General features: G+C 48.0%; 4 protein-coding genes and 1 long non-coding RNA gene across 14 annotated transcripts in view; 2 read left to right on the forward strand and 3 right to left on the reverse strand.

Annotated features, from left to right (window-relative positions):
* The first annotated feature begins 33,657 nt into the window (after nt 1-33,657).
* Nucleotides 33,658-39,541, forward strand: LOC120688952 (filament-like plant protein 3). 4 transcript variants are annotated; one of them, XM_039971293.1, is made up of 5 exons: nt 33,658-33,992; nt 34,492-34,744; nt 36,762-36,945; nt 37,034-38,955; nt 39,097-39,541. In XM_039971293.1, the coding sequence occupies exons 2-5, from the start codon at nt 34,586-34,588 to the stop codon at nt 39,310-39,312; spliced, it is 2,481 nt and encodes an 826-aa protein (XP_039827227.1). In that variant the 5' UTR covers nt 33,658-33,992; nt 34,492-34,585; the 3' UTR covers nt 39,313-39,541. The 4 variants fall into 4 exon arrangements, with proteins under 4 accessions (XP_039827227.1, XP_039827236.1, XP_039827229.1 ...); XM_039971302.1 differs by having other exon boundaries at nt 33,762-33,992; nt 34,492-34,696; XM_039971295.1 differs by lacking the exon at nt 33,658-33,992 and adding an exon at nt 34,089-34,325.
* An 888-nt stretch (nt 39,542-40,429) lies between these two features.
* Nucleotides 40,430-44,618, reverse strand: LOC120688974 (WD repeat-containing protein 74-like). 3 transcript variants are annotated; one of them, XM_039971324.1, is made up of 12 exons: nt 44,465-44,618; nt 44,254-44,369; nt 44,124-44,153; nt 43,903-44,039; nt 43,575-43,751; nt 43,394-43,457; nt 43,193-43,300; nt 42,453-42,606; nt 41,880-41,969; nt 41,685-41,740; nt 41,484-41,541; nt 40,430-41,015 (listed from the first exon to the last, which is right to left on the reverse strand). In XM_039971324.1, the coding sequence occupies exons 1-12, from the start codon at nt 44,544-44,546 to the stop codon at nt 40,597-40,599; spliced, it is 1,491 nt and encodes a 496-aa protein (XP_039827258.1). In that variant the 5' UTR covers nt 44,547-44,618; the 3' UTR covers nt 40,430-40,596. The 3 variants fall into 3 exon arrangements, with proteins under 3 accessions (XP_039827258.1, XP_039827253.1, XP_039827263.1); XM_039971319.1 differs by having other exon boundaries at nt 40,430-41,024; XM_039971329.1 differs by lacking the exon at nt 43,193-43,300 and having other exon boundaries at nt 40,430-41,024.
* Nucleotides 44,619-45,055: 437 nt separating this feature from the next.
* On the reverse strand, nt 45,056-49,184 carry LOC120688992 (probable protein phosphatase 2C 62). The gene is made up of 5 exons (XM_039971338.1): nt 48,850-49,184; nt 47,100-47,351; nt 46,379-46,664; nt 45,989-46,143; nt 45,056-45,654 (listed from the first exon to the last, which is right to left on the reverse strand). The coding sequence occupies exons 1-5, from the start codon at nt 48,886-48,888 to the stop codon at nt 45,514-45,516; spliced, it is 873 nt and encodes a 290-aa protein (XP_039827272.1). The 5' UTR covers nt 48,889-49,184; the 3' UTR covers nt 45,056-45,513.
* Nucleotides 49,185-66,459: 17,275 nt separating this feature from the next.
* Nucleotides 66,460-69,898, forward strand: part of LOC120689024 — a 4,110-nt gene continuing 671 nt past the window's right edge. The window contains exon 1 of the long non-coding RNA XR_005681208.1: nt 66,460-67,032. This is a non-coding gene — a long non-coding RNA (uncharacterized LOC120689024). The remainder of the gene's footprint in view (nt 67,033-69,898) is intronic.
* Nucleotides 67,611-69,898, reverse strand: part of LOC120688996 (protein TPX2-like) — a 5,184-nt gene continuing 2,896 nt past the window's right edge. For all 5 annotated transcript variants that reach the window (XM_039971355.1, XM_039971366.1, XM_039971349.1 and 2 more), the window contains 11 exons: nt 69,843-69,898; nt 69,686-69,762; nt 69,513-69,591; nt 69,304-69,432; nt 69,121-69,210; nt 68,901-69,020; nt 68,654-68,820; nt 68,456-68,564; nt 68,260-68,319; nt 68,082-68,176; nt 67,611-68,009 (listed from right to left, as the gene is read on the reverse strand). The exon at nt 69,843-69,898 is cut by the window's right edge and continues 25 nt beyond it. In XM_039971355.1, the coding sequence (XP_039827289.1) occupies nt 67,925-68,009; nt 68,082-68,176; nt 68,260-68,319; nt 68,456-68,564; nt 68,654-68,820; nt 68,901-69,020; nt 69,121-69,210; nt 69,304-69,432; nt 69,513-69,591; nt 69,686-69,762; nt 69,843-69,898 (1,067 nt within the window). In that variant the 3' untranslated portion in view covers nt 67,611-67,924. The remainder of the gene's footprint in view (nt 68,010-68,081; nt 68,177-68,259; nt 68,320-68,455; nt 68,565-68,653; nt 68,821-68,900; nt 69,021-69,120; nt 69,211-69,303; nt 69,433-69,512; nt 69,592-69,685; nt 69,763-69,842) is intronic.

The raw sequence follows: 69,898 nt of genomic DNA on the forward strand, positions 1-69,898 counted from the left end.
TCCTTACTGTTGCAAGGGGTCGGTCGAGGGGTCGTGGAGGGCAGCTAGTAACTTACCAACATTATTTCCATCATGAAATCTTTAATGTGGTACTTGACCAACTTATTGTGGAGTTAAACAATCGCTTTGGTGAAAGATCTACACAATTGTTGAAATGCATTGCATGCCTTGATCCCAGGAATTCTTTTGCTAACTTTGATATAAGTAAGCTAGTTGAGCTTGCTTCAATATATGATGCCGACTTTAAACCATATGATCTGATATTGTTGGGAGAGCAACTTGAGACATTCATTCATGAAGTAAGAAATGAAACCAAATGGTCAAGTTGTAATGACCTTGGTACGATTGCAGAGTTGATGGTTGACACTGGAAAAGATAGGGATTTAGATTTGGTTTATCGTCTTATTGAGTTGGTTTTGATATTGCCGATGGCAACTGCATCTGTAGAAAGGGCCTTTTCAACTATGAATATCATCAAAACTGAGCTGCGGAATAAGATGGCTGATGATTGGCTAAATCACCGCATGGTGTGCTATATTGAGAGAGAGATATTTACTGCCATTGAAAACGATAAGATATTAAGGCACTATCAGGATATGCGAAAGCACATGATTCAACTACCTCATTCGAGTGGTATTTACAAAATCCTTGTTCGAATTGTTGATTTACATTATCATTGCTACATGTTTTAGATATTTAATATATCTTTTTCATTTTGCAGTAGCTTCTACCTCTGGACTTGGATCAATTGCTGAAGAAGAATAAATATATTACTTCGCGATGGCGCTTTTTGTATATTATCTATCTTTCCGTTTATATTTCCATGTATCTTTTAAACTGTGAGTTTGTGGACGTCTATACTTAAAACTCGGCCCGGGGTTCGACTCAATCCTGGTTCCGCCACTGCTTCGTGAACCGTGGATCCATCCAGGTCGCCCAACCACTCCTCCGTGGCTCCGTTTCCCATCGTTGCCCACCACTATCATGTCGTCCTAGACTCCAAGTCCTCCGTCTTCTCCGACTGTGAGGAATTGAGGATCTGCTTCCTGCTTTTTTTTTATATACAATCTACAAGCTAAACCACCTTAATCTGACTCATACTTTAACTTTTGACTATACAGATGGAGGACGAGTAGCGCTGAGGATCTGCAAAGGACTAAAGACACAAGATCAGGGAGAAGGATAGGCTGCCGCCTGTTGCTGGTTTGCAGAAATAGAAGGCGTGCTTTGCTCTGGCTTGGAGGAGATCCATGGATAAGCTGCTCATGTGACTTACTAGGTGCAGATTCAGAGGAGGGAGAAAAACTGGTGCGTGTGCTGCTATTTTCTTGGATTGAGGAGAGAAGATGCATGGCATGCAACTGCTTGTTGTGCTGCTTTGTTTTTGGGGGAAAGAATCGTGTAGTCAAATTGATGAGCATGATGATGCATTCATTCCATGGAGGGCGGAGCTGGTTGTGACGGAACCGCCAAATTAAAACTTTAAATTAAGCGTAATGGCCGTCATTTGAACACATCAGACACATTAGTTTAATGGTTTAATTTGACAGTCCTTTTTCAACCCACGGTCCGATCGAAACCACACCGGTAGTCCCACGCGAAAGCGGGCGCAGATGGTACAAGCATGACAAATACTTGAAAATACAACAACACGACATAATATAATACATAACTTTTTACAACCAAGTTCAAATACAAAAATTTTACAAAGTTTACATAACTCAATAATTTACAAATGTTACAATAGGGTAGCCCAGTTCAAACGGAAAACAACCCACAACTACTTCAGTGTTCAGCCACTACACAACCGGTCAGACCGGTCTGCATGGAGACACCCCACGAAGCCACCGGTCAGACCGGTCCAACCAAAATAGACAGGTTGCACCCTCAACCCACAAGTGTGCAACTCAACAAACTCCTAGCCTGAGGATCCCGATCCACCACTTCCCACCCCTCTGCATCACCTCGGATAAATTTGACACAGCAGGGACAGAAATCCACGTCCGAGTGCCCTGAAATGATTTGGGTAGCAACAAACCCTGAGCAACTAATACTCAGTGAGATTTACCCGACCAGTGGGTATACTTAGCCCACGTATCTAGACATGCAAGGCATTTGGCTGGTGGTGAATTTACAGAAAAAGCGACTAAAATAATTCCTTCTTTTCATTATTTTAGCTCTAGATTCTATGTAAATTAGCCATAATCTAACATTTGCATAAACCAACTATAGCAAATATGGTGGAGCAATAAATAATAATACAAGGTATTCATAACCATAAATATCATTATCAATCCAACATAAAACTATGATGTGACGCAGTAACCAAGGTGCTCATATCCGAGAGCGACTGACGGCGAATCAATCCGATTTAACCGTGCAAGGTGGACCTAACCAACACGGCACGCATTTGCCCCGTCGGACTATACATGCCAACCATTCCCCTCCCCACCTCGAACTACAGGAACCAGACCAACGACATATAGTCAGCCGAGCTCTACGTGAGACCACCAAAAGTAAACATATGCAACCCCTTTTCTCCGCGGCCACTCGACTACCCTAGGAGTTGGGTGCGGGTTCCTGTACTTTCGAAGCAAGGCAGTACTCGGCTTATCGGTTTCGACTACCTCCTACTCCCGGCATGCAGTTAGTACAATTCAAACATGATCAGCAGGGCCAACAACGGTACGGTCCTTAACCGACTCAGACATGGCTGACACCCAGGAACCCTGTCCTGCTGCCATACATATACATCATCAGCATTCTCCGTCCGGTCTCCAATTACTATTCATATCATCTCAAATATAGTAAACCATATAATGTAATATAAGGACATCCTATATCTCGCGAGTGACAGAAATATCACTCGGCTTCTATCGAGCCCTATTAAGCATAGCAGTGCTAACGACCTATCCATACTAGTATAAGGCCCAGGAAAACGTAGGGATCATGCAACTAGGGTTTCAACCAATTTCTAAACCTAATGCACAAGTAATAGATACATATATAGGCGTCATAATTTAAATTATTAGATTATGCACCGGGGCTTGCCTTCAGACTGCTGCTCAGCACTAGGGTGAGTTGGGCCTTGGGCCGGCTCCCCACGAACCTCCTGTTGCGGGGCTTGCCCCTGCGACTCCTGTGGCTCCGTAACCACCTCGTACACCACCTCCTCTACCGCGGCTGCTACATGTGTGCATATGCATATGACATGAGAATGCATGCATGATTTATAAAATTAACAGGTAACCAATAACAAAAATAATTTCCAACCATAGGCACTAGCTACCACTTATAATCCCATCTCAGCCACCGCCCCACCGGTCAGACTAGTCCACCCTACCGGTCAGACCGGTCCCATATAACTAAACCAAGCTACTGGTCAGACCGGTCCCTCAGACCGGTCAGACCGGTCCAACCCAGACCAAAAGCTAGAGTTCTTGGCGCGGCGAAACTCGCCCACTAAATCCAATACCCTTCTAGGATCTAGTTCAGGTATGCCTCTAAAGGTGTTTGGCCAGAGGGAATCACTTAAAATCGCCTAGAAGGAGAGATCGAGCCATCCCAAGTTAGAATACCTTGAATGAGTCCTTCCCCCGCGAAGAACTTGAATCCACCGCACCCTGGGTGGGGAATCGTGGAGAAGCCTCCCCAAGTCGATTTGGTCCTTCCTTGGCCTTGAATCAAGTGGAAATGGAGGATATGAGGATTTAGGGCTTGGGAAGAGGGAGAGCTCGGGAGAGAGCGTGAGGGAGCTGGGGAGGGAGAGTGATCTAATGAGGGAGAGAGAGTGATTTAAATGTTGTGGGGCTCAAAATGGTTGAAACAAGTTCTACCGGTCAGACCGGTTGTCCCGACCTGTCAGACTTGTCTGGCCCAGGCGGACAGGAATATTTCTTGTTTAGTGATTTGTCGTGTGTGTTGAAACTAATGACCATAATTAATTTAATCCTAGGTGGTTACCACCTGAGGTGTTACAACCGTTCTCCCTAAAAGAAATCTCGTCCTGAGATTTAATGAAGGCGTTAAATTGATGGGAAGGTAGGAGGTTAGGTACCTTGGTAGGTTTGCAACAACTCCGGGTATTTGGATTGAACAAATTCTTCTGTTTCCCAAGTAGCTTCTTGCTCGGAATGATTGCTCCATTGCACTTTATAAAAATTTCTAGTTTGAGTCCGAGTAACCCGAGTCTTGTGATCCACAATTTTCACCGGATGTTTTGGATAGACAAGATCAGGCTCCAACTGTAAACCTTCCATGTTAACAATCTCAGTCGCAACTCGAAGGCATTTCTTGAGTTGGGAAACATGAAAAATATTATGAACTGCTGATAGATGTGATGGAAGCTCCACTCGATACGCTACCGGCCCACAACGTTCAATAATAGGATATGGCCCAACATAGCGAGGTGCTAGTTTTTTTCTCACACCGAACCGCTGGACATCCTTCATCGGAGATACCCGAAGATAAACTTGATCCCCCACTTCAAATATCAGGGCCTGGCGTCTCTTGTCTGCATAGTTTTTCTGCCGTGATTGGGCAATTTTTAAATTCTTCTGTATAACCCGAACTTGTTCTTCAGCTTTACTCACCATATCAGGGCCAAAAATATTTCTTTCACTGACTTCTGACCAATTCAATGGAGTTCTACACCTTCGCCCATATAATGCCTCAAATGGAGTCATCTTGATGCTTTCTTGATAGCTATTATTATAAGAGAATTCCGCCAGAGGTAGGCACTCATCCCATTTCTTGCTATAGGAGAGCGCATAGGCTCTAAGCATATCCTCCAGGATTTGATTAATTCGCTCAGTCTGACCATCAGTCTAGGGGTGATAAGCTGAGCTACGAATAAGCTGAGTACCCAGGGATGCTTGTAATTGTTCCTAGAAATGCGCAAGGAATTGTGAGCCTCTATCCGATATGATCGTCTTGGGTACACCATGAAGACTCACAATGCGGGCCATATAAATCTCTGCATATTGATGGGATGAATAACACGTCTTCACGGGAAGAAAATGAGCAGATTTAGTGAGACGGTCAACTATAACCCAAATAGAATCATATCCCTTTGAGGTGAGAGGCAAGCCAACAATGAAGTCCATACTAATATCCTCCCACTTCCATGAAAGAATATCCAAAGGCTGAAGCATACCGGCAGGTTTGAAATAACTCGCTTTAACCCTTCGACAGATGTCACACTCAGAAACATAGTTAGCGATCTCCCACTTCATCCGTGTCCACCAGAATCGTTGTTTCAAGTCTTGATACATTTTATTGCTGCCCGAGTGAATTGAATACCTAGAGAGATGAGCTTCATCAAGAATTAATTTTCGTAGCTCAAAATTCTTAGGTACCATTAACCAGTTCTTAAACCATAAAACACCCTCGCCTTCTAGCTGGAAGAATGCCACATAAGGGTCACCTTCTCTGAGTCTTTGCCTAATCTTTTCCATACTAATATTATTCCTTTGAGCAGCAATAATTTGATCCCGCAGTGTTGGAGTGAGGGTAATGTGGTAAGTGTACCCTCAGCAACAATGGCCAAATTCATCTTCTCCATTTTTTGGCACAAAGTTTCATGCAAAATTGTAGCTGAGACGCAACTACAACTAGCCTTGCGACTCAATGCATCGGCAACAACATTTGCCTTTGCCCGGGTGATAATGAATCTCCAGATCATAATCCTTAATTAGCTCTAACCACTGTCTCTGGCGCAAATTCAGCTCGCTCTGGGTCAAAATGTACTTAAGACTCTTATGGTCTGAGTATATATGAACAGGATTGCCCAGATGACAATGACGCCAAATCTTTAATACATGCACCACTGCTGCTAGCTCCAAATCATGGGTGGCATAATTTTCCTCATTCCGGCGGAGTGCTCTGGAGGCATAAGCAATCACTCGCTGATTCTGCATAAGGACGCAGCCTAGACCCGTACCTGATGCATCACAACAAGTATTAATGGTTGAATAATATCCGGCGAAGACAAGCAGGATGAGAACGTAGCCGAGACCTGTACCTGATGCAACACAATACACATCAAAGGGCCGGGTAATATCCGGCTGAGCGAGGATAGGGGCCGATGTCAGAAGCTTTCTCGGAATCTGAAAAGCCTGCTCACATTTGTCGTCCCAATTAAATCTCACCCCTTTTCTTGAGTAGTTCAGTCATGGGTCTAGCAATTTTTGAAAAGTCTGGTACAAACCGGCGATAATAACCTGCTAGCCCAAGGAAACTCCGAATCTCTGAAACAGACTCAGGAGTCTTCCAATTCAACACATCTTGAATTTTGCTAGAATCCACCGAAATGCCATCCTTAGAGATAACATGGCCTAGAGATTGAACCCTTTTGAGCCAGAATTCACATTTGCTAAATTTGGCATATAACTTGTGCTCTCTGAGACGCTGGAGAACAATGCGAAGATGCTCGACATGTTCTTCTTCATTTTTGGAATAGATAAGAATGTCGTCAATGAAAACCACGACAAACTTGTCCAATTCAGGCATAAACACCGAGTTCATAAGATACATGAAATGCGCTGGGGCATTGGTCAACCCGAACGACATAATCAGATACTCATAGAGCCCATATCCGGTAGAGAAAGCCGTCTTAGGGATATCCTCAGCTCGGATCTTGATCTGGTGATAGCCCGAGCGAAGATCAATTTTAGAGAATACCTTAGCCCCGACCAACTGGTCAAATAGAATATCAATTCGGGGGCAGATGATACTTGTTCTTGATTGTGACAGCATTTAAGGGCCGATAATCCACGCACATTCTAAGGCTCTGATCTTTTTTTTTGACAAAGAGTGCAGGACAGCCCCAAGATGATGTGCTAGGGCGGATATACCCTTTATCGAGCAGTTCCTGCAATTGCTTCTTTAGTTCAGCTAACTCATTGGGTGGCATCCGGTAAGGCCTTCTAGAAATTGGTGCCGTACCCGGTTGTAGTTCAATAGCAAACTACACATTACGGTCAGGCGGTATGCCTCGCAGATCCTCCAGAAATACATCCGGATGCTCACATACCACTGGTATGTCAGCTAAATTTTTGCCCTCAAGCTGATTCACCGTATGGGTCAAAGACATATGATCGCTCAAGGTCAAGGTCATACTACCATGAATAGAAGATTTGACGTGCACAGATTGTGAGGTTGTGTCCAAAGTAACTCCCTGACCCTCCATCCAGTTCATGCCCAATATAATATCTACCCTTTGGGTTGGTAACAGTATAAGGGCCGTAGGAAAAATTTTCCCTTGCAACTGTAGGGGTATTTGCTTAACAAACTGATTGGTGATTAACTTTCCCCCAGGTGAGTGAATATGATACGTCTTGAGCATGCTCTCAATCTTCAGCCCCAGTCTAATAGCACATTCCTTGCTAATAAAGGTGTGAGACGCACCAGAATCGAATAATACTGTAACGGGTTGATCGTTTATGGAAAACGTACCCGCCATCACTGGAGCTCACTCTGGGATACCCTCGAGAGTGGTGTAGTGCACCTGCCCCGGCATGAAATGAGCCACTTGCTGCTTCTGACTCTGCTAACCAGACTGTTGGCCTTGCTTTGGTGGCATTGGGCAGTTACGGGCAAAGTGTCCCAATTGTCCACAGTTGTAACATAGAAATAAATTTGGGCGCACCCCTTGCTGCTGCACCCAAACCTTCTGCTCACTCTGCAGAGAAATAGAAGTCCTGACCGTCCCCGGTGGCTGTGTATATTGAGGTGGCCGATACCCCCACTGCTGCTGTGGCTGGTGCTGGAAGGGGGCTCTTTGTGGGCCCGACTGTACCAGATGGAACCTCTGGGGAGCGCTGCTCGACGACCCCACTGCCGACATCTTTCTCTTCTTCTCTGCCTTATGAGCCAGATGGGCGTCCTCCTGAATTATAGCTCCATTGACCAGCTCACTGAAGGTGTCAAACTTGATCATTGCCATGCGATCCTGGAGCTTGCTGCTAAGCCCCTGTCTGAAACACGCTTGTTTCTTCTCATCCATGTCTACATGATATCCCGCATACTGTGATAGAGTGTTGAAAGCCTGGGAGTACTGTAGCACACTGTTATTGCCTTGCTTCAAAGCCAAGAACTCAGTGAACTTCCTTTTGATCACTCCCGCTGGAATATGATGTGCTCTGAATGCTTCCTTAAACTGTGCCCAGGTGAACCGAGTACCAGCAGGGAACATGGCCACATGGTTGTCCCAGCACGTGCGTGCAGGACCCCTAAGCTGCCGAGCAACAAATCCTGCCTTGTTCCCATTATTGTACGGGTGCAGGGTGAACTTGGACTCAATGGTCCGGAGCCAACTGTCCGCTTCCAATGGCTCATCCGCTTTACGAAAAAGCGGTGGCTGAGTACTTAGAAATTGCTCATATCCAGGAATAGGTGGCTGGTGGTGATGTTCAGGCCGCGGCGCTCTGCCTTGCTGCACAATCTCGCGGAGGAGTGTCGTCTGCTCGTCGCGCCCCGTGAGAATGGCCGCAATGGCCTAAGCCAAAACCGGAGGGTTCGGTGGGTCTGCCATTCTGCATTCAATCATGATTGGGTTAGTTATATTATTCTGATTACATAAAAATAATCATGTTATATTATTCTGATTACATAAAAATAATCATGGCCGCAACTAATATCCGAATCATGGAAGAAAGTGCAGAAAATAAAACATATGGATGCATTATACGGCATTCAGTCTGCACCAACCGGTCAGACCGGTCCGCATGGCACTGCGTGGCTCAACTGCATGGCACTGTGGCTCGACGTGGGTCAACCGGTCAGACCGGTGGCCAAAACCGGTCAGACCGGTCTCCACCCAGAAATCAATCTCTGAGCTAAAGTTGTGTGCTAAACCCCTTAAACCAAATCCTCAAATGCAAAATTTGAAAATAATAGATGCCATGATGCATGATGTGATACAGGAGTCCCTAAACCAACTCACATATGCAACCGGAAGAAATATAAATAGCATGATGCATGCACGTCCTGCGCCAACCTCTTAACCAAAACGGGACATCTAACTACGACTCTAACATAAACTATATAGGGCTTACTACGAATAATCCCGCCCTTACTATTAAACTACTTTCATTCGAAGTCAGAAATTCATTTTTAATTTGTAATGTCTGGAAATTAGTCATACTCGTACCACCCCCGATGCGTTTCGGATCTGATACCAGCTATGACGAAACCGCCAAATTAAAACTCTAAATTAAGCATAATGGTCGTCATTTGAACACATTAGGCACATTAGCTTAATGGTTTAATTTGACGGTCCTTTCTCAACCCACGACCCGATCGAAACCACACCGGTAGTCCCACGCGAAGACGGGCGCAGATGGTACAAGCACGACAAATACTTGAAAATACGACAACACGATATAATATAATACATAACTTTTTACAACCAAGTTCAAATACAAAAATTTTACAAAGTTTACATAACTCAATAATTTACAAATGTTACAATAGGGTAGCCCAGTTCAAACGGAAAACAACCCACAACTACTTTAGTGTTCCGCCACTACACAACCGGTCAGACCAGTTCATCTAACCGGTCAGACCGGTCTGCATGGATACACCTCACGAAGCCACCGGTCAGACCGGTCCAACCAAAACAGACAGGTTGCACCCTCAGCCCACAAGTGTGCAACTCAACAAACTCCTAGCCTAAGGATCCCGATCCACCACTTCCCACCTCTCTGCATCGCGGCGGATAAATTTGGCACAGCAGGGGCAGAAATCCACGTCTGAGTGTCCTGAAATGATTTGGGTAGCTACAAATTCTGAGCAACTAATACTCAGCAAGACTTACCTGATCAGTGGGTATACTTAGCCCACGTATCTAGACATGCAAGACATTTGGCTGGTGGTTAATTTGCAGAAAAAGCGACTAAAGTAATTCCTTGTTTTTATTATTTTATCTCCAGATTCTATATAAATTAGCCATAATCTAACATTTGCATAAACCAACTATAGCAAACATGGTGGAGCAATAAATAATAATACAAGGTATTCATAACCATAAATATCATTATCAATCCAACATGAAACTACGATGTGACGCAGTGACCAAGGTGCTCATATCCGAGAGCGACTGACGGCGAATTGATCCGATTTAACCTTGCAAGGTGGACCTAACCAACACGGCACACATTTGCCCTGTCGGACTATACATGCCAACCATTCCCCTCCTCGCCTCGAACTATAGGAACCAGCTCAATGACATATATTCAGCCGATCCCTATGTGAGACCACCAAAAGTAAACATATGCAACCCCTTTTCTCCGCAGCCACTCGACTACCCTAGGAGTTGGGTGCGGGTTCCTGTACTTTCGAAGCAAGACAGTACTCGGCTTACCGGTTTTGACTACCTCCTACTCCCGGCATGCGGTTAGTACAATTCAAACATGATCCGCATGGTCAACAACGGTACGGTCCTTAAGTGACTCAGACAGGGCTAAGACACCCAGGAACTCTGTCCTGCTGCCATGCCTATACATCATCAGCATTCCCCATCCGGTCTTCAATTACTATTCATATCATCTCAAATATAGTAAACCATATAATGTAATATAAGGACATCCTATATCTCACGAGTGACAGAAATATCACTTGGCTTCTATCGAGCCCTATTAAGCATAGCAGTGCTAACGACCTATCCATACTAGTACTACTATAAGGCCCAGAAAAACTTAGGGATCATGCAACTAGAGTTTCAACTAATTCCTAAACCTAATGCACAAGTAATAGATACATATATATGTGTCATAATTTAAATTATTATGTTGTGCACCAGGGCTTGCCTTCGGACTGCTGCTCAGCACTAGGGTGAGTTGGGCCTTGGGCCGGCTCCCCACGAACCTCCTGCTGCGGGGCTTGCCCATGCGACTCCTGTGGCTCCGCAACCACCTCGTACACCACCTCCTCTGCCGCGGCTGCTACACGTGTGCATATGCATATGACATGAGAATGCATGCATGATTTATAAAATTAACAGGTAATCAATAATCAAAATAATTTCCAACCATAAGCACTAACTGCCACTTATAATCCCCTCTCAGCCACCGCCCGACCGGTCAGACCGGTCCCATATAACCAAACCAAGCTACCGGTCAGATCGGTCCTACCCAGACCAAAAGCTAGAGTTCTTGGCGCGGCGAAACTCACCCACCAAATCCAATACCCTTCTAGGTTCAAGTTCAGGTATGCCCCTAAAGGTGTTTGACCAGAGGGAATCACTTAAAATCGCCTAGAAGGAGAGATCGAGCCATCCCAAGCTAGAATACCTTGAATAAGTCCTTCCCCCGCGAAGAACTTGAATCCACCGCACCCTGGGTGGGGAATCGTGGAGAAGAAGCCTCCCCAAGTCGATTTGGTCCTTCCTTGTCCTTGAATCGAGTGGAAATGGAGGATTTGAGGATTTAGGGCTTGGGAAGAGGGAGAGCTCGGGAGAGAGCGTGAGGGAGCTGGGGAGGGAGAGTGATCTGATGAGAGAGAGAGAGAGATTTAAATGCTGTAGGGCCCAAAATAGTTGAAACCGGTTCAACCGGTCAGACCGGTCTGGCCCAGGCTGACAGGAATATTTCTTGTTTAGTGATTTGTCGCGTGGGTTCAAACTAATGACCATGATTAATTTAATCCTAGGTAGTTACCACCTGAGGTGTTACACTGGTGGACCTGCAGCTTGGTGAGCTTGGGTGCTTTTCTAGCTGCAAAGATTCCCGGTTCACATAATTTATGTACATCCATGAGCTCTATAATTTTTAATAATATTTCGTCAAGTTAGTATCTGGTATGAAATCTATGAATCTTTTTCCTCCCCTTTTCCATGTGTCAACTTATCTACATCTTTCATTTTTTGTTGTGCGGGATTTTGGGAAGTAGGAGAAAAGTTAGCAAAGATTGTAGGAATAGCAGCAATACTGAGCTCAATAGGTAAGTCAAACTTACCTTTCTGCACTAGCTGTTCATCATTTTGCTTGAAAAATGAGTTCGCAGATATATTTTGCACAATTGCAACCCCAAGTATTTTTTTTCTGCCATAACACTTGTTGTTTTCTTTGTATGGTACGGAAGAATTAATATGTCTTCAGTTACACAAAAAAAAAAGTGAAGGTGCAAGAGGTTAAAATTCATTAAGTATAGCTTTGGAAAGTGTTTGACACCATGAAACATGAACAAGAACTCGGAGTGAGCCTAAGATAACTTTGAAGTGAATAAGAACTCGTAGCAATGCACGGGCATTTCTGCTAGTAATCTCTTAACACCATTGCGACACATAACCACATGTCTGTCCTGAGGGTTGCTCCCTGACAAAGAAAAAATTGACACGGGCGATCCATCATCCTGGAGAAGACAAGGAAAAAAATAGTGTTGGCAAGGGCATACATATCTAACAAAAATTAAGACAAACTAATCCTTTGGTGAAAAATATAATAACAGCATAAGAAATCAAAACCGCGCAAGAAAAAATTAGCATTAATGGTAGACTTAGGATGAATAATAAAAATCTATCAACTGCTCATAATCAACAGAATCATAACATCACACATTCTTACACGATCTCTACACTTCTGCATACTTGACAATATATTAACCATTACTAAGATTGCAATTCATCCTAGGTTTGGTAATTATTTGCTTCAATCATCTTCTCAGTCTACTGCTGGTGTGATGTAATAGTGAAACAAGCTATGTGCACTTTGTAGAGGCTCAAACTTGCTTACAGTTTTTAAAGAAGTACGGGTTGGACCAAAACAATCAAAAAGGTTTTGGGTAACTCCACACAAGCAATAAGTCAGTTGCTGCAAAGTTTAGTGTGAGACCTTCAGGCCAAGAACTGCGAGAAGGAATTCACGTCCTGGGAGCTTTTTCTTCAGCATTGCAAGTGCAGCTCGGAGGACGAGGGGGACGAGGTGCAGCTCGATGGGTCCCGCGGCTTGCTGCGCTCGTCGTCGCCCCCGTCCGATGCCGACGGCGAGGAGGTGGTGGCGGCTGCCGGGTGGTCGAAAGGGAAGCGTTCGCGCCACGTCAAGCTGATGATCGGCGGAGGAGAGGACCATTCAGCCATGGCATCATCTCGACAGGATGTGTGAGGAGAGGAGGACCTTGCCAACTGCCTTGTCATGCTCTCCTGATCGAACGCTGGCCAGACAACAGATGTTCGCACCGACAAGCAGGAGCGGTGCGCATCGATTGCTAAGGAAGGTGAGTAGGTGATGGAGGACCAACACTGCAACTGCAGCCGATCTCCTTTTTTGTCCCACCACCGGAGCCGCCGATTGTGGCATCTGTTCGAGTGCAAGGCCTGCAAAAAGGTGTTCACCGCGCACCAAGCTCTCGACGATCACCGAGCCAGCCAAGAAAGTAAAAGGTTGTTTCGCGGCCAAGTTCGAAAGTAATACTAGTGAACCAACACGCCACACAGCAGCCGGTGACTCCAACAATATTACTAAAGGGTATAATGGTTTTTTTCTACAGCTCTGTTAGCCTCTGTTAGGTCTCCTTTCGTCCATAATAGTATAGAGGGCAAAAAAAGTTCGAGTGATGGTACACATGCGCGAACGAATTTTTTTAGTGGTACACAAGTAAATACCAACTTTTTTAATGGTATAGAGATAAATGACTCCAGGATTGAGCGCCAAATAAAACGTTGTGGTTGATGCCCTCACCTAGCTGCTGCTAAAGATGCGCTACCTCACCTCCATTCATAAATATATGAATATAAACTAAATACCTAGTTCTAAACGTCATATATTTGATAGCATTTGGATAACGGATGGAGTATGGTCCGGTCAATTTGAATGCTCCCGGTGATAGCAGTGTACACACCATTGGCATTGGATATTATCTTAAAAACATGGAGAAGGCCAAGATTGGTAATCCAGCCCCATCTTCTGGCTGTTTTTTTTCATTTTTTTTAATTATTTGTCCTGAAGGCTCGATGGGGGACTAATTAGCATGCCGATTGAAACGGGGCTAAGTACGACTGTTTTGCTTATTGTTCAGGTTTTGTTTTGGTTTTTGTGTTGTTGATTCGGCGATTGCGAAATTGGGTCAAGCTCTTTTTTTTTTGTGAAACGAAAATTGGGCCAAGCTCTGTACTACTGGTGGCCGCTTCCGTCCGGTTCCTCCTCTGCCTCTGAAGTATGTGAACTGACAGAACTGTGATCCTCCCGCCCGCATGCATGGTAGCTGAGAGCCGGTGTAACCCGAGAACCTGCCGGCGGCGCGCGTTGTCTGCCGTGGCGAGGTGATCCGGCAGCAGCAGCAGAACTACTAGTTGAGAGGAAGTGGAGGCCTGCTCCTTGGTGTGATGAGTGATTGTCAACACATGGAGTGGACTAACAGTGTGTAGTCGCGACTCTGTGGAGATTGCGCCAGTTCTTGGTCTGTGGTGGGCAGGTACACGGATGGCGCGGTTGCAGCGAGATGGTTTGGACAAGAGCGAGGCGCGTGCCGATGGACCATGTGGCGGCGTTGCGGTGGCGGGAGCTCGACGACCATGCGGAGGCGGGAGACCTTGCGATGGCGCTGGAGGCCCAACCGGACGACCGTGCGGTGGAGAAGGGCGGCCCAGATGCTTGGGCCACTGCTGGGCCGCGAGGCGATCCACTCCTGGCGCCAAGGCGGGACGGCGTGGAGTTTGTTGGTACCTCGGGAAAAACCAACGGCGGGATGCGTCGACGTCGGCCAAGTCGAAGAGGTTTCGGCGGGAGGTCGGACACGTGGCGTCATCGGGCTCGGCGGGTGTGCCCGGAAACATCGCGCGGGAAGGGTTCGCGGTTCCCTCCAAAACCGCACCCGAACTCGGTTTCGGCAGTTTTCCAAAAACTGCCCCCGGAAGATTCCAGAAGGACGCGCGGCAACATCAAGAGGATTGCGTCGAGTCGAAGCAAACTTCTCGGAGTTGTCGCGGCCATCGGATGTCTTCGATGTATCTTTTCCGGTTTTGCCCCTACGGGCTTTTAGTTTAATTTCAGCTGTAGGGGTATTCTAGTCTTTAGTAGTCGGAGGCTTGGATGGCAAGGAAGGGGAGCAGGTGGGAGGGGACATGCTGGCTTGGGAACAAAAGGCAGGCACCCTCCCTGGGTTGAGGGTGCGCTGGACAGAGAAAGAAAAAGAGCTGCAAGCCAGGCGCCATCTCTCCTCCCTGTTCTTCTTCTCCCCTTCCATCTCTAGGATTCTAGCAATGGATTTTTGAAGAACTTGTAAGGAGATCTTGTGGGAAAGGAGGCCCATCCCTCCTTGTGCCCTCGGGGCTTTGAAATCAAGGTTCGTTTCATGTTCATCTGAGCTCTACATGCATGAATCATCCTAGTTCTTGATTTCCTTGTTCTGGTGTTTCTACTACTTGTTGCTGTGGTTCTTAAGGTTTTTCTTGGCGACTAGAATCATCCTAACCAAGTGCTAGAATTCATCTAGATCGCGAGCCTTCAAGAACTCAGTTTTAGGAAAATTCTGAAAACCCCGTTCTTGCCTCGTTCTTCGTCGATTCCTCACAATCCATGAAGTGGATCGTCGATTCCTTTGGTGGGTAGGTTCACAAGGTCTTTGTGAGCGTGCCTGCGAAATTTGGTTAGATTTCGACTTGATTTGGGCTTTCAAACGTCAAATCTCTCTCAGGTTGCGGGCTGGAAAAACTCTGCTCTGCTCGGACAGATTTTTCCCTAACGCTGGTTGAACCGACGCTAGCCTTCGCGTGCGTCGGATCAACCGGTGAGTGCGTTTGTCACGGGTTAGGGTTTTTGGGGTTTTGTGTGATTGCACCGGTGCTTTGATTTCCCCAACGTCGGTTTAACCGGCGTTACTAATTTGGTTTTGCTGTTGAGGGCGTTCGACCGGTGTATAGGGTTTTGTCAACGTCGGTTCATCCGGCGTTCATTTGCTTCGGTCTGTGAACCCTCTGGACAACTGCACCGGTGATGGAGTTTTTGGGAGCATCGGTTTAACCGGTGTTCATTGGGTGTTTTGACGCATTTTGCAGTGTCTCTGGACAACTGCACCGACGCTCCGTTTGATTTTGTCGGTTTAACCGGTGAGGCAATGTCGGTTAAACCGACGCCTTTCAAATGTGACCGTCGGTTCGACCGGTGTTCGATTTTCTTTGCTGCAGGCTCTGTATCACCGGTCTAACCGACGCAGTTCAAACGTGTGCGTTGGTTCAACCGGTGATATATACCTTGCGTTGTTCTTGCACTGTCTTTGTGCGTTTGCTTCCGTGTTTGTTTGCATTGGTTCCTAGGGATTTCTTGTGTTGTTGTAGCTTCACTATAGCTACTACACACTTTGCCTAGGACTAGGGTTGGGGTGCACTCTTGAATCTTGAGCCGAAGTTTTGTTTCACGATAATTTCCGAAGGCTCCCATTCACCCCCCCCCCCTCTGGTCGCATTTCTCGGTCCTACAATTGGTATCAGAGCCGGGACGGTTTCTCTATAGCCTTCTCCGGTTCGAAACCGTTGTGCGACCATGGGTTCACCGGGCAAACCCCCGATCTTCGATGGATCCGATTACGACTATTGGAAGGTGCGCATGCGTGCCTATCTTTTGAGTCTAGGTTCCGAGGTCTGGGAGATTTGCGTGGACCCTGATTATGTGAACCTTGCAGTCCGTACGACCGAGCTTCAGGTTAGGAGACATGAGGTCAATAGCAAGGCGTACAACGCTCTCATAGCCTGTCTCTCTCGTCCTGAGTTCGATCGTGTCAGCGACCTTCTCACAGCCCGGGAGATCTGGACACGGTTGGCCAATTTCCATGAAGGAACCAACCATGTCAAGTCGAGGCTGTATGAGACTCACCGGCGGGAGTACGAGAACTTTTCTCAGTTGCCGGGTGAGAGCATTGACACCATGTTCAGTCGTTTTCAGTCGATTGTGAACAAGGTGCGTGCGAACCAGCCACAGGGCACCCAGGCCTACTCCGATCATGAGAAGGCTATGAAGCTTCTCTATGCTCTTGATCGCAAGGTCTGGGAGGTGAAGGTCCAGACTATCATAGAGTCTGCTAGCTATGAGACCCTCACTGTGGATGAGCTGTTCAGTAAGCTCAAGGCTTCGGAGGTGGAGAAGCTCTCTCGAGCTAAGATGGAAGGCAATCATGCTGATGCCTCCGCCTCCAAGTCTATGGCCCTAGTAGGCACCTCTGGAGCTAACTCTGACCCTTCTCTTGGAGGTTTTTGCTTGTCTTCTCTTGTGTCTGTGACAGATGAGCAGCTGGAGGTGCTGGGAAACGAGGAGCTTGCATTGATCATCCACAAGTTCCAGCGTGCCTTCAACAACAGACAAGCACGAGCGAAGACCTGCTTCAACTGCGGCAAGACCGGCCACTTCGCCGCCGAGTGCCCCAAGAAGAAGAGTTCCAGGGATGATGACGGCCGCTCCAGGCACGAGGAGTACCGCGAGCACCGCCACAAGCACAAGAGTGGGCACTCCCACAAAAAGAATGGCTGACGCTCCAAGCGGCACCACGAGCGGAAGAAGAAGAACGTCGGCAAGTACAAGGACAAGCAGGCGTTCGTCGCCCGGAGCGAGGATCACTCCTCCACCAGCCAGAGTTCGACGTCTTCGTCCTCATCCAGCTCCAGTGACTCCGACTCACACCACCGCGGCGAAAAGAAGCGGAGCTCCAAGAAGAAGGCCACAGAGGGCTTCACTGGCCTTTGCCTCCATGCTGGGAAGGCGGCCGGTCTCTGCACCATGGCCATCGACTCCGACGCCGACGGAACTCCTTCCACTACTGCAGAGCGTGCACCTCAGCTAGAGTCAAGCTCTGAGGTACGTCCTGAGCACCCCACTCCTGAGGAGTTGGAGGATCTTTACACTGCTTTAGATAATCAAGACCTGATCATTAAGGATGCAAAGAGGCAGTTTAGAGCTTTGAGACAGGAGCTGAAGGAAGCTAAGCTAGCTCTAGAAATTGCTCAGTCTGCACCTATTGTGGAGGAGTGTGTTGAGGAGGATGAGTGCAGTCAGTGCATCGGTTTGATGTCTGACCTGTCCGAGCTCAGGAGCAAGTATGATGAGAACTTGCTCAAGCTCGAGGAGGGCAAGAAGGCCATGGATGAGCTCAAGTCCCGGCCTACCCTCTTGGGTGCTTGCAAGGAGTGCCCAGAACTTAGAGAAGAGCTTAAGGAGAAGAATGTTGCTTTGAGGAAGTTGGAGAAATCCGCAGTTCCTAGCTCTTGCTCTGCTGATTGTACTGTGTGCCCAAGCCTGATCTCTGAGCTTGAGGAGGCACGGAAGGACAAGACCCGAATGGAGGAGGAGAACTCCCACCTTCGGGAGATTCTCAGTTGGGTGTCCGCCCGCGAGCCTCAGTTGGGCATGATGGTTCAGCAGTTTTAAGCGTCCTGATGGTGTTGGGGTTGGTTTTGCTTTTACTCCTGCTGACTTTGTCCAACCCTATGGTAAGATTGGTGAGATACTTGAGCCGAGTGTGAATGTACTCTCTTCCACAGCTTCACCAGTTCCTAAGCCAGCACCAGTTAAGGACGGAATCCTCACTGAGCCACCTAAAGCTCCACCTAAAAATCCAGTGTGGGTTCCCAAACCTAACCATCTCAAGAACCGACTGGATACACTCCCTCCTAGTGGTAAGCCAATTCCTAAGCCCAAGGTGAGGACTCAGCCCCCCAGAGTTCCTCAGAGAGCCCCAGCTTCTACACCACAGCCTACACACAAGAGAGAGCCTTACCTGTGTGAGTGGTGCGAAAGGGAGGGTCACTTGGCAGAATTTTGCTTCCGGAGGTTGAGGTTTGAGCGCAGGCAGTCTGAGAGGCGCGCTCCGGAAGTGTTCCACCAGCCTACAGGTGGACACACTCCAGCTCGACGTGGGCAGAGGCGGGATGCCAGGCCACATCGTGTAGGTGGAGGAGGGGGAGGCGGTGGTGGTTACCGTGCTCCTGTTGGTGGTTTCGCCGGCCCCGTTCCACACCGTGCTTTCGGTGATGGTCAGCGTGGCCGAAGCTTTGGTGGCGGAGGCGCACCACGTTTTCCTCAGCGTGGTGGTCGCCAGCCACAGTTTTCGTTTGAGGATACTTACCCTGCTTTCGAGCAGATGGCACGACACTGGTTTGCTTCTTTCTGTGCTAACCCCAGTGTCGGGCCATTTGCCCGCTCTTTCTCTTCTTACTGAGCAGGACACTCGAGGCCTGGAGGACATATGGCTCATGGACTCCGGTTGTTCGCGCCACATGACCGGAAGTCACAGATGGTTCTCCAGCCTCACCCCGATGAAGGACAAAGAGTACATCACCTTCGGGGATAACAGCAGAGGAAAGGTACGTGGAGTTGGCGCTATTCGGATTTCAGATGACTTCACCTTGAGAGAAGTTGCTCTTGTTGATAAGCTGGGTTTTAATCTGCTCTCTGTCTCACAACTTCTTGATGATGGGTTTGAAGTGAGTTTTAAGAGAGGTTGCTCGCGTGTTCTTGATTCCAGAGGAGAGTTTGTGTGCGGCATTGTTCCTTTTGGCCATGTGTTTCGCATTGACTTTTCTGGATCTTCTTCTAGCACCTCTCACTGTCTGGTGACTGGTCAGTCTTCTGAGCTCTGGAGGTGGCATAGGAGACTCGGTCACTTGAGCTTTGATCTACTAGTTAGGCTCAGCTCACTTGGTCTGATCCGAGGATTGCCCAAGCTGAAGATGGACAAGGACCTTGTGTGTCACCCGTGTCGTCACGGGAAGATGGTTTCCCTTCTGCACCCACCTGTAAATCAGGTGATGACATCGCACCCTGGCGAGCTTCTTCACATGGACACCGTTGGTCCTGCTCGCGTGCGCTCTGTCGGTGGGAAGTGGTACATTCTTGTGATCGTTGACGACTTCTCTCGGTACTCTTGGGTTTTCTTCTTGGAGACTAAGGATGAGACTTTTCAGCACTTTCGTGATCTTGCTTTGAGGTTACAGAACGAGCTTCCACATGCCATGAGGGCTATCCGCAGTGATAATGGAACTGAATTTAAGAACGCTCGTTTTGATGACTTCTGTCGTGACTTTGGTCTTGATCACCAATACTCCTCTCCTTATGTTCCTCCACAGAATGGCGTGGTTGAACGCCAAAATCGGACCTTAGTGGAAATGGCCAGGACGATGCTCGATGAGCATAGGACTCCTAGGCGTTTTTGGGCCGAAGCGATCAACACTGCATGCTATGTTGCCAACCGCATCTTCCTTCGCTCATTCATGAAAAAGACTTCGTATGAGTTGCGGTTTGGTCGACAGCCCAGAGTGTCCCACCTGCGTGCTTTTGGTTGCAGATGCTTTGTTCTGAAGGAGGGAAATCTTGATAAGTTCGAGTCTAGGAGCTCTGATGGCATTCTTCTTGGCTATGCTCTTCAATCCAGAGGCTATCGTGTTCTTATTCTTGAGACTAACCGAATCGTCGAAACTTGTAATGTAACCTTCGACGAGTCCACTCCTTCTTTGTCTGCTTCTTTGGAGTGTGCAGGTGATGATGAGTTTGGCCAGGACATCTTCGAGGATGAGGATGAGCCTGAGGCCTTTGAGGGTGATGGTGGTGTTCCTGCGCAGGCTGCAGGCCCACTCCCTGGAGATTCGAGTTCAGACGACGATGGCGGCCCGCTCCCCACAGCTTCGACTACGGCCGATCCACGTCCAGCTCAAGGTTCTTCTTCCGGGACCCATGTTGAGGGCGGTGGCGAAGCGACTTCGTCAAGAGAAGCACCACGACACATTCAGCGTCGTCATCCACCTCAACAAATGTTAGGTGACCTCAATGAACGAACCACGAGGTCCAAGGTAACAAGTATCGCTGGCTTTGCTCATTCAGCGTTTGTTGCCTCCTTTGAGCCCAAAGATATTGGACATGCTTTATCTGATTCTAACTGGGTCAATGCCATGCATGAGGAGCTAGAAAACTTTGAGCGATACCAAGTCTGGGTCCTTGTAGAGCCTCCACCAGATTGTCACCCTATAGGTACCAAATGGGTTTTCAAGAACAAACAAGGTGAGGATGGGATGGTTGTGAGAAACAAGGCTAGGTTAGTAGCTCAGGGTTACAGCCAGCAGGAGGGGATAGATTATGAGGAGACCTTTGCACCTGTAGCTCGTTTAGAGGCCATCAGGATCTTTTTAGCCTTTGCAGCTTCGAAGGGGTTCAAGCTGTATCAGATGGATGTTAAGAGTGCCTTTTTGAACGGGTTTATAGAGGAGGAGGTCTATGTGAAGCAACCTCCTGGCTTTGAGAGTCCCAAGTTTCCAGACCGAGTCTTCAAGCTTCAGAAGGCTTTGTATGGTCTGAAGCAAGCCCCTAGAGCCTGGTATGCGAGATTGAGAGCCTTTTTGCTTAAACAGGGGTTTGTCATGGGATCGGTAGATAAGACCTTGTTTCTCCTCAGGCGTGGTGCTGATTTTCTGTTGGTTCAGATTTACGTGGATGACATTATCTTTGGTGGCTCCTCTCACTCTCTTGTTTCTAGTTTTTCTGATGACATGAGCAGGGAGTTTGAGATGTCTATGATGGGTGAGCTTCAGTTCTTCCTCGGGTTGCACATCAAGCAAACCCGGGATGGCACCTTCGTCCACCAGGCCAAGTACACCAAGGACATGCTCAAGAAGTTCGACTTCGGGGACCTCAGTCCCATGCCGACTCCCATGAGCACTTCTACGGCGCTGGATGAGGACACTGAAGGTGTTGCTGTGGACCAGAAGGAGTATAGGAGCATGATCGGCTCGCTCCTGTACTTGACGGCCACCAGACCCGACATCCAGTTCGCGGTTTGTCTCTGCGCGAGGTTCCAGGCTTCTCCACGCACTTCTCACAGGAACGCTGTGAAGAGGATTTTCAGGTACCTTCGATACACTCCTGAGTTTGGCTTATGGTACTCTTCTTCCTCTTCTCTTGCGCTGGTTGGCTTCTCTGATGCTGATCATGGTGGGTGTCGGATTGATCGCAAGTCGACTTCAGGCACTTGCCAGTTTCTTGGAACTTCTCTTGTGTCTTGGTCTGCTCGTAAGCAAACTAGTGTAGCCCTTTCCACCACAGAAGCCGAATACATAGCTGCTGCTAGTTGTTGCTCCCAGATCCTTTGGATGAGACACACTCTCAGTGATTATGGCCTAACCTATGGCAGAGTTCCCATTTTCATTGACAGCACCTCAGCCATTAGCTTAGCCAAGAACCCCGTCCTACACTCTCGCTCCAAGCATATAGACGTGAGGTTCCACTTTCTGAGAGATCACTATGAGAAGGGTGATGTCGAGCTGACCCATGTGCCCACTGAAAATCAAGTAGCCGACATCTTGACCAAGCCCCTAGAACAAGCCACCTATGCTCGCTTGCGGGGAGAGCTTGGCGTGTGCTACCCATTTTGAGTTGGGTAGTTGTTTTTGTAGTTTAGGTTTTGTTTTTCCTTCTTTTTGCTTTTTCTTGCATTTTGTGTACATACCATCTTGCATTGCATTTGCTCATATGCATTACACTTGCACTAAGCTTCTCATGTATGATATCTGCATTTGCTTGTGCCTTGTGCTATGCTATGAGTTGTATATATGCTTTGACCATGAGTAGCTAGCTCCTTTGAATATGTTGTATATTGGCTCTGAGCTTAGCTATTTTATTCTTTGAAAATCATAAAACATGGTCACCTTCTGGATCTGCTACTAGCATGTGTAGGTTTGTATGCTTATGCTATCTTGATCATGCTTAGTGGCTAGGTCCCTTGCTCTCACATGCAACAAGATGCCCTCTTTTCTGTTGGAATAGTTTAATTGGTATCTAATTTCAAAAAGTCCAACAATTTGGTTTATCTTGGGTTGCTTTGAGTGAAAAGATCCAGGTGGGATTGCTTGCACCACTGTTCTTGTATCGAGACTGCTCCTATGGAGAACTTGGACAAGGCTGTGGATGACTGAGAGTGGTGTCTTAAGCTTCTGATGGTCCTTGACCTAGGCTTGGCACATTCGTTAAGTTAAGCGCCTGCAAGCTTTCAACCCCTGGCACCGAAATTTGAAAGTTTTCAATTGGTATCAAGGCTGCTTGAGTGGCAGTTGCTGTGATATGGTTTGGGTAGCTCACCTGTATGTTCTTGCTAGCTCTAGCATGCTTGCTTGCCTTCTAGTATGCTAGGTCCTTTATGGTGATGCTTTTCTTTTACAAATGACAAATGCTTGCTCATGATCTGTATAGATATATTCTTATGAGCTTCTTCATGCATTGTCTTTGTATATGCACCCTCATAAGCTGTGCTGATTTGACCCTTGCAAATGCTCTTGTTCTGTACCTGGAAGCTTTTAGGCACGCATGCACTTCATGGCATATTTCCAGGGGGAGCATCTAGGCAGGGGGAGTTTCCTTGACGTGTGCCTTGTCAACAAGGGGGAGAGAATGTTGTTTTTTGTCTCACCTTAGGGGTTAGGGTGAAATTTCTTGATCCTTGTCCAAAGGGGGAGAGTTTGTTTGTTTGATCTCAGGGAGAGATTCAGACTTTGAGTGTGCACACATCGGGGGAGAGTTGCATAGTGAGGGGGAGCTGCATTTCAGGGGGAGTTTTTGAGCTTTTTCATGCTCTTTGCTGGTTGCGTTGAGCTTAGCCTCTTTCTGGAGGAACCAGATTTGCACATGCTTGGCTGTGTTGAGCCTTGCCTCCTTCTTGAGGGGTCAAGCATGTTTTGGAGTCAGTGCGTCGAGCCGTTGCCCTTGTCTTAGGGGCTGACTCTTTTGGCTTTGCTATCTTCAAGTGATCTTTTCTGGCTTTCATTCGCTTTTGATCACTTGAGTTAGCTCTCTTTGTTTTCTATTTCTTTTTGGTTACCCTTTTCTTTCACCAGTGCCCGTGTGGGGTATGGTGTTGACAATGCACTCATCAAGGGGGAGATTGAGAGGCAGTGGAGGCCTGCTCCTTGGTGTGACGAGTGATTGTCAACACGTGGAGTGGACTAACAGTGTGTAGTCGCGACTCTGTGGAGATTGCGCCAGTTCTTGGTCTGTGGTGGGCAGGTACACGGATGGCGCGGTTGCAGCGAGATGGTTTGGACAAGAGCGAGGCGCGTGCCGATGGACCATGTGGCGGCGTTGCGGTGGCGGGAGCTCGACGACCATGCGGAGGCGGGAGACCTTGCGATGGCGCTGGAGGCCCAACCGGACGACCGTGCGGTGGAGAAGGGCGGCCCAGATGCTTGGGCCACTGCTGGGCCGCGAGGCGATCCACTCCTGGCGCCAAGGCGGGACGGCGTGGAGTTTGTTGGTACCTCGGGAAAAACCAACGGCGGGATGCGTCGACGTCGGCCAAGTCGAAGAGGTTTCGGCGGGAGGTCGGACACGTGGCGTCATCGGGCTCGGCGGGTGTGCCCGGAAACATCGCACGGGAAGGGTTCGCGGTTCCCTCCAAAACCGCACCCGAACTCGGTTTCGGCAGTTTTCCAAAAACTGGCCCCGGAAGATTCCAGAAGGACGCGTGGCAACATCAAGAGGATTGCGTCGAGTCGAAGCAAACTTCTCGGAGTTGTCGCGGCCATCGGATGTCTTCGATGTATCTTTTCCGGTTTTGCCCCTACGGGCTTTTAGTTTAATTTCAGCTGTAGGGGTATTCTAGTCTTTAGTAGTCGGAGGCTTGGATGGCAAGGAAGGGGAGCAGGTGGGAGGGGACGTGCTGGCTTGGGAACAAAAGGCAGGCACCCTCCCTGGGTTGAGGGTGCGCTGGACAGAGAAAGAAAAAGAGCTGCAAGCCAGGCGCCATCTCTCCTCCCTGTTCTTCTTCTCCCCTTCCATCTCTAGGATTCTAGCAATGGATTTTTGAAGAACTTGTAAGGAGATCTTGTGGGAAAGGAGGCCCATCCCTCCTTGTGCCCTCGGGGCTTTGAAATCAAGGTTCGTTTCATGTTCATCTGAGCTCTACATGCATGAATCATCCTAGTTCTTGATTTCCTTGTTCTGGTGTTTCTACTACTTGTTGCTGTGGTTCTTAAGGTTTTTCTTGGCGACTAGAATCATCCTAACCAAGTGCTAGAATTCATCTAGATCGCGAGCCTTCAAGAACTCAGTTTTAGGAAAATTCTGAAAACCCCGTTCTTGCCTCGTTCTTCGTCGATTCCTCACAATCCATGGAGTGGATCGTCGATTCCTTTGGTGGGTAGGTTCACAAGGTCTTTGTGAGCGTGCCTGCGAAATTTGGTTAGATTTCGACTTGATTTGGGCTTTCAAACGTCAAATCTCTCTCAGGTTGCGGGCTGGAAAAACTCTGCTCTGCTCGGACAGATTTTTCCCTAACGCCGGTTGAACCGACGCTAGCCTTCGCGTGCGTCGGATCAACCGGTGAGTGCGTTTGTCACGGGTTAGGGTTTTTGGGGTTTTGTGTGATTGCACCGGTGCTTTGATTTCCCCAACGTCGGTTTAACCGGCGTTACTAATTTGGTTTTGCTGTTGAGGGCGTTCGACCGGTGTATAGGGTTTTGTCAACGTCGGTTCATCCGGCGTTCATTTGCTTCGGTCTGTGAACCCTCTGGACAACTGCACCGGTGATGGAGTTTTTGGGAGCATCGGTTTAACCGGTGTTCATTGGGTGTTTTGACGCATTTTGCAGTGTCTCTGGACAACTGCACCGACGCTCCGTTTGATTTTGTCGGTTTAACCGGTGAGGCAATGTCGGTTAAACCGACGCCTTTCAAATGTGACCGTCGGTTCGACCGGTGTTCGATTTTCTTTGCTGCAGGCTCTGTATCACCGGTCTAACCGACGCAGTTCAAACGTGTGCGTCGGTTCAACCGGTGATATATACCTTGCGTTGTTCTTGCACTGTCTTTGTGCGTTTGCTTCCGTGTTTGTTTGCATTGGTTCCTAGGGATTTCTTGTGTTGTTGTAGCTTCACTATAGCTACTACACACTTTGCCTAGGACTAGGGTTGGGGTGCACTCTTGAATCTTGAGCCGAAGTTTTGTTTCGCGATAATTTCCGAAGGCTCCCATTCACCCCCTCTGGTCGCATTTCTCGGTCCTACACTAGTACTGCTAATACGTTGCCTAGTCCTGACGTGGGCCGCTCACCACCGGTACATACCAGAGACAAAGACGCGACGACGGCACGTGATCCGCGTGACACGATTGGCTGGCTGGTGACTGACGGCCGGCGCCGCACTCGATCGCCGCCGCCGGTGGTCGCCGGGGCCCAAATTAAAGACCCCCCGGGCTGGCCGAGTCAAGGATTGCTGCCGCGTCATCGTTGAGGACTAGTCTGTGCATGATATGGCTCAAGCAAGCAACGAACTGCTCGGGCACGGGATCGCCACCAGTGAGGCGGCAGCAGCAGCAAACAACGGCAACTGCAGTCACGCACGCACGGTAGCTGGCTGGCTGGCCGGGAGATAGACCTGACATGACATTTGATTGTCTGGAAAGTTACGGGTACGGGACTGTCACCGTTGAAACGGCAGCGCGTAACGACGGATCGAACCCGGAGGAGAGAGCCGAGACCATTCGTCGCTGTCAATCGATTTGAGAGGTCTTCCGTAGCAGCGTGCCAGTAGTGGGCTGGCGCCGCACAGCAAGCACGGACCCAGCGATTTGGACTGAACAAAGCGCCAGTACTAGTATACTAGACTACTAGTATTTGCCTTTTTACGGCCAGGACAAATTCCTTGGAGATCTGAATGCACCGCTAATCTCAATCTGCGGCGGGCGCCTGACACGACGCGGGCTGCTGACCTGGCGCCGGCCTTCAAGAGATGCTCACGGAGTCGCGCAGGCGATGCGCATGCGCCGGCAGGCTGTGGGCGCGCGCCCTGCCGGCTCGACCGGGGCCGTCGGACTCGCTTGTCGGCCTCCCTCCGTCCTTGGCGCATAGGGACCACGCAGGCAGGAAGCGCCGCCAATGGCGAACCGATCGGCGACCGATGCTCGTTTGCTGCTCGATCGACCGGCAAGGGAAGACGGCGGTGGCGTCGGTACGTCTAGTGCTGATGGTGCAGACGACGATGAGGAAGGCAACGGAGGCCGGACACACTGTGCCTGCTACACATGAGCGCGCGACGACGAAAGCGGCAATGGGCTGGGTCGGCGTTGCCTGGTTGGGCCGCCGACTCCGGGGCCGAGGCCAGGCCGACAATTCCTGAATTTCTCAACACTTGGCCGACCAAGAAATATCTTTTCAATTTTTTTTGCTAAGACATCTTTCCACATCCCAATGCAACCCTTCATTTTTTTTCAAACCATGGTGATTATATATTAAATAAAAAGGCATCCAGACTAGGAAGAACAAGTCCTCCCTTGTACCGTGTGCCATGCAGGTGTGGGGAAACACAAAAGAAGCATCGCCTATACTACATGCTTTTTTTTAATGAACGGCACTCGACGAGTGCGTTTCTATTAATATAGCAGAAAATACAAGACTACGATTTTAGGAGGTCATAGACAGGAAAACAAAAAAGAAAAGAAAAAACAACTATACTCACCCGGTTGGATTGGGACATCAACGCGGGGTCATACAGCGGAGAAAAACCAAAACCGCAGCTCCCACCCTCATGCCGCACCCTAGTAGACATCAGAAATCCATAGTGAACCGGCGCTGATAGAGAAAACAAAGGAAGTAGACGCCTTCGTTGGACGTTGCAACCATGCAGGACCTATCCGACGGAATGAAAAGCGCCGAATCCGAGCAAAACAATGCGCGGGGGGCCTCGCCTCATCCGCCGTTGGACGCCTCCTCTCGTGCGCGGGGGCCTCGCCACATCCGCCACCACTCCAAGCTCCGGACTCGTTCCTTGTGTTGCCGACAGGACAGCGAGCATGATGCCCCACCTCCAAAGCACCTCACCAAACACCCAGGCTGAAGCCGAACGTCCGATACACCGCGTTGCTTCCCCCCACACGAACCGCTGCCTTCAAACAGCACATCAGGGTTGTCGCCTGTGCCGTCATACGACGTTGTACCGCACCAGACAGGCTCAGCCAAGCTGAAAACCGACCGCCGCAGTCCGCTACAAGCCGAGTCGTCTCTCATTGTTGTTGCCGCAAGCGCCGTCTTTCGACACCGTCCCACACCGCACAGATGGTTGCAATGCAACATCGGCCACCGTGGTCCGCTGCGAGCAGGCAACGGCAAATAAGCGAAGACCCCTGGCCACCAACAAGAAGGTAGATGCTTCGACGTGAGGAAGAATCAACACCCTTGAGCATGTCACACGACGGGATAGCCAACACCGGTTGTCGGAGCAAGCAGTGCCAGAACCGAGCAGGGTCTCTAAAGACGACGCCTCCAACAAGGGAACAATGCAAGATGCGCCGTCGTCACTCGTCCATTACTGGACAGGGTTTTCACCTAGAGAACCCCGCGCAGTAGGGTGATAGCTCCACAATGACGCCCTCAACAGGGGAAGCGACACCCTAAGGCGCCGCCGTCATCTGCACCGGCACAACGCCGGCGAGGGCTTTCGCCCGGAGCATCAACCCATGCTGCACGTGCCCGGCTTGACACTCCGAGTCAAGACCAGGGCGGCGCCTCCGCCGCGCTGCCACACACCATGCTGCCGCTGGAACACCTTCGCTGCCTCCACCTGGCCACGGCCTCCCGCCCACACGCGCCGGCCACCCGGCATCGGCGCTCAGGAGGCGCGTTCAGCCTCCCCCCGCGCCCTCGACGCCGCCGGACGCCGCCAGCCACCGCCATAGACTGCCGCCGTCCTCGCGTGCCGCCCCAGGCCGCCATCACGCATCGCCTCTGCGCGCCCGCGCAACGGCCACACCTCAGCAGGCCCACGCGCCAACACTGGCCGCCGCACGCGCAAGCGCCGCACCCGTGCTGGCCGCCTACGCGCAGCCACCGCAGCGACCTCCATGCTGAGCACACACATGGCAGCCAGCATCGCCGCCGCACGCCATGGCCGGCCCCGAGCGCCGCAGGGTCCTCGCCGCGCCGCGCCGACGAATCCAACCGCGGTAGCGTTAGATCCGGCCAGCGCAGCCCGGGAACCGCAGGCTCCGGCCACCGGCGCCGCCACTGCCCGCAGCTTGCCAAACTTGCCGCCACCGCCAGAGGCTCTTGCGGCGCCCTACACCCCGAGGCCGAAGAGCACCACCACGCCGCTCCGCCGCCGCCCTCACGGCCGTGCGACATCGGGCCGAGCAGGCGCGCTGCTCCCCATCCAACGCCACCAGGCCGGCACTCCGCCCCTCTCCTCCACGCCGACGCCCGCAGCCATGCCAGCGCCTCCCAATCACCGCGCCCGCGCCGCAAGCCGGCCCTTCCACCTCGAGCTAGTCTTCCCCTTGCGCGCCACAAGCCAGGCCGGAGCGCCGCGCCCACTCCTCCGCCGCGCCGCCCGCTCAGATACACTCGGCACGCAGGCCGAGCCAGCGAGACAACCCCGCCGCCGCCCTCCTTGCAGGTCCGCGGGCTTCCGAAGCCCTGCTCAGGCGGCGGCGAGGGGAGGTGAGGGTGGGGAGGGGTGGCGGCGGCGGCTAGGGTTGGGGTACTACGTGCCTTGTGTAGTTGTGTTCAAATTGAAGCATTATCCCCTCAAGGCCGTAAACAAAGATTACGAAAGTGACGTTCGCCTTCAACAGCGGTTGAGTTTGAATTCAATACCCGTACGTCCTTTTTTTCTCACTCCCCAATATAAGAAACTATTATTAGATCAGTCTCCGTGGAAGTTTTATGGACACAGTTACCTAGACTGAGAACTAAGTAACTGTGCCAGATGAGTTTCATGGTGATGAAACCCTCCTCACATCCCATGAAACTCTAGTCTTCTCTCTCCTTGCCATGTCAGCAAAAATAATAGTATTTAATGTCATGAAACTCTCATTAAAATTAGCCTTATCAGACGGACGGACCTGCCGCGAAATGCATGCCAGATCTACGGAATCTTTTCGCCATCAGCGCCGTCGTCCCTATTCTCCAGCTGATGAGATGCTAGTTCAAAAATGCATTTTTGATTTAATATTTAAATTTTCGGCCAGTACTGTAAGATGTCTCCATCATACGGAAAAACATAATTAGAACTTGGGTAGAGTAGAGCTTAAAAGTCAGCTAAAAGATCGGTACAGAATCCAGGGTGACAAGAACCGTGAGAATGGATGACAAGAACCCCAATTTCTCAGCAGGTTTTATCAGGTTGTCGGAGGAGAACGATTGGAGAATCTACGAGTACTATATTTATATAAATATTGTTAGCTGCATTTTCCAATGAAACAAACAAGTTGGGCGAGGGCTTGTTGTTTTGTGGATTATTGAATTGTGGCTTTGAAGGATTTTGCGACACGATGCCACACACTAGCAAATCCGGATTAAAAAGATGATGTGTCTGTAAGGATCATCCTCAAAACGTTCGACCATGTTTATCTCACCTCGATACTGTAGCATGTGCTCTCGGCTCCTTTGTGTGATTATTCCCTTTGCGCCTACTTATTGTAGACAGATTTGGTTCAGAACATGAGGTTGGTATGAGGCTTAGAGGCTAGGGTGGGACATGGAGCCTTCTTTTTTAGAAGGGTTTCTTTTATTGTCAACCGTACCTTGGAGGGATTCCAAGAGGTACAAGCTAAATATTACTTGGGAGGAACTAAGAATTGTTACCAGAGCACATCTTCTAGGAGACTAGGACTTAAAAATACTTGGGCGGAATCAGGGGCGAAGCCAGTCAAAAATGGGGACAGGTCTTCCCTATAGCATGCTGAGGTCTTTGCCTTTAGAAATCAGTAATGAATAGTAATTACTACCAGTTTTTCACAAATCCATCGGACCCCGATGGTCCTGTGCAGCTCCGCCCTGGGCGGAATGTTAGTGACTACCCTAGGTAATATAGTTCATTTTTATAAACAGTTGAAAAACACATTATGCACGAATGAATTGCCCCCCCCCCCCACCACCACCACAAAAAAATGTAAGAAGTTCGTATGGAACATGCTAGTCCATTATAACTTAATGAGAACTATGTGCAGTTTTTTCATCTGATCCAAAATGCTCGCATGATCAAAATACTTTGGAACTCCCAAATAGACACATGGCATACCTTTTGAACAACCATCCTAGTGCGTGCTACACAAGTAGTAGTAGCAATGTAGAATGATAAAAAAAAATCTAGAATGCCTGGTTCCTACCTTTTGAACCATCCTCGGGCTACTCAAAGCCATAAAATTGCTGATGAGGATAATCGATGGTTGGCAGCCAATACACGTCAAAACTCCCGTCATGGATTAGCTAGGGCGATTAGAAGGATGATCAGAAATAAAGAAGGGCTGATTAATCAGTACATGTCTGATTGTCTCCTTACTTATTACAAAAGAAAGGTTCATAATATGAAAAAAAGGACATTTTGATCGCGACCCTACACTTTTCGACACCATTTCTTCCTCCCAAAATAATAAAATTCCTCCTCCTGCAGCTGCAGGGCGCTTTCAGAGAGCCCCCCCACAAAATGCCAACCTGACGACTCCGACCTCAGCATTCATCAGTTTTCTCTGTCATATATATAAGTAATATTAACCATATATATACACAGAAATACAAATTTATCTCGAGCATCTTTTTCTTTGGGGTGTCTTGTTGCAAAAAAATGAGATGCACCAATCACCTTGCTTGTACAAGACAACGAAAGGGGGAAAAATGCTGCTCGATCATGTGGCGACTTGCAAATATTTGCCTGCCGGCCGTACCGCAGCGCGAGACGGCGTGTCGCCCTCGCTGTGCAGAAGGGTTCACCTGCCCATCGTTGACGTTGCCATCCCCATGACTCGATTGTTTGTGCAATGATAATAGTGTCCAGAGTTTTGAAATTGATTGTGCACATCCATTGCACAACTGCCATTATTCTCGATTTCTCATGGCAGTATTTGCTGTAGCTAGTAACATGTTTCTCTTCTGTTTGGCAGTGCAAGTGGAAAAGCAGTCACCAAATCTATCTAGGGAATAGTAAATGTGTCGTTACCCTGTAGCAGGAATACCCACTCCTACTGCAGTAAGGCAGGACTCGCGTAGTCATCAGTAACTACGGCATAAGGGGCGGAGCAGCCGGGCCCAACGGGTCAGGCTCTTACCTCACTGGGCCAACGGCCCCGGACCCGCTCCCCGCTCTGGGACGGGTCCGGTGACGCCACGTGTCCCTGAGGAGGGGAAGCTCCGTGCGCAACAGCCGAGGGCTTGGACCCCCAACCTCCCCGCGTACGTCCGGACCTCCCACGCGCGTAGAACCAACATACCGCCGGGGCGGGGTCCGGAAGTGCCACGTGTCCCGCAGGCGCAGGCGCAGACACGAGTCTTCCGCTGGAAGACTCGCCCACCCACCGCATTCAATGCGGGTGGTTGAGGCGTGCTCTGCCGCCGCGGCACGCGGGGCAGTTTTTGTCAGGCCTCACTGTAGACCGCATATTACCGAGGTACACAGTGCAGCCACATGCGCCGCATCCACGCAGAGCCCGTCTGCCGCATTAAATGGATACGACGGCACGGCACCTTTTCATCATACCGCCTACGCCGCAAGCTACACGGCCCGTTCAGCTACGCTGCAGCAACACCGCAAGCTACACCCTGGCGCCGTTTCGACAAGACAGGGCATGGCTATGCCGGACGGAAGATTCCCACGGGTAGAGCAAGAAAATCCAGGAATGAGATCTCCGTCACCTGCAATGCCATAATGTCTGTACAGTATGTCATTTTATACTACATCATTGGGCCCACCTGTCGGGGACTCAACGGCCAGGTACGCACCTCCCTTGAGATATAAAAGGGAGGCGCTCGCTGCACACTTCAGGCACGCCAAGACTCTCATAACACAAGCTCGTTTTCACTCCGAACAACCCTGCTCTCAACTTCTTGAGAGCGCAAGCAATACAACACACAATTGACGTAGGGTATTACGCTCCGGCGGCCCGAACCACTCTAAACCTGCTGTGTTCATCGCGTTCTTCCACCGAGATTGGGCTAATCCTAGCTAACCCCCGAGTACTCACCCTCTGGGTTTAGGCGGGTGCACTACGCCACCCGGCTGTGGGTTTACACACCACGACAAAATATTTTGATGGGCATATACAGAATCACTGTATGATGGCATACTGCAATCATCTAGAATTCAATAATCTCGCGAATTTCAGTGATCATATGACGATTAATTTCACGGGACTTTATTTTGAAGGAATATTTTGGTTCATCGGTAATATACAAATCCTATGTTCCTGAATATGTTTACGAACAGTATCCGGCATCTTAAGTGGGGCGGCTTAATAATGAGAAAGAAAAGAAAAACATCAACACTATTGAATCTTGTTTTTTTTTTCTACGTGGACTTAAAAAATGGTAGAGAACACAATAATTCGCCATAAAACTGTCATGTGCCCCATCCTGTCAAAGTAAATACGCACCATCAAACCAAACACTTCTGAACAAATGTTTTTTTTTTCTAAAATATCTTTGCCATCTTTATGAACGTAAGGTCTGCCCACCATACCGAAAATCTTCTAACTTATATATGTACGTACAGTGTATGTATATGTATATGTATGTATATAAAAGCAAAAAAAGACGTTCAGGCCACCGTGCAAACACCAACACGAGCCCTGAAAAAAAAACGAGAGAAACAGAGGAGGCAGCTGTCTGTATGCGTATGTAGACGCTAGACAGTATGCGTACATGCAAATTTATGACAGCGCACTCGCCTGCACGACTGCCGATACGGCCGGCGTCGCAGCGAAGAAGCCTCCATTCCTGAAACGGCCACGGCTTCCCCTCTTTCTATCTCTGTCGCTCTGTCCGCCGGCCTGTCCGAGCGGACGGGCGGTTTAAAAGGGCCCGTGCGGTGCGGCGTGGTGCGGTGTGAGTGTGACAATCTCGGAAGCAACCGCAGTGGAGACATGCCGCCCCCTCGCAATCGCATCGGGGGCGCGCTTCGTGCGCCGCGCTGAGCAGGAGGAGGGGGAGGAGCGGGGAGGCGGTGACGGAAGCGAAACGGAAGGCGCGGGGCGGCCGCCCTGGTTCCCGGGTCTGGTTGGGCGGGCGCCGTCGTCTTCGTCCTCGCGGGTCACGGCCTCGCACGGGGTTGTGGTGAGCCTCCTTCCCGCTTCTGTTTCTCTTCAGTTCCTTGGATTGGAGTTGCCTCTGTTCTCGGATAATTTTCCTCTGTTCCTTCTCCTTTTTTTTTCTTCTCGCGATTTGTGCGCGGTGGTCTGGTCGCTGGATTGCGCCGTTTCTGTGTGATATTTTGGCTTGTTTCTTCCTGGGAACCCAAGTGAAGTGATTCTGGTTCTTCTGCGGATGCAATTTCGGTTCCGATCGACGGGTGAGGGTGTCTAGGTGAATACGATCGATGACGATTCATCGGCAGTAGTGTGAAGGGCGCACACACTGAGTCACTGACACACATGAACATAAGAACTGGTGCGCAATTGAATTTGTGTTATTAAATTTGAAGATGAATTGATTGGATCACCATTAGAATTGGATTGCGTTTAAGTTTGTGTTCTTGAAGGTCCGGCTTCTTGTCTTGTGTTCACTGATTGTTCTTGAAGGTCTGGCTGAACTTTTGCCCCTTTTGATTTTCTAGAGCGATCATCAACTCTTCCGGAGGTCGCTGTAACAGGGAGGAAAGGAGACGGGCACGGAGGGATCGGCATTGCGTGGTGTAGCGGAGTCGGAGGATGGACCGCCGGAGCTGGCTGTGGCGGCGCAAGTCGACGGACAGGAGCCCTGCCGAGACCGAGACCTCGGCCTCCTCAGCATCCGAGAGGCTCACTGTCACTGACGAGCAGGTGCCCAGTTCCTCGTGGCCTTTCTTCTCAACCAAACCAAGCCTCACAGTATGCACAAACGTTCATAATTCATCTGCTCATGTTCTGAATTCTGCATCCATACAATGCTACACCCAATTTCGGAAGAAAACATAGGGAAACTCATTATGTAGTCAATGCTAGATGAGTTCTGGGAGAAGAGAGGTGTAAATCAGACAACAGTGTCAGTCTTCACATTGAAGAAGAATAATACCCAGTCTAGGAGTGAACTGCAAGCAAGCATTGCAGGGCGTTCATTTGACTTTCAGAGCCCTGCAATCCTTCAGTTAACAGGTCACGTAGCATGTGCAGTGCCAGTGCATGTGAGGTTTCATCCAGCACCAGATCCGTAGGGCCTCTCTCTGAAGCCTGGTAATCTACCATCAAGGCATCAAGTTGCAGCACAAACTCTCCAAAACCCCAATGCTCCGATAGTGTTGGACCGGGATTTCCGACGACGGGTCAATTTATCCCTGGACGGCTGGACAAATTCCCTGCTGTTCATGGCCCCTGAATCCTGACGCTGTGAGTGAGCTACAGGAGCTTGTACCTTCAGATGTTTCGGCAATTCTGTATGGGCGTAAACTCCTTGTCTGCCAAAAACAGGATAATTGCGCGAAATACGGCGTAGACCGCCAAACAGCACATCAATCATTTTTGGCCAAAGCACACCGACCGTACTCATCACCTATGCGCCCACATGGCGCCGAGGGCCAGCAAGATTCAGTTTCCCATTCTTTCCTCCTGCGTTGCTGTGCCGGGCAGCAAGCAGATGAACGATGCTGACCAGATCTCCCTGTTCATGATCATGTGAGAAATTCCATGCCGTAGGAGGCCACTGCCTGATTGCACTGTGGGAGGGTAGAGTAGGCCGCGAGCCCGCGACCGAGGCTGTCCTGGTGGTTTCCATGCCATGCCAGGGAAAGCCAAGCCCTACCTGGCCTCGCCGCTGCCGGCCCTGCCCATGGACAACGAGGACGTAGGTGTTGGTTGGGACTCGCTTTTCCTCTGACACCATCATGGCTGAGCTTAACAGGATGCAATCTCTTGGTTGGTTGGCTGGCTGGCCGTTCGGCCATTCCATGTGCCTCACTGCGTGTCCGTGGCATGGCCTTTGGCCCAACCCAAATGGCTCATCCGCTCATCCTGTTGCTTCTGGGTGCTGCCGCTCATCCTGTTGCTTCTGGGTGCTGGCACGGAGCAATCAAGATGCCCCTCTCTCTTTATTCCAGCTCTGGTCCTGCGCTGGGCAGTGCATCAGTACCAGGCGCCATTGCTCCTGTTCTTTGACCGGAGCTTCCATTCTCCTCCGTGTCCATGGTAATGTCAGTAGGAGCTTTTAACACTCTATGCAAGTACTGCGTGCCCCTGCCCTCTAGAAGTTCTCCTTGAGTAATTGGGATTTATGGAATGGTGATGTGTGCTGAAAGCTGTAGCTGAGAGCCATTAGGCTATAGGCTAACATGGTCTCGCCTAGTCTCGCCAAAGTACCATGCCGTGCGTATCGAGGCTGTGTTTAGATGGAGGGAAAAGGGATGCGAAAAGTCACATCGGACACTGTAGCGCACTGTAGCATTTTTCGTTTGTTTGTGGTAAATATTGTCCTACCATGACCTAACTAGGCTCAAAAGATTCGTCTCGCAACGTACATCAAAACTATGCAATTAGTTTTTTTATTTACCTACATTTAGTACTCCATGCATGAATTATTTTCTATATTTAATGTTTCGATGTGATTTTGATGTGATGGAAAGTTTGGATGTTGGGGGGGTTTTGTGGGATCTAAACACACCCAGACCTTTCTCATGCTTCTCGAGTTCTCGTACAGCTTATTGTTATTGCATTGCAGACATTTCAACCATCTCACTGTTGTGTAATATTGCTCCAAGCATAATACTATTTCACAGCTTCAGAACAAAATCATGGGTAGTTAAGGTGTTAACCTGCAGTTTCTTTGAATCACATTCCTTTGAATCCTCTCCCCAGTTTCTGCAAAATGAGCAAGTTAATCTGCAAGATGTTTGACAGTTTTTGGGTTCTTGATCAGGATACTGCCAAGAGTTCTCCAAATTCGACGCGATCACCGGAGATCTCGTCGAAGGAATTTGAGGACGACAGCAATGTAAAAGTGAAGGTGTTGAGCGAGAGGCTGTCATCCGTGGTTCAGGATATCCGTGCCAAGGATGATCTCGTGAAGCAGCATTCCAAAGTTGCAGAGGAGGCTGTTCTAGGTACGGACTAACACAACAGTGAATCGGAGATTTGCAGTTTTCTGAACATAAAGTTCCAACAAATTTTGACTTTATTCCTTTGTACTAGGATGGGAGAAGGCCGAGAAGGAGATCGCGTCACTGAAGACGCAGCTGAACGCTGCAACGGACAAGAACTCAGCGCTGGAGGACCGGCTCGTGCACCTCGACGGCGCCCTGAAGGAATGCGTCCGGCAACTCCGGCGAGCAAAGGAAGAGCAGGACCAGACGGTGCAGGACGCGCTGGCGCAGCAGGCCCGGCAATGGGAGTCCCATAAGACCGACCTCGGGCTGCGCATCGTCGAGCTCACGGCGAGGCTGGAGGCCAAGTCCGAGCGCTCGGTGGCCACCGACGGCGACACGGGTTCCAAGCTGGCCGCCCTGGAGAAGGAGAACTCGGCTCTGAAGGTGCAGCTGCTCTCCAAGACGGAGGAGCTGGAGCTCAGGACGATCGAGAAGGAGCTCAACCGGAGGGCCGCGGAGACGGCGAGCAAGCAGCAGCTGGAGGGCATCAAGAAGGTGGCCAAGCTCCAAGCCGAGTGCAGGAGGCTGCAGGCCGCGGCGCGGCGACCGTCCATGAACGTCGAGCTCAGGCGCTCTCCGAGCTCGGCCTGCGCCGAGTCGGTGACGGACTGCCAGTCGGACTGCTCCGATTCGTGGGCCTCGGCTCTTATCACCGAGCTCGATCAGTTCAAGGACGACAAGAACAGCGCGAGCACCAGGACCGCGAGCCTCGCGGCCGTGGACATCGGCGTCATGGACGACTTCCTCGAGATGGAGAGGCTCGCCTCCGCGAACGATCTGGCGAAAGGCGACGCCGCCGTCGAGGATGCGAGCGGGCGGCTGGCGAAGCTCGAGGAGAAGGTCAGGAAGGTGGCCGCCGAGAAGGCCGAGAGGGAGAAGGCGCTGCACGAGGCTCAGCGTGGGCTGAGGACTTGCCGTCACCGTGTGATGGTGGCCGAGGAGAAATCAGCTGAGCTACAGCGGCAGCTGAACCTTGCCAATGGCGAGAAGCACGCCATGGGGACCGAGGTGGAAGCCGCTGAGGCCAAGAGAAGCGAGCTTGAGGGTAAGCTTGAGCTGGCCCGCGCCGAGATCGCGGACTTGCTGGACAAGGGGCGCATCCTGGAGGAGCGGCTCGAATCGGAGAAGGCACTGACGCTGGAGCTCGCAGCCAAGTACCAGGATATGGAGGCCTTGGGAGCGGAGAAGAGGGAGATAAGCGCTCAGCTGGAGGCATCGCGGTCCGAAGCCAAGAAGTTAAATGACAAGATCACTCTGCTCGAGAGGAAGCTGGAGGTGGAGAAGGCCCTGTCGATCCGGCTCGCCACGAAATGCCATGGCATTGATGCTCTGGAAGCGAAGAAGAAGGGCGTAGAGCTCGAGCTGGCGGCGGCACGAGAGGAAATTGCATCGCTGCACAAGAGAGTGAGTAGCTTGGAGCTGGAAGTTCAGGAAGAGAAGGCGTCGTCGTCTACCGAACTCGCAACACGGTGCGAAGAAATGGAGGTATTGGGTAAACACAGAGATGAGCTTAGAACCCAGCTGGAGTCTGCAAATTCAGAGATTGTTAAGCTGAATGAAAAGGCTAAAATGCTAGAGGATGCAATGGAGCAACAGAGACCAGTGACAGTGGGATTGGAGTCTCAGCTTCAGTCGAGGCAAGCGGAAATTGAGAGTTTGAAGGAGAATGTCAGCCTGTTGGAAAAGAAGCTGGAGAGCCAGAAGAACTTGTCATCGGCTTACATATCTGCACTGGGTGCTTCTGAAACTGAAAAGAAGGAACTGGCTGCTCGTTTTGAACTCAAAGAGAAAGAAGCCGATGAGTTACTCAGGAAGATGAGTTTTCTGGAGGAACAGATTTACAAAGAGAAGGCGCGATCGTCGGAATTTGAAGCAAAATATCTGAAGATGGAAGAACAAGTGCCAAGCAGATCTCTGGGTCACCAGCCAGTGAAGCCTACGACAACCAGTGATCTTCAGATCAGAAAGGTAAGTTCTACAGAACCAATTGGCATTTTAGTACTGCCCATTTATGTTACCTTGCATCGTGATAAAATTATGGTAGTGGATACAGTAGTTTCAGAACTTGCAGTGGTGTTGCGGCTCATGAAAACCCGACCCTTTTTGCAGGAGAAAGAGCTAGCCAAGGCCGCTGGGAAACTAGCTGACTGCCAGAAGACGATAGCTTCACTGAACAGCCAACTGAAATCCTTGGCCGATTTTGACGAATTCCTACCTGGAACCGAGACTGGTGGCGCCGCCTCAGCCGACACCTGGGACGGTGATCTGAAGCTGATCCATCCAGCGAGCTATCCTGCGCAGATTGGCTATTTGGCAGTCACATGATCCTCGTGGCAAGTGGATGTTTTTGTTTGGCTTTTGCCGCATGATTGCTTGATGAGATTGCCATGATCTCCCCACACGTCATATAGAGTTAAGTTAATAGTCTATAAGTGAGCAAAAATGTTCATAAGGAAAGCTGTTTATAGAGTTGGTGATGAGCCTTGAGGGAACTTATATTGAAGATTATCTTTGATCTCCCTGTCCCTTGGAAATGTGATCAGGCTCTATCTCATTCCTCGTGCGGTCACTCCCCAATAGTTAATAATATTTTACACAAAAAAAAAACAAAGCTAGCGTTGCACTAAACGCTCATTGCCTAGATAAGGAACTTTGAATGAAGAGAACATGTGGGGACAGATGACCATGATGGCAGCAGCCAGCAGCCCCCTTTGTCACAGCTTCATGGGCAGTTTCATACTAAGCTGTGCCAAACGAGTATTTTTACTAGCAGCTTCATCCACAAAGTACCTGGTGAAGCTGTTTCCGACTTACACTAGGGAGGAGCCGGAAATCGTAGATTCGCTCAGCTTCTCCTGTAGGCCCACGTTTCACCATACGATATTAAAAATAACGTCAGCTTCATCAGAGAAGCTGCTTCATGAGCTCTTTTAGGAGAAGCTGAAGGCTAAAGCTATGCTAATCGGGGCTCTAGTATTCTTTCGGGTTTCACCATACGATATTAAAAATAACTTCAGCTTCATCAGAGAAGCTGCTTCAGGAGCTCTTTTAGGAGAAGCTGAAGGCTAAAGCTATGCTAATCGGGGCTCTAGTATTCCTTTGGGTTATAAATACTTGACATTTCAAATAAAGATCCAATAGCATTTCACTACTTCCCAAGAACTATGTGCCGCCCACTGAGACGAATCACCGGCGGTCAAGGAGTGCCATCCACTTCATTGTGGCAACCAGTCAACATAGGGTGCGATCTATTGCACGGGCAGCCTATTAGCCATCCTAGGTCCTGAACTTAGGCAAAATACAAAGAGCTGGAGGGAGACAGAAGAGGAGTTGATGATAGGAGGCATCTCTTAGCTTCTTGAGGGCAGTCTGATTTCAATCTCAACTAGTAAGCTTTGTTGGAGCAAAGCTTTAGTTTCAAGTGGCAATCAGGCGAATAACGTATATGCAACAATTCCGCCCTTTTCATATTAATAATTAAGAAGTATAAGAGTGGAAGATGAAATCCCCTCGTGCAGAGTTTCAAGTGGGATCAGTAATCTACAACTCAAAAAAATGCATGATTCTACAAAATTAAGTGAGGCAGGTATGAGACCAAAGATACTAGTCCTAGGCGATATGCTGTTTCTTGCTTTTCTTCATGCATTTGCTTCTCTCTCCAGATTTTCTTCTCTTGGTAGTGCACAGTTCACCATCGCTGTCTCGCTCCTTGTCCTCTTCAGTTGTTCTACTCTTCTTCTTCTTCTTCTTCTTCTTCTCTTTGCTGGCATACATTTCACCTTCACTATTGTTATCATCAACCACTCCGACTAGCTCCTCATCCTGTTCAATTGTTTTACTCTTCTTTTTCTTCTTTTCTTTCCAGACTTCAGCCTCATCCTCTTCAACTGTTTTACTCTTCTTTTTCTTCTTTTCTTTCTGGACTGCAGCCTCAGCCTCATCCTCTTCAATTGTTTTACTCTTCTTCTTTTCTTTTCGGATTTCAGCCTCAGCCTCCACCAAAAACTCTGGTTGCTTGGAGTTTGTCTCTACAGGCTCTAGAGCATAACAGTGTTAGCATATGACCACCGAGATGTCCTTGGAGGAAATGCAATTTGATGAGTACTGCCCTTTCAGTTCTATTGGCTTTCTTGTTCTAATGATGAGAAAAATAAAGTGCCGCTCTCATAACCACTATATTATCCAGGATTAACATTGCCTAATGTTAAACTTAATCAAAACTACTCCCTCTACCTCATAAAGACTGCACTTTTAGCTTTGTCCCAAGTCAAACCATCAAAAGTTTGACAAGTTTATACAAAAAAGTACTAATATCTATGATACCAAATAAGTATCACTATATTCATCATAAAATATATTTTCATACTGGTGTCATAAATGTCGATACTTTGACTTATGACAAAATAGAAGTGCACTCTTCAGGGTTGAGGGAGCATGAAATGCAACGAATATGAAACATTTGGAAGCAGTTACAACTGTTGAGAATAGATACTAACCTTCCACAGAAAAATGTGAATCAATAACCACAGTTGTAAGATGCTGCTTCAGAAAGACCTGCACAAGAAAACGAGACAAGTTAACCATAGAAATAGCTAACATGCACTACGAACAAGTCATGAGGCCCAAAATCAGTTTGCAGTGCAGCAAAGAAAAAATAACTCCAAGATGTGCTTGAATTTTATGAAAGCAGTTCTTACTGCAGAAAGCAGTTGTCTTGTGTTTGTGTCCCAGATACGTAAGTAGCTATCCAATCCTACAAAGACGGACAATATCCTGAGTTATCCAGAACTCTGACTTGATGTTTTAAATTGTAACAGAAGCTATCCAGAATGCCCAGTGAAACCAAAGCATCCCCAATGGACAGAAACAGGCCTCTCTGGAGGTAGCCTCACCACAAGATGCTATCAAAGGTAGCTCCGGATGCCTAACAATTGATCTAATACTTCCGCTGCATTTGCCAATATAGCATCCCAGCAATTTTCCTGAAAAGGGGGCAAAAGTTGATTTTGCACATATGATTCTTTTAAGTTTTAACAATACAGATATATGAACATCTGAAAACCTCAGCTAGTCATTACATGTATCAAGAAATTTCCTTCCTGTTACTGATAACATATTGCTGATAATATCTATACTGGAACTACCATCTGAAAAACAGTTTGACAAATAATAATCCATTTCCATCCTGCCCACAATATGTACCACTAGACTTGTAGTTCAGCATTGGTTTAGTTGCAATAGAGCACCTTATCTGCATATTATTGGATAACTGAGATAACAAACAGATAAGTAGAGCAGAACATAAGTAGGAACAGCAGAACAGAAGGCGCATTTCAGTTCAAACCATCCAAAGCAAGTTGCAAAAAATAGAAACTAAACTAACATAACATTCTAAAGAAAGAAGATATGATCAAGTTTTCAATTCTGTTTGTAAGCAGAAGATAACAAATAGCAACTTATGATACCTGTTCTCATGTCAAAGGAAGCCAGGTCCCCTGTTCCTGTACCGATATAGACATCATGTCCATTAGGATCAGCAGCAACTGCCTTGATTGGTGCCTCCCTAAAATCAACAGAGATTGCAGGTCGTCTTTGCAATGCAGTATCATATAACCGGACCTGAAAAAGTTAAACACCATTCACATAATGTGTCCAGTATCATCATCATTGCATTAAAAAATATGGAGAACTGGAGATACCAATTTCTTTATTAGAGCCTGCCTTGCTAATCTACTGCCTAGAAGACTGCAATAACATAATTGCAACAAATTGTCTTTTAGTCTATCCTACAATGGTATAACACCTGTCTGTTAACACTTAACAGGCACCCGAGCAGCCAAGTGTTTTGTGAAGGATAGTCCCACCATATTGGAAGCTTTAATGCAAGTAATACTATCATATAATGCCATTTCGTACAAACATGGATCCAGGTTGACAATTTTATGCAAATCAAGGATTAAAGTGTAAGCAGGTTGGTAGCTGTTTGTAGGCCTGTCCATTTGCGGTATGGCTTTGAGCAAGTTTTGGGCCTGGCATATTAGATATTGGAAATATAGCATGCACCTACACCGACACACATGAACTTAGAAGTGTATTAACATCCTTGTAATTCACGCACATGATCAGCTATTCAATCAAAACATGTTCAATCTGTCAGGAATTTTTACCGGCATATAAAGATATATAGGCATCAAACTTAAATTACCTGATGATTATTTGTGCATGCTACTATTTTACGATGATCATCCTTGCACAAGAAGGTTCCAGCAGTGAACCAAGATCGAGTGAATATACCAAGACTATTAGCTCGGGGCTTCACAGAAACAAAGAAAGAGAATCATTCAACACACTAAGGGTTTGCTGCGTTAGTATCAGAGAGAAATTAACAAAGTCAATGAGTGCTTACAGATTTAGCAGACCACGTCTTACTACAAGATGCAATATCCCACAAGTTCACTTCTATACCTTTCCTACAACAAAATGGAACCGTTACTTTCTGGAACTTAAAATTGCAAACAGACTTTCATGTCACAAATAAGATTTTTTAACTAAAGCAGATTACTCCATTTCATGTTATTTAAACTCACCCTCCAAACATTGCATAGCTTTCACCACGATCCACTGAGCAAAATTGCACATTACCACTACTGCACACATCCCACATGGTTGATGGACCAGCATCCGAGCCTGAAGCTGCATTTTCTTTCATGATGGACCTCATAGAAGCTTTTCCCTTGTCTGTGCAGGCAATAAATGTGCCTAGCCTGTTATCCACAATCGGGTCAAACAACTTGGTCACCGCAAACACAATAGTTCATGAATTTTATAAAGTATGTGTAATCATGCAAGTGGGGAGCAGCACAAACTAGAAATCTAGAATGGCAATAGACGGGAAAATAACAGGATCAGAATTACATTGAGTCTGAAGCCTGTCTTGTGAAAAGGTGCAGCGCGACAAGGGGGTCACCTTCGGCGCCACCATCATCTGGAGCTGGTCCCACGTTCTTGACAGCAGCCAGAGCATCCCCATTCAGGGGATTCAGCAACTCAACCTACACGAAATCATCGAAATCATGCACCAATAGGGACACTGCAAGCAATGAGATCCTCATTTCCGCAGAGCAGCAGCTACTCACCACGCCGTTCTTCCTCGCAACAGCCAATACCTGCAGAAGAGCGACATCAAAAGCAAATTAGAGGCACGCCCTGTTGATCAGTGAATCTATAGAGCCTCAGCCGCAAAGAGGCGGGAAAAGGGACGCTCACGGGGTCGGCCGCGCGGTCGGCGAGGGAGGCAGCGACGATGGCGCGGGAGGCGTCAGGCTCGCCCCATGTCTCGACGACCTTGGCGGCGCCCGCCGGATTCGTGCGGGCCTCGACGACTGCACAACCAGCGGGAGACGGGTAGGGTCAGTGCTAAGGAGTAGTAGCGCGCAGAGGACGTGCACGCCGACTGGGGAAGGGTCCGTAGGCTAACCTTTGACGAGGCCAAGGATGTCGGTGGTGAGGGCTCGAAGCGGCGGGCAGCCGGGGCTCTCCACCACGCTGGTCCGCGGCATCCTCCAACTCCGTCTCGCTTCGGCTTCGCCGGCGCGGGGGGAACTTGGGGGAGGAGGAAGCGAAGGGCTAGTTCCTTTTCTAGGGTTTTACAACGTGCCGTGCGCCGCCGGCCCGTCAAGCCGCGCGGGGCCGGGGGCGCGGGACGGCGGGAGCGGGCTTGTTGGGCTGAGCATGCGGTTCCGGGAAAGGAAAATGGGCCCAGGGAAAAGGCCAGTCGCATTGAGCTTGAGCCCACCCAGCAGCCGAGTCACGCTCGCCGGAGGCAACCGGGGATTTGTCCGGCCTGTTTGAGCGAGGTAATGCTCCACGAAATTATAATTTATATGATATGATATGATTTGAATATCAAATTTTGGGATTTAATCACATACACTCTATTTGGCAGCAACCAACCAACAATATTTTTCTCTCACACCAAATCAGCAACAGCCAATCAGCAGTCCTTTTTCTTTTCTCTCACAACGAATCAGCACCAGCCACCAGTCACAACCAGCCGAACAGAGTGATAGTAGAAAATTAGATGAACATTAGATAGGAAGTTACTTATTTTTTGACGGAAAACAGGACCATAAAATCTGACTCGGTCAGATGAACAAATACTAAGGAAATGACATGCTTTATTTGGAGCCTTTAACAAACAATCACCGCGTTCGGCAGGCTGGAGCTGGAGGCTGGAGCTGGAGTGGTGTGAGAAAAAAAACACTATTACCTGGCTGGTGGCTGGAGGCTGGAGTAGTGTGAGAGGGAATTACTGTAGGGCTGGAGCCCTACTCACCAGCCGAACACGGTGAATATGTTACAACTTACAAGCCTTGATCGGTTGATCCCCTTTGTGGGGTCTCCCCAAAACGAAGGAAGACTAAACACAATATCCCACACTACTTGGAAGGCCAGCAGCCTGACAACATAAGACAGTTTTATATTAACACTGAGATACAATTGGGAGACCATCAGCCTGACATTGTGCTAGCACAGGAACTTGACGACGATAACAGAGATGTCGTCCTTGCTCTTCCGGTTCACGGCCTGCTCTGTCAGGTGTTTCGCGGCCGCCTGCGCATCCTTGAAGTCCTTGATCTCATCCACAGCCTCCTGGTTTGACATCACCTGCACATGTGCCATTCTTGCATTACGATCATCACTGGAAATGGTAAGCACAATGTCAAGTGACCTAGGCACTTAGCAACTCATCCATAATGCAAATGCTACTGAAGAATTAGACGAATCACAGTCTGCATGCTTAACAAATTTAATGGCTTAATTTCACGACAAGTGTTGCTGATACAAGGTCCACATAAGTTGCATCCAGAATCAAATTATATCTCTCATGATGTATGCACAGGCATACAACGTTACACGGAGAGTTAGCAGAATACACCATGTTGCAGGTTAACCCCATAAATCCAGTAGGAACAATCTGTGTGAGATTCATATTCATTACCTTCCATAAGCCATCGCTTGCTAGAATCAGAAAATCAGAATTTTCAGTGATAGTTTCGTCAACTACATATGGTTCAGAGCTGAGGTGCTTCTTCAAGCTCCGGTCTCCAAATGCCCTCGCAACAGCCAGCTGCCCATCAACACGTGGTACATCACCTGCAATGCAAGCAAACAAGTTTCAGATTGAACTCCACAGATCAAGATTATATGCATGCCACTATAACATAAAAGAAGTTGTTATTAGCTGGTCAGCACAGGTGACATCCTCAAGCAGTTAATGAACGAATTCCGTAAGTCATCAGAAAACATCTGATTGGGAAACTCAAGTCGTGATGAGAAAGTTTTACTAAACATACAGTTCAATGGAAGGCAATGATGAGATATCATTCACCTGGTAGGTTTGATACGAAGCCACCCTTTTTCTCGATCGTTTGTCGCTCCATGTTTGGTTCATGGTCAACTGAAAGCTGCTCTGCCACACCATTTTTGCTAATAACTGCACGTGAATCCCCAACATTTGCAACCACTAGCTTCACGGACTTGTCACTTCCTATTAAGATGGCAGTAACAGCTGTGGAGCCTCCTCTTCCCAACTCTGATGCATTCTCCAATATTTTCTCATCGGTAAGTTGGTACGCTTTTTCGATAGCAGTTTTTGGGTCACTCAAGAATTCTGGCTGAGGAGGCAGCATTCAATAAAATAGTCAGCACGATTGTGACTTAAACTGCACTATACCAACTTACTTATACGTCAAGTCATCTGCTTTCTTGCTCCTAATATGGCTGTAGCATGAAAATTGTAGGTTGCAGAGCTACCATCATTCCCAGTATATACACATTTTCAACCTACACTAAACACTCTTTTTTATCATTTAATAGAAAACAATCAGCATTTGGCACATCACTAACAGAAATTATTCATGCCGCGTTAAGTCATTATCTTCATTCCCTCAACATATAGGTCATAAGTATGAAGCTACCATATACAAACACTTGAAACAGAATGGATAAATACTAACATCATTTGAAAATTCTATCAAATGGAAGATACAATTGACATTATTAAGAGTCTAGAAAGATTAAAAAAAAAGGTAACTGAAGTGGAATATTACCTCACTCACGATGTTATCGAAAAGATGGGACCGCAGGAAGTCTGGAACAGTGTGTCCCAGGTGACCATCAAATATTGCAAACAAACCCAAATCATGTTCACCCACTTGCCGGTACTCTGCCACTAGATAGTCCTCCATTGGATGATTAGATTTCCCCTTCACTAGATGGTAACCATGCTTGACTCGCTTGCCTGATAACTTTGTCTTGCCTTTCCCTGTTTCTGGTCCTGATGAACTAAAAGCATCTTTGACCTGACAAAAAAATGCATACTCCCATGTCAAATTGTACTGTATCAACACAACATTAAGCAGAGCACATAAAACGAGCATGTTCAGGACATCCAACCCATGCATGAAAACATGATACCAGCAGAGTACACATAGCCTAGCAGTAAGCGTAATTCCACATATCCAATTCTTGTAAAATTCGGTCCATTCTGATCCTGGTCTATTTGTTTCTGGTAAACTATAGATTTTACTTTGTTTCAAGCAAACTGCAAACAATATATAGCCACGATGTAGCATCCAGATTCCATAGAACATATTTACATGACAAAGCTAAATAAATGCTTAGGCGCACCCATAGGCATGTCAACTTAACTATCTCCATCACCCAGTGTTAACAAGCTCTTTTAATTCTTAAAATAGTTTGGAAATAACCAGGACCACAGTCTGACAAATGTTCTCCAAATTAAAATAGTAGGTAAACAAGTTCCAAATGATGCAAACAAAGTAGGAAATCCATACAAACAAGCAAAGATACATAAGCTTTGACTAATAGCTTTTGCTCTGCTATTAGGGTCAAGTGGCAACAGATTGAAAAGCTCTGTCTGACGTGCATTATATGCTTTCATTTCACTTTGGCTACAAACAGTACAAGGAATTTTTTTCCCTTTTAACCACTAACAAAATGATGAAACACAAATCAGAACTCCAACATTTTCACAAATTTTATAGCCTTTTGGCTTTGCCACAAGAAAATTACACCTTCCACTTTTAACCTTCTGTTATTCTGATTGCACTTTATTCCAGAGCACCAGCCCTCAAAATCATATCCCTTAAAACAAACTTCTCTTTAACACAAAAACTAACCAGCTTCACGCAGATTGCCAATTTCACTCTTTTAGGTGATGCTGCTGAACCAAAAAAATTTTTTTGCCTCTTTTTACTTCAAATATCATCAATAAATACAGTATATCATCAATCCAACCATTCAAGAAGTGAAACTATGACTCCAATGTAAGATGCACCTAAAACCCCGATTCCAGGGCATGGCTCCAGTGAGTCCCCCAACTATTGGATCATCATCGCTCCAAATTTTCTCATGAAAATCTAAGGTGTGTTTGGCAGCATAGTTTGGCAGAGCTCCTAGAGCTGATTCTATGACGACTCCAGCAGGAGCTCTGCCAAACAGTTTTCCAGAGACAAGTGATTCTCTGTTTATTCTGTAAAGTGATTCTCCATCCTAATTTTAAGAGCTTATGCTAGAGAATAAAAGAGAACTATTTTTAGATATAGAATCACTTCTCAGACAATCAGAGAATCAGGATCACCCTAATGAATCGGTCAGTTGACCCTCTCAAGTCTCGGCACCCCATACCTTGGTGCAAGGACCAGAAAAGGAAGCTTACGCAACAATGATAAACCTAACTCTCAATATAGCAAAACCAGGAGACAATCAATAAGCAAGGAAAAGGGATGCCATAAGCGAAAGAAGCAACAATCCTCCTCCTCTTCGATTTCTTATTACCTTGTCCTTCACCTTGTGGTAGATTTCCTTGCCAGCCATTGGTCTCCTACCCGAAAGCCCCGAGATTCAGAGCTACTGCCCTGAGGTAGCAGAAGAAGAAATGGGTTTCTTGGGATTCAGTTCCCCTTCACTCACTCCTTCCTTCGATCCCGCCCACCAAAACTGGTCGTTTCTTGGATCAGCTTGGGGTCAATGATAATATTTTATAGGTTTATAATTGAAGGAGGTGGGTTGGTGGTGGTGGCCTGGTGGGGGCTGCTGGACTGTATGAAGCGAGAGGAGCGAGGCGGCTGGATCTTGGATCGTCGGTTGACCTGAGGTTGGAGCTGGCCGGCTGGGGCAGATTGGGACCAAGGTTTTCGAAACCCTCGGTAACCGGTCCGGTTTTACCGGTTAAATCGGACCGGCCCGATTTGTGAACTGGCTGATATGAAACCGGCCATAATTCAAAATTCAAATTTGAATTCAAAAAAATGAAAAAATTCCAGAAAATTCCTAAAAATACTACACGGTGCGAAGAATCTAATGATGTAAAATTTTCTCAAAAATTCGTTCATTGAGCCTAGTTTGAGGAATTTTGAAGTAAATTCAAAAAAGAAAAAAAACACGAAGGCCCATTAAGGCCCATGGTGGCCTGCATGCTTAGATAGGGTTCTCTGTCACAGGGGGGTCGCACCCAACATTCATTGCCTATCCGCCCGCATCCGCCCGCTGTCCGCCACCCCGCCGTCCCCCAGGAGGCGACCGGCGCCCGCGGCCGGTTAGCCGTCCTACGAGCCCGGTTGGCCGCTCGGTTTGGCCGGCTTACCGGCGCCCCCCCCCCCGGATCCGGCGCATACCGGTGCGCGTGGCCGGCTTACCGGTCGGGAGGAGCGGTATACTGGTCGGTGTCGCCGGTTACCGACCCGACCGGGAGAGAAGGTAAGAGCTCAAAATTTTTGAGTAGAATGCTTGGTTAGGGCATATTTAGGTGTATGATTTAGAATATTAGATGATTTATTTTAGGATTTAGGTTACATTTAGGTGTATGGCTGAAAAGTTATAGGTTTTAAGTAAGATTTAGGTGTACTAATTTAGGATTTAGGTAAGATTTAGGTGTAGGATTTAGGATTCTATTTATCTGATTGAGATGTTTTTGTTGTCCATTTATGCAGGTAGAAAATGTCTGGGAGAGATAGAGATGTTGTATGGGAACATGGTGAAAATCTTTATCCCGGATGGAGATGCAACTATTGTCGTACGCAGAAAGGAGGAGGTGGTGCAACAAGATTGAAGCAACATTTAGCTCACCGCGGGGCGGAGGTGGTCCATTGCAGGAATGTGCCACCTGATGTGCGGGACTTCTTTCAGCGTGAGTTGGATAGGGCAAAGAAGGCAACTGCTGACCGGGCCCGAGAGAGGTTGAGACGGGAGAAGGCTGCAGCGGAGGGAAACTATCCCGGTGATGAAGAAGATGAGGAGGCTCAGGTGCAGCGTGCCATAGATCTATCGAGAGCGGAAGCAGAGTTCTGATGGGGGTTGAACAGAGAGGAGGTGCATATGAGCGTGGAGGGGTAGTGGTTCGACGAGGGGGAATGTTATGCAGAGGATGTTTCGAAGGTCGACTTCGCAGAGGGAGAGTCCTGGGGTGGAGGACTATAACTTGGCAGCTGGTGGGAGAAGAGGAATGACGCAACCAAGAATTGATACTGGCTCCTGGACGCAGAAGGGTAAGAACGCAAAGGAAGCTATTGATAAAGCTTGGTCAAAGTTTTTCCATATTGCAGGAGTACCTGGAAGACAGGCTGACAGTCCATACTTTATCAGCGCGGTCAGAGAGACACAGAAGTGGGGTAAGTTTTCTTTCATTGCAATGATACCTATGAGCTTCCATTCTTGTATCTCATGATTTTCATATGGTTGCAGGTGAAGGTATCGCATCACCCACTGGACGGGATATTGATGGCAAGTACCTTGATCAGAATGAGCAAGACTTGAAGACGAGGTACGTAAAGTTTCAGAAAGACTGGCCCTTATTTGGCATCACGTTGATGTGTGATTCATGGACTGGTCCGACGAGGATGAGTGTGATCAAATTTTTGATATATTGCAATGGGGTCATGTAGTTCCATAAGTCTATTGATGCGACTGGAAAAACTCAAGATGCTGCATATTTGATCAAGGTAGTCCCTAAACATGTTCCATTGACATTGTGTATGTTTTGTCATGTTACTAAACAATATGTCTTCCATTGCCGGACATTCGAAAGGTGGTGGAAGAGATTGGACCGGAGAATGTCGTGCACGTAGTCACCGACAACGGCTCGAACTACAAAAAAGCATGCAAGGAACTACTAAGTGACGTGTATGATCACATAGCTTGGACACCTTGTCTAGCACACACCGTCAATTTGATGTTGAAGGATATAGCTCGAAGGCCTGAGCATGGTGTTATCATCAAGCAGTGTAAGCGAATTTCAAATTGGTTACACAATCATGGTCAGTTGAATACAATGATGAGGAATGCAATCGGTGGTGAGTTGGTCAAGTGGAATGCACAAGAAACTTAATAAGCTTGTCTATGTCAACTACAACCTTCGTCTCCGACTTGAGGAGGTCTCCGGCCCACTTATGCGTGTAGAAGGTGATTTCATTGACCAGCTGGCCCATCTTTCTTTCTATGATGAGAAAAATCCGGTGCGGGAATGGATGGAATATGGTAGATCTAACTGGGCTCCAGTTCTGGACGAGGATGATGATGACGGCGACATCCCTCTCCCATCCCATATTGTCAGAGATCAAATAAACATGTCAGATCTACGTGAGGCTACGGGGAATGATTCCATCAGCGATTGGGCACGTCAAAATATAGGTGACACTCACCTAGGGAAGAGAAAGTTGCAGAAGGGGCCTAAGAAGGGTGACCCGAAGCGTCGAAAAGGCAAAGAAACAGCAAAACCAGTGAGCAGCGACACCGAGACTGATGATGGCAAAGGTGAGCGTAGTCCTCCGTATCAGGAGTCCAAGGATAGCAGCTCGGCCGATGATGGTGATGATGGTGACGGTGCTGATCCTGATGCTAGAGGTGGTGGTAGTGGTGCTCATGCTGCTGCTGGTGGTAGTGGTGGTGCTCGTGGTGTTCGTTTCACATGTATACATTGTAGATATATATAGACACATATTTCTGACTATGAGTATTGACTACTAATTATGAAATTTGGTTGATTGCAGGGGAGACTCAGTTCACACATGCTACTCAGGACACCGACCATGGAGTACCGCACTCGCAGAGGAGAACTGGTGGACCGACGGACTATGACAGTCCACAACACTCTTCTTCCTCCTACAGCGATTCCAGGCACTCTTTTCACTACCCCATTCCTGACATCAGCATGCAGCCACCGACGAGATGGGTGTACGAATGGGAAGACCCCCATTTTTATACTATGTTAGTTCAGGAATGGCAGACAACATCGGCGTGGACGGGCCAAACTTGGCAACACTACAAGGCTGAGCTGCTTAGAGTGCGAGGTATCGCTTTGATGTCCACCGCCGAATACCAAACCGCGTCCCAAATGGGGGTCTTCCCATTCCTACGTTGAACTTTCATTTTATGTGTATGTGTGTATGACTCTGTATTTGTATGCACGCTTATTACTATTGTATTTGTATGCATGATTATAAATTATTGCTTTGGTAAGGTCATTTACATTAAAATGTGCATAGCTAATGCTGAAATTTCCTTTTATTTCACACCGGGGATCCATTTTTTAAGCGCCGGAAAATTTCTCGAAACGACCGGTATACCGGCCAAACCGACCGGTATACCAGAATAATCGGCCGGTATTCATCTAGTAACCGGACCGTCCAATGCACTGGTATACCGGCCAAACCGGCCGGTAAAGCGGTCTATCCGGCCGGTATACCGGTCAGAACCGTTTCAACGGGGATATTTGAATTCAAATCTCCATTTGGCCGGTTCCGACCGGTTACCGGACTAACCGGTCCGGTAAGCCGGAACCGGAGCCCGGCGGTTAGGCCGGACCGGTCGGATAATTTAACCCTGATTGGGACACGGACATGACGAGTGGGGACAAGAGGGAGAGGGGGCAAAAAGCTACTGGTTCCTGCTGTCTACGGTCTACCTTGGCTGTGTTTAGATCCACAAAAATCTGGTAGAAAAAGTCACGTCGGGCACTGTAGTATACTGTAGCACTTTTCGTTTATTTGTGGTAAATATTGTCTTATTATAGGCTAACTGGGCTCAAAAGATTCGTCTGGCAACGTACATCAAAACTATGCAATTAGTTTTTTTATTTACCTACATTTAGTACTCCATGCATGTGTCATTTGCTATATTTAATGTTTCGATGTGATGGAAAGTTTGGAAAGTTTGGAGGAATTGGAGGGAAGTGAACACAGCCCTTGCCATGTTTCACACTCCGCAGGATCGCCTGCAAAAAGCAAGATGATAGATGTGGATGGATATGGATTTCAGGTCTCAGGAATACGTAGTACCCGATTTGGCATCTGAAATCTGGAGTTTCACATAGATACTTCAACAGCTGTCAGCTGAGAGCATTTTTTTTGTGAAGAAAATTAGATTAGTGATCAATTTTTGTAATTAGTTAATTAGTGATTAATCTCGAAAAGACCACCTCGGAGGACCATCCCGAAGGGACCATACCGAAGGGGCATGTCCCTTCAGCCTTCTTGGTCTTGTATATAAACAAAATTTTCTCATCAATCAATACAACAGATCAATCATTCATTCAATCTCTTTCTCTCTTTCTACTTTCACTTTCATTCTCAACACGTTATCAGGCACGGTAGTTTCTCCACTGGGCAACACACGAAGACAAAAGCCTATTCACTAGAATTCGCCGAGTTCCAACGGCCGCACGACTTTTCGCACCCTGAACGCAAGAAGAAGAAGTCCACTGCAGACACTTGGAGTTCCTGCAAGAAGACGGCAACAAGGCCAGAGAGCGACTCGCCGACAACGCAAGAACATCACCGGAATTCCTCACCGGACTTCCTCGCCGTAGTCCCTGCAACAAGACGGCCTCACGCTCCCTGGGTATGGACTCCACTGACCATCAATTTCTTGCACTTGGAGACGGTTTCCTCGTCTTCCCTCTCATCGTCTGCTCTATTCGTCGCCATCGAGGTCGCCGTTTCCGTGGTGTTCGCGGCCACCGCTCCTCCAATGGCCACCCTCACCATCGGAGCCCAGGCCATCGGCCTGCTCCTATGGTGCCTCCACCAGGCTATCAGCCCGGTACTTCGACTCCTGCCGCATCGGCCTCGAGTAGCACCAGTGACTCCTCCGAGCGCACAGGGACGGCGACGCCGCCATACATGACCGGCATCGTTGACGAGAGGAACGTCGTCGCGCCGTCACCGGCGACGTCCGGGAACGCCGGTTTTGGCCTTCATGCCGGCCCCTGCGCCAACGGCGGCGGCACCACCATGGCGACACACCCAAGCTTCATCGTCGGAACACGGGCAGCTCATTGGGGCGCTCCGCCCTTCTACAACTCCAACGGCCCCTCCACGATTGCCGCATCAGCGACATCGGGGGCGCCAGGATCTCCATCCGCGGCGGCCGCACCTTCCTCGACATCCGCGGCCTCCTCACCCGCACGCACCCTCGGCCGTGTGGCGGCCACGGACCGCAGGCCAGGGATCCGGCGCGGCACGTGGGACCCAGCCGCGCTGGGCCTCTCCTCCGACACCTAATGGCCGGCGGAGGCCGGATGCCGGTCGGCGGCCGGCGCATGAAGGGGCGGCACGGACAAGAAGAAAGGGGAGAAGAAGAGGTGGCGCGCGCATGGCGCGCGGCACTTCATGCCTGCCGGCGGCGGCAGCACCAAGGGGCGCCGCGCGGGGTGCCCACTGGGTGGCGGCGGCGAATCGGCAAAGGGGTGGCGACGGTTTGCAGGGGAGGCGGCGGTTTGGGTGGAACCCTAACTGCCCCTCTGCCCTATAGCCGAGCCGGGTTTGGGCCCCTGGCAAGCCGCCCACAGCAGGCCGGGCCGAACGGGCCAGGCCAAACTCCCGCAAGCCGCGCCAATAGGCCAAGCCAAGCCGCCTGCAGGCGGCCCAAGCCGCATCCGGAAATCTTATACATCTTCCACAAAATTTTTTTCTTCCCCACCTTCCAGTGTTTGAGATTCGTGCAAACTATTCCACCCGTTAGATCTTCTCAACCATATCCTTCTTCCTCCTTTCTTCTTCCTCCGCGCGCTGCCGCCGCCTTGCCTGCCGCGCGCGGCTGCCTACTACTGCGCGCATGGGTGCTGTGCCCTGCTCCGCGTGCAGCATGCTGCTTGCGCCGTCTGCTGCTGCTGCGCGCATGGCTGCTGCGCCCCGCTGCGCATGCTGCCGCTGCGCGCCGCTCCTGGCCGCCGTGGTCTACTGGGGTGCGCGGCCGCTGCTCCGCCGCGCCTGCTTGCCTGCGCGGGAGCGCCACCGCCGGCGCTGGAGCCGGAGAGGAAGGGGGTGACCGGAGTTTTTTCTCTCAAAAATTGTTGATGCAAGTTGATAAATGTTGAATCAACTATATTCAAATGTTGAAATAGTTTGTAAAAGATGTTGAATGTAGTATTTCAAAATGTTGAAGTATTCTTCAAAAAATGTTGAATCTAATTTGAGCCTAATGGGCTTTATAGATACATTGATTATTCATCTTCCAGAAGTTATACAGGGATCCCCAGCCGCCCCCTCCCCCTCTCCTTTGCAAAATTGCAATAAGGCCCCTAGAACTTTATCTATTCATGCTTTTAGATATTTCAGTTCTGTATATTTTTATTTGAGGCCTTAGATTGTTCTGTTTTAGTCCTTTGACTATTCTGAATTTGCACAATTGTTGTAAATATCTATCTAAACCATCAGGTTCGGATTCTAAGTATCATTGTAATATAAATATTAAGATTAGCACAATAATTGTATATATATTTGATCCGCAGATCTCACATTGGTTATGCAAATATTATTTGAACAATCTTTTGATGTGCTATTTAATTTATTTGTATCATTACAAATTTAGCACTTAATTTACACTCTACATCATGTAGAGATATGCAAAATTGAAACTAAGGTATATAAATCCGAAATTTTTGGAAAACATAAGGTAATGGAGACCTAGGCATCGGCTGCGATAAATTCTTTAAGAATTTATTTGCTCTGAGACCATGCTTTTAGGCAGCAAGTTACTTGTCCATTACTAAAGGTCTACATCTTATGATGATTATCTATAATGTGTATATCCAAAATAGTCTATACGATTAAATTTGTATATATTAAGACTATCAAGTCATTTATTCCCGCAAAAATATTATAAAATAGTTACACTATTCAAATCATTATACCTTAAACTATAATTCAATTCAAGAATCATCTTAATTTCATTATTTTGCATAAATTTAAGACATATAAATTTTATTTTATCACAGTAAATTAATCATATACATGATCTTTCATGTTGAAAAATGGCTCATCTAATCAATAAGGATTTCACTAAACTACAGTTGATAGTCACAACTATCTGTCATGGGCTATACATGTCAAAATATTGCTAGCAAGCAAAGGTTTTATTGACAGCATCAATGAACCTATACACAAGCCCATATTTTAGATATAACCAAATATATAACATCATATTTCTTGAGACATCATCATTACCCATATCTCAAGATATTGGACAAGGATTCATTCAAACTTTGAGTTGCACTCAAAGAATATTATGATTAACATTGGGCAGTCATTTTTCCAGAAGCATGGTGGAAACAGTCCCTACTTCACCTTATGAACTTCAAATCTATCGCAGAATAAAATTCTGCTGTGCCCAAAATTTATTGCAAGTTTCAGTTTGTGATCAAATTATAGATAATGCAGAAATAATCAAAAAGACATTATCTATATTTTTCCTTTCAAATAGGTGATTGCATCAGCAATACCATCGGCACAATTATGCCAAATATTCTGATCTCATAAATGACCTATTATAGGTAGAAAAATATGATGCACTCCTAACAAAGGACCATCAACTATGCCCCACAGGGCTCAGCACTACTATCAGAAAATAAATACAATGATCAGAATATCAAAATGAAATTTGGTGGCATGAAATTCAAAATGAATTTCAAGAAAACACCAAGAAATATCACAAATATAAGATCCTAACAAAGACAAAAGTATTTTTAGAAAAATACTCAACATGACAACTTTCAAGTTTGTCAAACGTTGTGATTGTCACAATCACATCACTAAAAATGCAACATTGCTAGACATTTGATTGACTTATTCTTGAAATCTGTTGGTAAACAAGTTCAAGGAAACAAGTTTGAAACACACTTCAATACTCTACCTATTAACATCAGTTGCTCCAAGATGTTCCTACGGAACAACAAAAAGATGTTCTACTGAACAAAATAATGAGGAGATCCCACCACATGGAACAACCTATTGAGCACTAACGATATGGTCTGGAATTTCCATTCAACGACATATTTGGAGAAAACTTAATCTCCATAGTTCCCAGCAACTTGATACCTAGCCATATTCATATTGCGTCGTAAATATTTGTTGTCAAGGATTATCCCACATGAACAATCCAAATGAAGAAGGAATCTATTTAGTGGACATGGTCCCACTAATATTATACTTAGAGAAATTAAATACTTCCAAACTCTCACAAAGAGCAAAGAAAATTTCACACAAATCACATCATGCGATATTGTGATTATTGGTTTTGGTCGAGCCATATTAATCCTCTCTATTGAATTATAGAAATATCCGTCACAATGGTTTCTATGTGGAAACATATAATGACAACAATGATGAATATCAATTCATCACAGAAATAACTAATATATCAAGCAAATGCTTGAAAGAATTCCTTCAGTACATCAAACTCATAAAAATATTGCGTACAAGATAATTTTTAGAATCTTGATATTATCAAGATAAGGCATCATCGCCTTAGTCATCCTAAAATTTGGATGGCATAAAAATTATCAACAATTCAATTGGTCACCACATAAATAATTCATAATTTTTCCAAATCTTCAGTTATGTGCACCACATGTGCGACGAGAAAATTAATCTTAAGACCCTCTTATCTTAATATCAAGGCTGGACCGCTACAATTTCTTGAAACTCATTCAAGGAGAAATTCGTGGTCAATTCATCCATTAGCCGGACCATATTGGTACTCATGGTACTTATTGATGAATCAACTAGACGGTCCCATATGTGTTTGTTATCCATATAAAAAAAGCATGCCTCTACATGATTCATTGCTCAAATTATCAAATTAAGAGCACATTATCCGGAACACCTAATTAAATCCATCAACATTGATAATGCCGCTAAATTCTCCTCAAAAGCCTTCAATTATTATTGTATGGCTCTAGTCATTAATGTGGAATATTTTTATATCACATATACATACACAAAATAGATTAGCCAAATCTCTTATCAAGAAATTAATTGACAAATCATTATCGAAGAATTGCAAATCACCAACATCATGTTGGCATCATTCGGTCTTACAGATCATAATTCAAATTCATCTTACTACAATCATAACGGCACCCTCCCGTTGCAGTAATTACGTGGAATCTGGCATCAGCCAAATATTTTCCATCTGCATGTCAGTTATGTTTTACAAATACCGATATCACCACCGCAACATACATCCATGGGCGTTGAGGATCCATACAAGATATTTATCCGTCATTCATAAAATATCTTGGATCACTCATAAGTGATTTATTCATTCATTTAGAAGCCCGTATGATGATTACATTTTGAAGAAAATTCTAGGCATTAAAGGGAGATTAATACCACACATAGAGAATGCCCGAAATTATAAAGTATAAAAGAGTGTTATCACATTCGATCCTCATACCACATATTCACAAAGAATATTTGAACCAATAGTTCAGAACATATTATATTTGCAATACATTGCAAATAACCTGCCAAATGCATTTACTCATCAAAAGTGTCATCAAATAATATTCCTACAAGTAAAGTGCCAAAAAGAAGTGAAATGTCACTCAACTCCCATAAGAGGGGGAGAAGTATGGTCACAAACTAGGAATACAGCTTATTACAAGCATCCGCGGGAATACGAGGAGATATCCTCCAAGACAGTAAATGCAAATCAACATCATGAATATTGTTAGACACTTTATTTATGGATTTATTCGAATCCAAAGCCTATGAATGTTCTGCATTCAAAAGCCCAGTATATGTGCACGTAATTTAGACACTGGGTCGTGGAACACCCTAATTCTATGTTCGTGGAAAATGACTGTCGTGGTGTGCAAACTCACAGCCGGGTGGCGTAGTGCACCCGCCTAAACCCAGAGGGTGAGTACTCGGGGGTTAGCTAGGATTAGTCCAATCTAGATGCAAGAATGCGATGAACACAGAGGGTTTAGAGTGGTTCGGGCCGCCGGAGCGTAATACCCTACGCCCACTGTGTGTTGTATTGCTTGTGCTCTCAAGAGGTTGAGAACGGAATTGTTCGGAGTGAATCCGAGCCTGTGTTGTGAGAGTGTCCAGCCCCGGGTCGGCCTTCCCTTGGCCTTGGAGAGTCTAGAGTGTGCAGCGAGCGCCTCCCTTTTATATCTCAAGGGAGGCGCGTACATGGCCGTTGAGTCCCCGACAGGTGGGCCCAACGATGTAGTATAAAATAACATATTGTACATACATTATGGCGTTGCATGCGACGGATATCTCATTTCTGGATTTCCTTGCTCTGCCCATGGGAATCTTCCGTCCGGCATAGCCATGCCCTGTCTTGTCGAAACGGCGCCATGCCCGTTCGTGAAGAAAATTAGATTAGTGATCAATTTTTGTAATTAGTTAATTAGTGATTAATCCCGAAAGGACCACCTCGAAGGGCTATCCCGAAGGGGCCATACCGAAGGGACATGTCTCTTCGGCCTCTTTGTCCTTGTATATAAACAGAATTTTCTCATCAATCAATACAACAGATCAATCATTCCTTCAATCTCTTTCTCTCTTTCTACTTTCATTCTCCACAATTTTATCGCCTTAGTGACGATTTAGCTCAATCATGTCATGGTACAGATTAGGATATCTTTTGCGAGGGACAAGAAATCTGACTCCTCTCCATAAATCCTACAGTGGAAATGCAAATACAGGTAGCTGGACGCTTTGGTTTTCTTTAGTCACGAAAAAGAACATTATCCCCTCATAAGTCGTGATACATAAATGAGCCGTGGTGCGCATACCAGTACATTCTTATTCTTACTAGAAAACTTTGCTAGAAGAAACTAAATTCATAGTTCATACAATTTGTACTGGGGACATCATATTCAGTAGAGCATTTCAAATATTTTAGGATGTACCTTTTCCCTAAGAAACTATATCAATTTTTACCGGCTTCTCGAACTAGTTGAAATAACCTTCCGCCACGGGGAGTTCAAAGTTCTGAAAACAGTTTGCCGACCCTTTTTGCGAATTTATTGATTCAAGATACTGTTTTGTTCTCGCATCATTGATGCTTCGCACAGAGATTTACGTAGAAAGGAAGTAAGTGGTTGTCGGTACCCTGCAGCTGGGGTACCCACTCCTACTGTGTCAAGACTCGCGTAGTTATCCGTAACTACGCCATAAGGAGCTGAGCAGCCGGACCTCTGGGGTCCGCCTCCATCTCACCGGACCAACGGTCCCGGACCCGCTTCCCGCTCGGGGACGGGTCCGGTGTCACCACGTGTCCCAGAGGTGGAAATGCTCAGCACCTGTGGCCGCGGACCCGGACCCCCGCAGGTGGGTCCGGGACCTCCACGTGCCTATCCGGACCCCCGTGAGCTCTCGGCTCAGCTAGTTGCTCGGGAGGGGTCCGCAGCTGCCACGTGTCACACAGACGCGGGTGCGGGCGTAGGCCTTCCGCTAGAAGCTCCCTCACCCACCCGCATTAAGTGCGAGTGGTTGAGGCGGGCTCTGCTGCCTCTGGGAACAGGGCAGCTTTTGTCAGTCCACACTGTGGATCGCCAGTTTCCGAGGCGGCTCGTCAGTTACCAAGACAAGCATTAAAGACTCAGCGCCGTGCGTATGGGCGACGAGTCATGATGACCAGCTACTGACTGGAGCAACAGTGCACGCTGCTACAGTGACTGAGTCAGTAGTTCGGCGCTTCATCATTACCTCGACGCGCGGCTGCAGAGTCTAGACTCTACTCTGACAAGACAGCTCAAGACCATCCCTGGTCAGAAACTACGCACGGAAGCCGACGACAAGATCTCCGGATCTGAGGCATTGAAGGCCAAAGTGTAATTTATAATACATCGCCGGGTCCACATGTCGGGGCCCCGCTCAGTGTACGTGCTCCCCTTGGACATATAAAAGGGAGAGCACGCCCGCTAGAACACAGATAGACACAGACTCACGTTGGACTCAGCACCAGAGACGCCAAGGCTCTCTCGAGACTAAGGCAATACAACACACAGTGGACGTAGGGTATTACGCTCCGGCGGCCCGAACCACTCTAAACCTGCTGTGTTCATCGTGTTTCTTCCAGCAAGATCGAACTAGTCCTAGCTAACCCCCGAGTACTCACCCTCTGGGCTTAGGCGGGTGCATTCCGCCACCCGGCTGTGGTTTGCCACACCACGACATTTGGCGCACCAGGTAGGGGGAGCTTTAGCTAGTTTTATTTCATCTCTTTCTCATCGCCATGGTTCGTATGGTTGAGCACTCCCACCACGACGATGACGTGGAGATGACGGAGGGTGTGGCGTCATCCGCGCCACGCGCCTCTAGTCTTCCTGTGCCAGGGGCAACCGTGCCCGTGGAGCAGCCACCGTCGGCAGCGGCGCGCGCTGCACGTTGGCGAGAGTCAGGGCGCCCGTCAAGGCCCCCTCACAAGCTGCGAGTGGCGGAGCGACAAATCACAGCTCACAGCATACCTTGCTCATGTGAGGAAGCCCGCTCCGGCGGAAAGCCGACTCCGGTCGCACCAAGCCCGCTCCGGCGGAAAGCCGACTCCAGTCGCACCAAGCCCGCTCCGGCGGAAAGACGACTCCGGTCGCACCAAGCCCGCTCCGGCGGAAAGTTGACTCCTGTCGTACCAAGCCGACTCTGGTGGCTCTCTCCGACGTTAAGCCGACTCCGGTCGCACCTCCGACTCTACATCCCTGTAAGTCCTACCCTTAGAGGCCCAGCAGGGAATAAAACATTTTCCTTTATAACTAGGTAGTACTTCCGTGTGATCCAGTCCGGTGAGCCTCCCCCGTGGAGGGGTCCGGACCTCTGCAAACCAGGTTCAGGGAAGCGTACTCACCTTCCGGGGAGGTCAGGAGCCGTGTAGCCGCTTAGCCTGGTTCCGTACCCTAAGCCTGCATGCTCTACCTCCCTAGGGCGAGTTCCGTAGTACCTACGACTAGGGGCCCGGAGGTCCGGACAGCTCCGGTCTCATAAACCCGTATTCTGGCTTACATCGCACATCTCATGTACATCTAGTTATAAAGAAAAAGTTTATTCTCAGTTCGTCTCTAAGGATGTTATATTCCAATTTCAATCTACGCATTCTGTTTGCGCTAACCCCCACGTGGCTTCTTACTCTTGTGCGGTGATTGTGGTCCGAATTGAGTTGGCTAGTTAGTGACTTAGCTCGAAACCCCTCATGGAAGAGAGGGGTTCGGACCCCTGGGAACCTGCAGGTTCAGGGAAGCGCACTCATTCTCCGGGGAGGTCCGGAGTCGTGTAGCCGCTTAGCCTGGTTCCGTACCCTAAGCCTGCACGCACCACCTCCTGTGAATGAGTGCCGTAGAACCTAGGACCGGGAACCTGGAGGTCCGGACTTTCTCTTAACCTAAAGGCCGGCCCCTTGAGCTCCGTTTACTGAACCTAGCTATCTATCTCAAAGAATTACAGCCAACAGGATTTGGGACCCGTGGGCACGCTACTAAGCATCTACCTTGAGTCATGTGCAGGTCCAAACGTGATGATGCAGCAAGTGACCCAAAGGATGGACGACGCAGGACAAGACCCTTGCGGCGCGCACCGCTGGGCGCCAGAAGCAGCCAAGTTGCCCACAGTAGTGGCCCCACCTGCGGGTTCATTGCCTCTCCCGAGGCGGGCCCGGGGACCTCTGTCGGTACCCTGCAGCTGGGGTACCCACTCCTACTGTGCCAAGACTCGCATAGTTATCCGTAACTACGCCCTAAGAAGCTGAGCAGCCGGACCCCTGGGGTCCGACTCCATCTCACCGGACCAACGGTCCCGGACCCGCTTCCTGCTCGGGGACGGGTCCGGTGTCACCACGTGTCCCAGAGGTGGAAATGCTCAGCACCTGTGGCCGCGGACCCGGACCCCCGCAGGTGGGTCCGGGACCTCCACATGTCTATCCAGACCCCCGTGAGCTCTCGGCTCATCTAGCTGCTCGGGAGGGGTCCGGAGCCGCCACGTGTCACGCAGACGCGGGCTCGGGCGCAGGCCTTCCGCTGGAAGCTCCCTCACCCACCCGCATTAAGTGCGAGTGGTTGAGGCGGGCTCTGCTGCCTCTGGGCACGGGGCAGCTTTTGTCAGTCCACACTGTGGATCGCCAGTTACCGAGGCGGCTCATCAGTTACCAAGACAAGCATTAAAAACTCAGCGCCGTGCGCATGGGCGACGAGTCATGATGACCAGCTACTGACTGGAGCAACAGTGCACGCTGCTACAGTGGACTGAGTCAGTAGTTCGGCGCTTCATCATGACCTCGACGCGCGGCTGCAGAGGCTAGACTCTACTCTGACAGGACAGCTCAAGACCATCCCTGGTCAGAAGCTACGCACGGAAGCCGACGATAAGATCTCCGGATCTGAGGCATTGAAGGCCAAAGTGTAGTTTATAATACATCGCCGGGTCCACATGTCGGGTCCTGATCAGTGTACGTGCTCTCCTTGGATATATAAAAGGGAGAGCACGCCCGCTAGAACACAGATAGACACAGACTCACGTTGGACTCAGCACCAGAGACGCCAATGCTCTCTCGAGACTAAGGCAATACAACACACAGTGGACGTAGGGTCTTACGCTCCGGCGGCCCGAACCACTCTAAACCTGCTGTGTTCATCGTGTTTCTTCCAGCAATCGAACTAGTTCTAGCTAACCCCCGAGTACTCACCCTCTGGGCTTAGGTGGGTGCATTCCGCCACCCGGCTGTGGTTTGCCACAACTCGACAGTGGTCTTGGCCATGCCGCGCCATGCCGCGTTAATCCTTTGTCTATAACATTTTGCACCGGGCATTCCATATTACGGTATGACACGAGATGGAGCTGATTGTTTCTGACAATTGTGGCTCAGAACACAACATCTCCATTTATTCAGGCAAAATAAAAGGTGGTGACTTGTTAAAAAATGAGTGTATTTTATCCGAAAGCATACTGATATTGTGAAAGCATTTTCAAAGAACAAGTCAAATGCTAACACGTGGTGCGAATCAACTCAAAGCAACCAAAGAAGTACAGAAAATACATTTTAACAATCAACTCGTGAGGAAAAGGAACGAAAGGCCTTTTGTTCAAAAAGAAAAAGATGATAAAAGTAGCCAGCGTTGCGGTCAATAAATACCTGTTCAGACACTACTCGTGAATATCAGTGGAAAAGCGTTTTTGTATTTAACCAAAAAGTGGATGCTCATGGCATCTGAAAGAAGCAAATGCTGAAATTTCTGCAACCTGAAATCACGCGCCAATCCTTCTATTCCTTACTTGTGATTGACCTACACCCAACCTGGTCATTGTACGCGCACGCTACCTGCAGAGAATTGAACAAGTCCATCGCATTTTTCAGGGCCAAAAAAAGGGGACGGCGACGCGAAGGCGATGGGAATGCTTGCATGATGATTCAGAAGTCAGCAGTGTGTTCCGTCTGCAAAACTCACCGTTGGTCTTGTGAGGGCAGTCTCAATGCAGACTCCACTCGTAGAGTCTTAAGACTCAAAGACTTCATCATAAGAAACTATATTTCTCAATGCAAAGTGTGTAATAGTAGTTTCTATACATAAAATTATTTATTATTTTTCTTCCATCACAAGATTCATGGATTCCATGTCCCCTCCACAACGCAAGTCTCCCTGATTTCTTGGGCATTGAGGGGCGCGTAGACTTGAGGTCTTATCTAGAAATCAAGTTTTGCTTTTTTTCCCCTTCTCTCTTCAATAATTAGAGTGCCACATCAGCAAAAAAAACTATAAATAAAGAACTATAAATATACTTAGACTCCATAGTAGAGTCTGGGTTGGGACTGCCCTGAAGGTCCAATTCATTTGCTAGCAGGGTTCCAAACTCCGAAGGGAGGCCTATGGCTGTGCCATACTTACCGATCCACTGAGATTCATGTAAATCTATATTATAAAGATCGAAAATAATTAAAAACTTTTTTTTATTCGGATTGGGTTCATCGTACCTCTCACGTTAGACCCACATGTCAGGATGAAAAGAGGTTGGAGGAGGTAGAGACCCATAAAAACTATGAGTTAGAGGATGTTTCTGCACCAAATCAATTGTTTTTTTCACTGGCTGCGGTTATACCCACCCCCGCGTCCGAAATCACCGCTCTGCTCACCGACCGCCGCAGCACCGCGCCCAAGTCTGGGTCTCGCTAATTTACGGTTGACCGTAGGGAGCGGCTCCCTACGGTCGATCTCCCGACCATTTTTTTTCTATTTTTAGTAATTTTTTTGTCGTTTTCAGATTTTGGATAAAAATTGTAAGAGAAATCTTGGAGAGAGAAAAAATTTTGACGAAAAAAAATTAGAAACAAAAATTTGAGAGGCAAAAATTGAGAAAATTTGAAAAAAAATACATTCAGAACAAAAAAAATTAGTAAAAATTTTTGCATCCGAAAAAATGCTTATAGAAAAAAAATTGCATCAAAATCAAAAAGAAAAAAGTTTTGGGTAAAAAAAAAGAAAAAACAAAAAAAATCACCTCGGCACCACCGCCGCCGCCCGAGCACTCCTGGCGGCGGGGAGCCCACTGTGGTGCCCCGCGCACCGGCGGCGGGGGATCTCACCTCGAGCCCACAACGGCACACGCACGCCGTCGGCGGGGGTTGCGCTCGCCCGACGGCGGAGCTTGCCCGGGGAGGCCGCGGGCCGCCCTGCTCCCAGCTGGTGAGGTCGCCCTGGGGTTGCGGCGAACGTCACCTCTCCCGGTTGGGCTGGAGCTCGCCCCGGAGGTGCGCGCGCTGCCGCTCCCCGAGGCCCATGCGCCGCCTCTCAGCGGGGAGCTGAACCTCGACGAATCCACAGCGGTGCTGGAGCATGGGAGAGGAGGAAGCCTCAACGGGAAGGGGACGGAGCATGGATTTGGAGGAGGACGCGGTGCTGGAGCATGGGAGAGGAGGAAGTCTCAATGGGAAGGGGACAGAGCATGGATTTGGAGGAGGACGCGGTGATGGATTTGGATCGAGAGCTCCCGTCGCTGCGAATGGGGGAACGGAGGAAAGAGAAGAGGGAAGGGCGCCGGGAATGGATCTGATGGGGGCGGAGGAAGGAGAAAGGTGTGGGGGAAAGTCAGAAAGGGGTGGGAGAGGCTGTGGGATCTAGTGGTGGTGGTGGGTTCACTTGGCTATGGGGGATGGGAAAATCGGGGCGCCGCGCGCGTCGACCGTGAGTCTCCAGACTCACGGTCAACCGCACATTCACCATCCGGCTCAAGCCCCCTCTCCCGCAACCCCATGTCCCAGCGCCAACGGCCGCAGTGCCCCTCGCCCGGTCGCTCCACTCCCGCTCGCCTGCTAATCGCACTGCCCGCCGGGGCCGCCCCGCCCCCATCTGCCGCGTGCTGCACGGGAACGCGCCACCAGGATGTTCCTGCAGCGTGATCCCCCGAAGCTGCCGGGCGTCCTCGGCGGTGTGATGAAAGCTGATCCTGTCGAGTGTGGCAGCGGCAAGAAGCCCGCACAGGAGCACACCAGCATGCAGTTGCTGCCCGGGCCATTGTCCAGGCCGGTGCCGTCCCGCGGCCATCACGGGTAGAAGGGGAGAAAAGGAGAAGCATTCGTGTTGCCTTGGGCAGTGGCGGTGGTGACCCATAGCACCAGGAGCAGATGAGAGCTCGAGGTAGCTGCTTGGATGTGAGATGGATTAGGATTGGCTTGCATTGTCTGACGGAGACCGTGTCCTGCTGGTGGGTCTGTTGCTCTCGGCGTGTGTCCACCAGCCGTAATCAGGTAATCAAAGCCTTGATCACTCTTGCCTTCGACTAGGTGTGTCTCCATCTACATGTTGTTCTTTTTTTAAGAATGCTTGAGGAAATATGCCAGACAAGCTTTCACGCTTTCAGTATTACTTCTAATATTGAGCACCTGGTTGTGTTACTGACCAATATTGTCAAATTAGGCACTGAACAACTACCCACCACATGTTTATAGAATCTATTTTGAATATTAGTTTAATTAATACTTAATTGACTACACTTTTAAATTAACTTATGAGATAGCAATGGCCTTTGATACATGTTTTTATAATTTATTTTGAATGTTAATTTAATTAATATTTAATTAAATACACTTTTGAATTAAAATCTAATTAGGTTCTTAAATAACGTGCGTGTCGCACGTGCGTCTATGCTAGTGTAGTTTAAAAAAAAGATTCATGTAAATTCTGCCTAGTTAGTCCTTTTTTTTCTAAAAAAAAACTGTCCAGATTGTGTGCAGCTGAAAATATGATCATTAGTGACAGCATAGACATTACGAGTTTGCTAATAAGTTGAAGATATGATCATTAGTGACGCTGTGATCCACCAATGTAAGCGAGTTCAGTGACGAGACCTCAATAATAATAAGTTGGTAATCGAGATCACAATACACAGACTCAGCACCCACACACACCAATCTACAAGACGAACGGCAATCGCCGATCCTATGTGGCCCTCCTCCCTACAGGAACATCATATACTGTGTCAGCTGTCTCGACTGGCAAGACTACAGTCGTACAGACGTACAGTTACACCTCGGCAGATCGACGGCAAGGAAAGAATAAAACAAGCAGTGAGGTACAGTCGTACAGACGTACAGTTACACAACTACAACTACGGACTGAGCCTGAGGGGATGATGGGTGATCATCTGATGAAGGCATGCCTCCTTGCGCCTCGCTCGTCCACCAGAAGCTGCGGGGACTTCGGACGGGTCACCTGCTTCGTTGACCTGTGAAAGAAACAACAGTTCATGAGGTTGAGCATACACTGTGGATGACAAAGTTTAAATGTTTTTACTCACCTCTGAGGTCGGAACGGTCTGTCGAACTTTGGGAGAGGCCGCGCGTGTGGCACCATGGATCTCCTCATCTGCTTCACTGCCTTCTCTTCCTCAATCTTCAGACATTGATTGCCATCAGTCCATCAGCAAAAGCAGGTTCGAAGAATGAACCAACCCGGGGAACAAGAAAGATGTGTACCTTTTGTGCGAATTCATTCTCCTCTCTCAGCCTTTTGTAAGTCTTTTCTTTCTCTTTTATCTGCACATCGCACAAAAATACAAGTAAACTTTTTTACGTCTGAAGAGCTGTTTCACAGGTGCCAAAAAGAGATAGCAATACCATGCTCCAGAAAATAACTAAATAAAATGAAGATCCATATGGAACATCGACTGACCATATTATCAAACTCTGATCTCTGAACCGCTCTCTCATCAACATGCAATGCAAACTGTTGAACTTCGGTGAGAGGCTTCCGCTCTTTCTCTGGAAGCGGGATAGCATCCCTGTGACAAGATTACAAAGGCTGTTTATGTATCTCGCTCACAAAAAAAGGGAAGAATTCTTAGGAGAAATGATTGCATGTCCTACTCACTCTTTCAGTATAGGTTGAGCTTTGACTATTCTCCTTTGAGCCTCTTCCCATTCTATTCTCTCCCTCTCTTCCATCAGCTTTTGCTGCTCTAGTTCATGTCGCACTAAACTCTCCAGTTGAAAGCCTTCTGGTCTTGTACAAGGCTTTGGTTCAGGTTTCGGTGGCACCTGAACAGGGATTTTGTTAGACAAGATGAGTCAAAAAGATGACTGCAACTGAAAATGTTCGTAGTAAAATTTTCACGTACCACTGGATAGTCTGTGGTGTATGGGTATGGGTTAGCTTTGTGAACCCTGGCCTTTTCCTCCTCCATCTTCTTCTGTAAGAGCTGTGCTTCTAGCTGCATCTCTTTTAAATGACCTCTTTCCTGCAAAAAAAAAGATGCATATTATTTTGTTGCGGCAAACATGATGAGAAATGCCATGAGTACTTTGAATCAAAAGTTCATATCTGAGTATCGGACAAACCTCTGTGTGAAGATTGAAAGGGTTTGGTCTGGTGACTCTGGGCACATCTTGCCTGTTGCTTTGTGAAGAACAATCAGAGTGAAGAGAGAGCTGCAAAACAGGAAAGAATTTAATAAGATTTGAAAAATGCTTTTATCAGAAAACAGTCAAACCATTATACAGAATGTGACTTTAGATAACAACCTTATCGAATAAATCGGCAACTGAAGGAGGGCCCAAGCGAGCATCGGTAGAAAAATGGAACTCCTTGGGAGCTGTCACTTGAGGCTTTGGGTGGGCAAACACACCAATCTCTCCCTTGCTCTCAAGAATCTGCAATGAATGAAGCCCAGAACTGAAGAGCCAAATTCATGATCTAACAAAATCATATGTTACTAAGAGATGCACAGTACCTTTTTGTTCAGTGGCTTGGCCTTGAACTTGGGGGCCTTCTCCAGTTCTTCTAGTTCAAGTTCCTGAGAACTTTTCACACTGTTGAAAGATGATGTTAGAATCAAGAATTGTTGGAAAAATGGTCAATGTCTAATTAAAATGGTATCATCGCTTCTATGTGGCAAAAGCAAACCTTGGAGGCCGAGCACGCATTGCCGTATGTAGCTGTGGTGGCTTGGGTTGTGTCAATTTTAGTGTCTTGCTTTGACTCTGTAAGATTGAAGCAATGAACTTAGTAAAAAGAATAACTGCATCCTTATATGGCAGAGCTAGGCAAGTAGCAACTTTACCTGAACAGTATCTGCGGACGAAATTTCAGAACAGGTGTCTGCATATCGTGTTGCTC

Source organism: Panicum virgatum, chromosome 2K (genome assembly GCF_016808335.1).
Source record: "Panicum virgatum strain AP13 chromosome 2K, P.virgatum_v5, whole genome shotgun sequence".
Classification (NCBI taxonomy): Eukaryota; Viridiplantae; Streptophyta; class Magnoliopsida; order Poales; family Poaceae; genus Panicum; species Panicum virgatum.

Excerpts from the sequence above, each read along its gene's own strand:
- LOC120688952 (XM_039971293.1), top strand. The coding sequence starts at position 34,586 with ATGGACCGCCGGAGCTGGCTGTGGCGGCGCAAGTCGACGGACAGGAGC. Across the intron at positions 36,946-37,033 it reads TGCAGAGGAGGCTGTTCTAG|GATGGGAGAAGGCCGAGAAG; the intron begins GTACGGACTAAC and ends CCTTTGTACTAG. Across the intron at positions 38,956-39,096 it reads GTGATCTTCAGATCAGAAAG|GAGAAAGAGCTAGCCAAGGC; the intron begins GTAAGTTCTACA and ends CCCTTTTTGCAG.
- LOC120688992 (XM_039971338.1), bottom strand. The coding sequence starts at position 48,888 with ATGGCTGGCAAGGAAATCTACCACAAGGTGAAGGACAAG. Across the intron at positions 47,352-48,849 it reads ACCACAAGGTGAAGGACAAG|GTCAAAGATGCTTTTAGTTC; the intron begins GTAATAAGAAAT and ends TTTTTTTGTCAG. Across the intron at positions 45,655-45,988 it reads CAAGCGATGGCTTATGGAAG|GTGATGTCAAACCAGGAGGC; the intron begins GTAATGAATATG and ends GCACATGTGCAG.
- LOC120688974 (XM_039971319.1), bottom strand. The coding sequence starts at position 44,546 with ATGCCGCGGACCAGCGTGGTGGAGAGCCCCGGCTGCCCGCCGCTTCGA. Across the intron at positions 44,154-44,253 it reads CCGACCGCGCGGCCGACCCC|GTATTGGCTGTTGCGAGGAA; the intron begins GTGAGCGTCCCT and ends GCTCTTCTGCAG. Across the intron at positions 41,542-41,684 it reads CAAGACAACTGCTTTCTGCA|GTCTTTCTGAAGCAGCATCT; the intron begins GTAAGAACTGCT and ends TTTCTTGTGCAG.